This window comes from Prosopis cineraria, unplaced genomic scaffold (genome assembly GCF_029017545.1).
Source record: "Prosopis cineraria cultivar Desert tree isolate PC_DT_omini unplaced genomic scaffold, ASM2901754v1 PC248, whole genome shotgun sequence".
In the NCBI taxonomy this organism is placed as follows: domain Eukaryota; kingdom Viridiplantae; phylum Streptophyta; class Magnoliopsida; order Fabales; family Fabaceae; genus Prosopis; species Prosopis cineraria.
In genome coordinates, this window is record NW_026555575.1 from 1 (window position 1) to 59233 (window position 59233).

At 34.4% G+C, this 59233-nt stretch overlaps 5 protein-coding genes and 1 pseudogene across 9 annotated transcripts; 4 read left to right on the top strand and 2 right to left on the bottom strand.

Annotated features, from left to right (window-relative positions):
* Nucleotides 1-2673: 2673 nt before the first annotated feature.
* Nucleotides 2674-9792, bottom strand: LOC129296057 (dolichyl-diphosphooligosaccharide--protein glycosyltransferase subunit 2-like). The gene is given in 25 exon segments (XM_054934654.1): nucleotides 2674-3121; nucleotides 3478-3600; nucleotides 3947-4171; nucleotides 4264-4344; nucleotides 4547-4630; nucleotides 4707-4818; nucleotides 5024-5172; nucleotides 5258-5325; nucleotides 5328-5346; nucleotides 5473-5525; nucleotides 5528-5576; nucleotides 5944-6013; nucleotides 6151-6246; nucleotides 6248-6264; nucleotides 6346-6473; nucleotides 7234-7255; nucleotides 7257-7289; nucleotides 7897-7961; nucleotides 8104-8130; nucleotides 8133-8172; nucleotides 8328-8390; nucleotides 8620-8709; nucleotides 8829-9018; nucleotides 9381-9525; nucleotides 9642-9792. Coding segments are annotated over 25 exon segments (2079 nt in total). The 5' UTR covers nucleotides 9655-9792; the 3' UTR covers nucleotides 2674-3004.
* An 8853-nt stretch (nucleotides 9793-18645) lies between these two features.
* Nucleotides 18646-21418, top strand: LOC129296060 (uncharacterized protein At1g03900-like). The gene is made up of 3 exons (XM_054934659.1): nucleotides 18646-19477; nucleotides 19998-20285; nucleotides 21045-21418. Exons 1-3 carry the CDS (start codon nucleotides 18995-18997, stop codon nucleotides 21105-21107), a joined length of 834 nt encoding a protein of 277 aa, XP_054790634.1. The 5' UTR covers nucleotides 18646-18994; the 3' UTR covers nucleotides 21108-21418.
* A 558-nt stretch (nucleotides 21419-21976) lies between these two features.
* LOC129296058 (protein CHROMATIN REMODELING 8) lies at nucleotides 21977-30670 on the bottom strand. Of its 2 annotated transcripts, none has more exons than XM_054934656.1 (8): nucleotides 30409-30670; nucleotides 30185-30302; nucleotides 28645-29199; nucleotides 28076-28478; nucleotides 25064-25934; nucleotides 24192-24801; nucleotides 23369-23836; nucleotides 21977-23036 (listed from the first exon to the last, which is right to left on the bottom strand). In XM_054934656.1, the coding sequence occupies exons 2-8, from the start codon at nucleotides 30272-30274 to the stop codon at nucleotides 22353-22355; spliced, it is 3681 nt and encodes a 1226-aa protein (XP_054790631.1). In that variant the 5' UTR covers nucleotides 30275-30302; nucleotides 30409-30670; the 3' UTR covers nucleotides 21977-22352. The 2 variants fall into 2 exon arrangements, with proteins under 2 accessions (XP_054790631.1, XP_054790630.1); XM_054934655.1 differs by having other exon boundaries at nucleotides 25064-25952.
* Nucleotides 30671-30824: 154 nt separating this feature from the next.
* LOC129296059 (ABC transporter I family member 19-like) lies at nucleotides 30825-33951 on the top strand. Of its 2 annotated transcripts, none has more exons than XM_054934658.1 (7): nucleotides 30825-31106; nucleotides 31451-31611; nucleotides 32047-32098; nucleotides 32399-32535; nucleotides 32793-32879; nucleotides 33225-33558; nucleotides 33639-33951. In XM_054934658.1, the coding sequence occupies exons 1-6, from the start codon at nucleotides 30902-30904 to the stop codon at nucleotides 33507-33509; spliced, it is 927 nt and encodes a 308-aa protein (XP_054790633.1). In that variant the 5' UTR covers nucleotides 30825-30901; the 3' UTR covers nucleotides 33510-33558; nucleotides 33639-33951. The 2 variants fall into 2 exon arrangements, with proteins under 2 accessions (XP_054790633.1, XP_054790632.1); XM_054934657.1 differs by having other exon boundaries at nucleotides 30826-31106; nucleotides 33650-33951.
* A 10960-nt stretch (nucleotides 33952-44911) lies between these two features.
* On the top strand, nucleotides 44912-53982 carry LOC129296054 (uncharacterized). Of its 3 annotated transcripts, none has more exons than XM_054934650.1 (14): nucleotides 44912-45092; nucleotides 45564-45827; nucleotides 46361-46535; nucleotides 47890-47973; nucleotides 48062-48303; nucleotides 48614-48830; nucleotides 49106-49185; nucleotides 50262-50346; nucleotides 51748-51879; nucleotides 51972-52085; nucleotides 52182-52229; nucleotides 53131-53215; nucleotides 53493-53549; nucleotides 53665-53982. In XM_054934650.1, the coding sequence occupies exons 2-14, from the start codon at nucleotides 45610-45612 to the stop codon at nucleotides 53823-53825; spliced, it is 1698 nt and encodes a 565-aa protein (XP_054790625.1). In that variant the 5' UTR covers nucleotides 44912-45092; nucleotides 45564-45609; the 3' UTR covers nucleotides 53826-53982. The 3 variants fall into 3 exon arrangements, with proteins under 3 accessions (XP_054790625.1, XP_054790628.1, XP_054790627.1); XM_054934652.1 differs by having other exon boundaries at nucleotides 44917-45029; XM_054934653.1 differs by lacking the exon at nucleotides 53665-53982 and having other exon boundaries at nucleotides 53493-53658.
* Nucleotides 53983-57166: 3184 nt separating this feature from the next.
* LOC129296056 (casein kinase 1-like) lies at nucleotides 57167-59233 on the top strand (annotated as a pseudogene).

Sequence of the window (59233 nt, forward strand, 5' to 3'; positions counted from 1 at the left end):
AAAAAATAAAAAACATAACAACATGAATATTTTTTAATTTCTTAAAAAGTATCTATCGTAATACACTTAAATATATAGTATTTTAATATAAAATAACCTAAAAATTAAAAAAATAATTAATATTTATTATATTTTATATGCTTTCTAAAATATAATTTTTTATTTGGTTATTCAGGTCAAGGTTAAGCCCAAACCCAATTAGGATTTCATTTCTATTAGGACTAGTATTAAAAATTATTAGTTTATTAAACTTAGTCCTAGCCTTTTTAAAAACATTTAGGCTAGCTTGTTGAGCTTAACCTAAATCACTGCCCCTAAACTAAACAAGTGTAGTTATATGACATATATATCCCAAAAATTTAAAAGCTTTGTGAATTAAAAAAAAAAAGATTGCATTACAATGGGAGTTGGGTTTAATGAGATAAACTAATTTCTCATAATGTGGTGAATTAATATTATAAGCAATATACCTACATTTAGTATCTGTCTTGCCTTGAACATGGTTGCTTTCAATAAAACCATAGCATCTACAATAATAATAAAATAAAAGATTACATTGTCAATTTTTTTTTCAAATTTACTCGGTAACTAGATAGGAGAGTTGTATAAAAAAATAATTCCAGATCACTAAGAGACAGCTGTGGAGTCAACTTAGGACTAATATTCTAATTTATTGAGATATTGTATCGAAAGTCGCAACTCATGCTTCAGAGATCTCCAATCAATAACGTTGAATCATAAATAGAAAACTGATAATGATACGAAAATAATGACTTTTAGGATGATAAGTTATATACATACATGACAAATTGAGATAAATCTAATAGCAAGAAAAGAATTAGTTTCCTAAAGAAAACCAAGTTGTTCAAAGAGAACACAGTTTTGTCGGATATGCACAAACTAAGTGCTTTAATCCGCAAATTTACATCGTTGAAAGAGCTGGGGATAAGATTGGCGGGTCCCATTTATTGAGGGGAATATTCGTTGTATGGTGTGATAAATGTACTAAATAACCATTCCGAGGTCGATTCAGTCTGGATGTTGAGTTTCAAATCAAGAATGGCAACAACAAAAAAAGATTGTGTATCAACATTGTTTGCGTTACAACAACATTGTCTGGATTTTGCTTCCCTAAGGTACTGATTAATTTAACTGAGTGTAATCAAACAACATTGTAGTCGTAATAAAGGGCACTGCACTATGGGCTACTGCATTGATCATTGAAACGATTGCGTCTCTCGGTACAGTATGAATTGTGATGAATTGGGTGGGTCCGAGGAGAGGGAGGGTTAAGGTGAATTGTGAATAATCTTATGATTTAATCACTAACAACTATTGGTTGATTTGCAGGAACATAAAAGGATAAATGCTTTGGGGATTGAGAGATGGTGCAAGCTGATTCTCCATTTGTGGTTTAAGTATTGGCGATTAAAAAAGTTATTGCAATCCTAAACGAGCAAAATGTTGAAGCTGTTGATACAAAGCCTGATTGTGCAGATTTTTTTCTGGCGCTATAAGAAGAAATTAATAACAGGGGCTGAATGGAGAGGCAAGTGGGAGATGAAGGAAGTTTTAGATTCTTTACCTAAATGTTTGGTTTTGTTATTAATCTTTCATCTAGAAAGGGTATTGAAGTAGTTGATTGAGCAGTGTATCTTGTAGAAAGAGGTCGTCCCTTTTGCATAAGTTATCTCACCAACGGGCCCTTTGATTAATATTTGACCAATGATTTGAAACCCTTTTTCCCACTTTTTGTTAAAGGAAGGCAGGTTGGAGACTGAAAGGTGTGGCGTTGGTTAATGCGTTGTTGCAGCAAAGCTGATGACTGTTTTTGTTTAATATTGTTTTTTATTACTATTCTCTAATTTTCTTTTGCTGTTTGTTTCAACTGGCATAACTTATTCTTGTTCTTTTGGTTTGTGTTTGTGTTTAGTTCTTTCTGTACAAGATCTTGAGTGATTTTTTTTTTTTTGGGGACAAACATAACTTTGGCTCAATACACTTTGTGTTTTGTCATTAATCCTTATTTTTTTTTAATAATTTAAATCTCTTCACTTTATTCATAAAAGGAACTAAAACATTCAAAAACAAAAATATAAAGACTTAAAACACCCAAAAAAAAAACGAAAATCAATAACAAAACATGAACAAAATATCAGAACTTAAAATTTTTTTTTTTTTTTTTTTTGCTTTGATTATTAGTGTGTAGAGTCCATTTTTTCAATGATTAATAAAATTGTGTTTTGCCAAAACAAATATTTTCACATAAATATCAAGTTACGAGTCGCGGAGTAGAAAATTTTTTCCTGAATTAATTTTCTAAAACAGACTATCAAGAAACGAGGACTGCTTATCCCGCAATATAAATAACCTTTGCAGGGCGGACGTCTCGTTTGTTGGAAAGAAAAACAACCTCAAATTATTTGAACATCTTGAAATTGCCTGATTTAGCACATCACATGAATTCAAGATTTCAAGTAACAGCCCAGTTTACGGCTATTTACAGTCCTCATTCTAGTTCGTCCTTTTCTTTTTCTTTGGAATTGTGGATCATCATACCAAGTAAATGACACCACAACACAGGTGCACGCATAATATATGTATCCTATCAAATGCAGAAGTGCCATTTTGGAACAGGGAGGCTAAGGTAGCTAAAGGAAATATTTTGCTGACTAGAAAGCATAATGTTACCTTTTTCTTAAAAAAAATGGTCAATAACTCGAAAGCATAATGTTAAAAAAGGCTATGCTTACCATAAATAAGGTCAAGGGCAGGTAGAACGAAGGCTAAAACATTGGTTGGACCATCATAGGTTTTTCAAAGGGGAATAGCAGAGATCAACGAGATGAACTTTTCTCTTTCAATACAACTCAACTATCTTCACTCGCCATGAGCTGATCCAAGAAAGGTCCTACAAAACTGGATTAGCACCAATTTCCCTTCAAGAAGTAACTCTTTCTATTGTCGTCTCTTGTAATATATATAGGGAGATTCATCGGTTTACTCATGCAGACTTCAACTTGGCCGATGTAGAAGCGAGATAGGAAAGACTTCTGTGTCCCACAAACAGCAAAAATACTCCTAAAAGACTTAGTGTTTTGAGTGTGGTGAACAGGTCCAGCTGCACAAAAACACACGTGTAGTCAATAAACAGAAACTTCTAGGAAAATTGGGAAGATTTTCAACTTAATTGCCCTGTCAGAAGAAAAATGGAACCACAAAATAAACAAACATTCCACCAATATATGCATCATATACGATAGATGACATAGATTAATGTCATTAGCCTACTAGTTAACCATGACATACACTAAAAATTACCCTTCTCATCAGGAATTAACCACCTCTGACACTAAAAATTACCCTTCTCATCAGGAATTAACCACCTCTGATACAAAATACTTCAAAAACACCAAGTAGAACTGACAGAAAAATGCTCAACTGCTCTGTTCAGGATTAATATGAAAAGTGACCTACCTTCAACCAGAAAAGTGTATAAAGCAACAGAACTGCAGCAATGCCAAGATGGAACAGAGCAGCATAGAGAGCATTTACTGATGAAGCAGGGAAGTTCTTCAGGTTCACTCCTAATCGTAAAAGCTGTAAATGATATCAGACAGAATGAATACTGTTACCACCTACCCCACAGGAGGAATGTGAACCACGATAAAAAGCAGGTACAAAAAATATATGCAAGTAATTGGGAATGTTTCATCAACATTGAACAATCCCTACGCTTCACAATCATAAGTAGCAAAAGAGTACTCAAAATATGAAGAACATTAGCCGAGTAGTTAGATAAAAATGATGTCAAGATCACTAACTGAGACCAAGGTTATTTTACTTTCATCAAAGATTTCAAATAACTTGAATCTACCAGCCATCATATTTTGTTCCAATTATCCCAAACACGCACATGGAGATTATTGAGGATTATAGGACTCACACCAACCAAAAAACCAATAAGTGGCAAAAGGGTCAAAATCAAGAAAGCTAGCGAGAGATTCTGCGGTGGTCGCTTTTCAGGAGCCCTGAATAAGTGGGTTATCTCTTCTTTGGGTCCATATCTTGAATAAGGATCAACAGGTGGAGCAGGAGGGCGAGCTCCCTTTTCAGGTGCATCTGGAAGATCTAAATCAACATGGCCCAGAGGCTGCAAGAAAGAGTTCTCCTGAAAAAAAAAAAGATAATAAAATAAAAGCTCAGACGGTCAGTATAAAAGTGAAGGAGGGAAATTAAAAGAAAGCTTGTAGGGCCAGACACCATGGCAGCATCACCAACAGTCAGCTCAATGTCATATCTGCCTGAGAGATAAAAGAATTTTTCCACCAAGCCAAGAAAATCCTACAAGTCAGAATTAAAAAAAAATGTGAGGAAAACAAAAACTATAAAGTAGATGAATATAAACTGACCTTTATGGACAAATATACGAATTCTGCTTATGTGTAATAGCTAGTTACTACAGGATGTAACAAATGAAAAAAAACAGTACTCAAGAGAACTCCAAGCCAAGACAATAATAAAACATGTGACAGAGAAACTTAACAAGAATGATCTCAAACTTCTGGCCAGTATTCCCAACCACAAAGATGTGTTCAACCTTAGTCTCATGTCTCAACTTAAGAAATGCCTGCAGAACAACAAAATCCTCAATAAAATAAGTGGTGAAAATAATTCATTCAGAAGGTTTAATGTTAATTACTAACCTGATGTGGCTTAAAAGCACGACCATTAGGCATTGTCAATTGAAATGACAAACGCAACTTCTGCAGGTGGTTAGCTGAGAGTGAAACAACATTATTTCTAGACAAATCCAACCTGGATAGGAAAAAGCAGGATGTAAAAAGCCAATTGAAACCCAAAAAGCCACTCAAATACAAAATAGCACTTCATATGTATCATTCAAACTTCAAACATGAAATAGAATGATGAGAAATTGTTTTACTTTACTTATCACTTATCAGAAATCAGTACTGCCACGGATATAACGGCTCATAATTTTTAAACATAACTTGAAACATACGTTTTTCTGGTTTCAACACTTCCCAAATCACTGTCGAGAACAGCAATTTCTGCATTGCCAACTTTATTGATTCCAGTGACATATACTGGCACGTGAATTTGGCCTCCAGTGGCATATATTTTATCATTATGAGATCCATGAAGCACCATCTACAAAATAGGTTTTAAATACAATAAATATGCCCTGATGCAACTGAAAGGAAAACAAATAAGTAAATTAAACAAGAAGGAATACCTCAAAAACAAATATATAAGTTCCCAAATCCACATGCTTTGAGAGAAAACTGAAGACATGAAGTCCACTTGTGAGTCATACTGGAGCTCCTATATCATGCAAAGGTACAGGGTAATCACAAAATGGAAAGTGAGATCCTTCAAAGAGGTAACTAAGTTTTCTGAGAGAGAGGGAAAAATCTCACACCCTGCTCCTGGAAATAAGGCATTGCTCACCTTACTCTCAATAATAGATGAATCTTCAGCACCAGATCTGAATGCTCGAACAAGTTTACCGTTAAAGGTGGTGCAGCTGAACCAAGCACTGTATTCACCTTAACCTGATTAATTTTGAAATGTGTTTGTCAAATTTTGTCAACAGAAAATGACAAGAATCAACACTGCACAGCCGCAAATCTAAGATTAAAGTTGTCAAGAGCCCAAACAGAAATGCAAGTGACTGGCTGAGGGAAAATGTAATGATAATGATGGGGGAAAAGCAGAAGGGCAAGCATATGAGGTGACTGAGGCCCAGAATAAATAAAAAATATTTTCCAACGTCATCAGGCATGGGGCATGACACCTAAATGCTTGCCTTAATCATGGCATTCAGAAACTCATTAAATCCCAAATTCTAAGAGCTACCTAACTTTTGTAACTTCAGTGATATAAAACCAACAGTTTAAAAATCCTAACTCAGTTGCATACCTTAAGCAAGTCTTCATTGGTTAATGAAAAAACAGTGTCAGGAAGAGACAGTATCAATGGGGTGGCAACCCTACAGTTACACCATAAGAGATTCAGTTTATATGCATTTTTCAATTATAATGAAGAGGCTAATCAATCAGAGAAGAAGAATATAAATATAATACCATTAAACTGTAACTATGCAATTGATTTTAAAAGGGTACTCACCTGCTATTCTCTAAAAAAGCTAATGATTCTATTTGATTGAAGAAATCCTTTGCATCTCCTGGGATTCCAATGCCCAGGAAGAATTTTGCCAAACCCATATTTATCTGCTGGAAGCTGGAAATATAAAAAACCAAAGCATTAATAGAACATCTTTCAAAGACTAAGAAAAAAAGTAATCCCACACAGTCCACGCACATTCAATTTTTCAGAAGTTATGTCAGAAAATGCTGTAAGCCCCCGCACAACCGAAGCAGTCGTGGAAAGAGAACCTTGATACTCACGTCCACCAACAATTTTCTCATCAAAGTAAAAGGTCCCATCATCTGAAAATAGACAACATGCTCATCTAAGACCACTGTAATTATGCATAAAGCTTAGCAGCAGGACAAGAAAATGCAATGACTACAAATGGAGAAAAGTGACAATTATTGCTCAAGTCTAGATTATCAGGTAGCACCAAATACCAAATAGCTTTATCCCCAGTCCCCACGATAAAAAAGTGATAAAAATATTAGAAGTTAGGAGGAAGAGGGGCTAGAACTAGGAATGTTAACAATCTACAAGTATCTTCTAGCTACATTAAGGCACTTGATATCGAACGCAGCAGTAATTTCACTCATACTCAACCCTACAAGAGAATTAGAAGTTCATGTACACAAGAAACAAAAAGCCTTTTGATACGAGAATTTTAGAGGTCCATTTACTTCCTTCAGCCACCAGCCTACTTAGTTCATTAAAACATAATTTGACCACCAATAACAAGGTCCCGTTGCAGAAAAACAGAGAATGGAGGTCAAGAAAATAGAAATCCCAAAGAAAAGCCATAATTTTACAACATATTAGGATATGTCTATAATCATAGTTAAATAACATTAAAAAAAGGAAAAGTACAACGCAAGGTCAACATGAACACCAAACCTAATGAAGCTTAGAATGCACTAACGTTATGAGCAATAGAGCCTATCCAATACAAAATCATAAGATTAGAAAAGGACTTCATTGCCACTACATCCATAATATAGATTTCTAAATTAATGTATAATTTAAAAAAAAAACATTGAATGAGGAATTAGATAAACATACCATATTTCTCAATGCTGTCAAAAAAGCTTCAATATATCATTTTTCACCATATCAATCTGCCAATATGGAACTAATGTAAGATACCAATAAAAGCGCCCATAAAGATATGATTGCACGATACAACAGAGAGAAGCAGCAGCATTGGCATGGCATCAATCAAATTACAGGAATATTACTCTCTAATTGTCATGTCTACAGCAGCATTTTCACGGGCAAGCCTGCTCTCTCACTCCTCTTCCCCTTCTATCTCTCATGCTCATGTACACAGTGTTATTAAATATCAGAAGAGATTCACTATTTCACTTTAAGCCCCTTGAGGAAGGCTTCTTTAACCTTGCCACTCTTTGGTTTGGATCAATTCGCTTTGGCCCATCAGATGATGATGAAAGTCATATTCAGTTCACAGTTTGTTGGTGTCTGAACAGTTCACTTAAAATATTCTAAGGAAAATTATTATTAATCAAAACTCAAAAAGCTTAACTAACTAACTACAATGACTTTCTAGATTTAAGATTATCATCAAAATAGTCAAGCATCAATGCTGTTCAAATTTAACTTGCTAGCACTGCCTGTAAGCTTCATCAAATAAATTTCAGCACAATATATGCAACTACCCTATGTCATTTTTTTAAAATTGCACATTTTAAAGATCCCAAACTTTACCCCAGACCGATCAATTTCAGAAGATGCTAGTGAGATCACCCCAGCAAATGCTTCAAGTGCTAATCCTGCAACATGCATGTAAAAACAAGTTACTAATTATGAGTATGGATTATATATCACAAATACCATTGGGATCCAATGGCTCAAGCTAGCCTAGCCCTAGCTTGACAAAGACACAGAGAGAGAAATATTAACACATATAATTACCGGCAGCATAAGTACTAGACTCAGGGTATCAGGGCTGTAGCGCCATCTTCCATCACTCTGGCTTAGCGCCTGCCAATAATGCATGACATTAACTCTTAACTCAGGTTTCCACATTAGGTTTTGAATTGTGATTGCAGCAAAAGAAAATGATATGAACGGGTTGTGGTTCTATATCCTAATGCAAACATATATAGAAACTTAAAGAAAAATATGATAAAAAAAACCTTGATTGATTGAAATGTCCCATCACCATCAGCAAGAAGCACATCAACATTAGGAGTCTGATCCTGCAAACAACACTGGGAGATCAGAAGCAATTATAGAAACATATATTACATTGCTTTGTGGCAGCAACAGTACTGAATTCTTTGGGGGAAGGGAGGACATTAACAGAACTGAAAAAAAGTCTCAGAAGAGAGATATCTCTGTAATAATAGCTAAAATGTCTAAAGAACATTGAAGGGAAGAAAAAAAAAAATACTCACTTGCACAATTAAATAAAATCCCAAGAATTACCTTTATAAGAACCAGACTTCCTATTGAGTAGTATATGTCGAACAACGTACTTGCATCACTGACAGTGGCTTGCAGTCTTGAAGCAATATTCTTAACAAGTAAAACAAATGCCAACGTCAATTTTGAGATTCAAACACAACGATGAAAGTTTCACAGGCAACAACATTTAAGCTGCAACAAACGAAATAATGGGCATGGCATGCAGGTACCTTGAGAACCTTCTCATCGACCTTGCATTTCAATTTTCCATTAACTTTTAAGGCATAGAACACATCCTTTGGAGGAGATGATGACCCAAGAATCTCCATTACTTTTTGACAAGCAGTTGTGCTCACATCAGGCTTCTTTTCTATTGCAAGAATCTCATAAATGCTCAAGGCCTCATATGTATCTTCTAAACTGATAAGTGATAATGCAAGATTATAATTAGTTGCCTATCAAAGCGATACAAACCAAAGAGATTAACTGATGATATACGGCGCCTAAGTATTGTCCCTCCAAACTATCAGAGAAAAACAAATAAGATTTGGCGTCAATCTTTTTTTTTTTTTGACCAAATGTACGTCAATCTCGATACATCAGAAAAATATTGGAATCGCCAAAAAGTAATCATTTTTTTTTTTGTGCTTTCAAAATGTAATTGGCGTCGAGAACAGTTCGCGGCACAAGACTCTCTCACCAATCCTCCGTTCTCCAAGGGAAGCTGGAGGACGGATATTAGCATCCTGAGATTAAAAAGGTTTAACTAGGGTTTAGTTCACCTGGGATAGGATCCATTAATAGGCGCGAAGAGCTCTACGGCCACAGTTCGATGAGAATCCGAGATCGGCTCGTAAATCACCGCCGCTTTACAGATCGAAATAGCCAGAAGCAACGCCAGAAATACAGCTAGGATTCTGGCCATTCCTGCACCAATAACAGATAATTTCAATTATCAGCATATGAGCATAGGAACGGCTTCATCAGTAATTTGCATGTGGATCAGTTAAGGTTTAATTGTGAAGAAGGGGGTCAAATCATACGTATATGAAACATGATATTGCGGGCCTAGTAACTCAGCGCTTGCACTTCTTCGATGGCGACGACTTACACTGGGATATAGTTCGGGTTTGTGTCCTGAGGGTCATAGAACTTGAGAACTAGGCGAGATACTAGACAAGGGGGAGGAAACGACTCAAGTCTCCGCACTAAATTCCAATTCCCAAAATGTCCCTGAGTTGCCATTTAATTACCGTGCACGTTTAAAAGCGCTCCATTCAATTAAAAAATATAAGGCATTTTTAACTAAATCTCACCTCCCAATAAAATAATTATTTACTTTTCAACTAATGCCATATTTTATATTTATTTTATTAAATATTTTATAATAAATATAAAGTCATTATCAATAGGGATATTTTTAAAAAACAGATAATAATTATACCTCAAAAGACTAAAAATACCTTACATTTTTTAATATCTAACTCCTTAAAAATATTTAATATTTTTAAACAGAGGGAGTGTATAATGTGACAGTCACAACTCATCATCATAGTAATTGTATAACTAACATTTGTTGGGTATAGACTCTTCTATTAAAAAATATAAAACATTTTTAATTAAATTTTAATCTTAATAAAATAATTATTTATTTTTAAACTAATTCTATTTTCTTATATTTATCTCTATTTAATATAGTGTTTCACCTTAAAAAATATAAAGTAATTTATTCAATATTAGTATTTTTTTAAAAAATAATGATTATATTTTAAAAAAATTAAAATGCTTTACATTTTTTAACACTCAATTATTTAAAAAATACTTAGGGAAGGAGCAACCAATATTTGGCCCAAAATATAATTAATATAAAATATGAAAAAACAATCAAATAATGTGACTTATTGTTCGCATCGAGTAATGAAGTAAATATATGAAAAATATTTTCTGCAATATTTACATCAAATTACATTGTTTATAAGTTATAAGAAAGCAAGAGTAGTCACTATTATTGTTTGAAAAGTCAATGTACTTTAAAACATTAGTGCCCATGGTTCTTTTTTATTTAATAAATGCGTGAAAAAAATATAAAAATGATACAAGAACGAATTGAATTTTAAAATTATACAATAACAATTTAAATAACTATATAATTATAAAGTATTACTATAATAATCAAATATGCTATGTTAGCTGTTCAACTAAATGGATATAAGTTTTTGTAATTAATCATAACCATTAATGAATTATCAAATATATCTAATATCAAGGAAAAATCAACCATAGATTAAATAAAGACACGTTTGTTATTTATTTTTTAAAAAGAAAATTGGTTATCCGCTTATCTAATATCTATCAAGTATCTACTAGTTCATTTTTAGCCAATTTTAACGCTGGATGTAATTTCCCGGCTTGCCGATTCAAGCTCGTGACTTTCACAGATAATGGCAAGAGACTTTACAAATGAGCCACAAGTTGACATGGCACACTGGATGAAATTTCATAAACACCTCTTGTTCGTGATACTCATTGTTGTGGAAGCTTTCCAGTTTTTAGCGCCCATGCTTTTGGCTGAATTTTTTTGTTAAAAGAAAAACAAAAGAGCCTATAGTCTACTCATTCCATGGAAGTATAGGATGCACATTGTAATTGCAAATGAAATATGTAACTAGTCCAGCTGATCTCAAATCTCAATCCCAGTCTCAAATTTTATAGCATCGAGTATAAGATTCGGGATCTAATTATCGCTGCCAATCCAAAAATTATGAAACCAATTTTTGGACCAAGGACAAAAATTATGAGAACTTTGATGAACTAAAATATGCATGCAATCAGCCACACAAATCAATGGGCGTATTTTTTTAGGTATAATTGATTATAAAAAATTAATTAAAATAATTAATTTTTGTTATAACTAATTATGTTATAACACGATCATATTTGGATATTATTCTTTAAAGTTGATTTTCATTAAATTAAAAGTATTTGGGTGATTTTGTCAAACTTAATTTTAAATATATATATTACCATAAAAGAAATTACTTATTAAAATGTAAATATTGATAAAATTATTTATAATGTTGTTAAATTTTTTGAACTCTATTTTGCAAATAAAATTAATTTTAGCATAAGACATAAAATAAAAATAACATGTGAAAATTAAAACACATGATAGAAATTAAGCTAATGAATAAGTTAACATATCAATTTGAAACAAAAAAATTATGCAATTCCTTGAAGAAAAAAAAATATTATTGGAAGCACTGTCAGTATAATTCTTTCAATCCTAAATTCAGTGATGTGGCTTAATTTTCTTATAAAACCAACTGAAAACTACAACTCATAGATAATGAAAGGATTGATGAAACTAGCTGCACTGAATGGTATGTTTGTCAGGAAAAATTTCTGACAAGCAAGTTGAATATGATAAGCTTCTCTCCCCAGCTTACGATAAAAACATGGTTTTGGTATAAATAATCAATTTATGGAAAAAACGTGAGTGTTTGGATAGTTTTTACCAAAACCATAATTTTTTTTATCTACAATCGATTGTGACTCATATCCAAATAGGCACAATATAAACATGCTACATGTTGCACAATAATTAAAATCACACGTAACAAATTTCAGGGTAGCCCGTAATAGTTGAATAGAATCGACAAATATCCTTTGATCTCAAATCTAAGCCTTTTCTTCTTGCTAGCTTCAATCCAAAATATAAATAATTCAATATTTGTAATTTGTTTTTTTTATTTTATCTGCTATATTTATTAATTTTGGTATGTGAATTTATGTCCTTCTTACCTATTATAAATTAAAACTGACAATAAAAAATAAAAAATAATATGTTATAAAATTAACAACTAGAAAATAAAGATATTGAGAGAATAAATAAAGACAAAAGAATGAGAAATTTTTTTTATAGATTATTGTATCATTCAAGACAAATTACATGCCTTATTTATAGGCATGGTCTTACACATCAAAAGTTACATAAATGATAAAAGCAAATAAAGGGTAATCAACTCTTATGATGGTGGGAGTTTTATGGGAGAGCAATTAACTCTCATGATGGTGGGAGTTTTGTGGGAGAAGATGAAGAGGTGATGAAGATGGACATTCACTATCCTTATAATATTCATAACACTCCCCTTGGATGTCCATTATATAAGAATGTGCCTCATTAAAAACTTCAATTAAGAAAAACCCTGTGGAAAAAAAACTTAGCAGAAGAAAAGAGTACATCATTCATTGATACACTATTTAATGCTGCCTCATTAAAAATCTTGCTAGGAAAACCCAATGGAAAAAAAAACCTTAAGCAAGGAAAAGAGAGTACAGCGCATATTAACTCCCCCTCTTGACAGCATCAATTGATATCTCTAAGTCTGTGAAGTCCAATATCATGAACAAGTTTTTCAAATGTTTTAGCAGGAAGTGACTTGATGAACATATCAACTAGATTTTCTTTAGAATGAATTTGCTGGATATTAATTTCACCATTCTTTTGAAGGTCGTGAGTGAAAAAAAATTGGTGAAATATGTTTTGTTCTATCTCCTTTAATATATCATTCTTTCAATTGGATAATACAAGTAGTATTATCTTCATATATGATCGCTGGGATCATTTTATTAAAAGATGGACTATAAGTAACTCGTATGTGATGCATTAATGATTTTAACTACGCACATTCTTGACTTGCTTCATATACAGCCAGAATTTCTGCATGATTAGATGATATGGCTGATTTTGTCTGTTTCATAGATCGCTATAAAATGGCTGTACCACCATATATGAACAAATAACCTATTTTTGATCTACCAACATGAGGATCAAACAAAAATCCAGCATATGTATAACCAATAAGGTTAGCATTAGGTGCTTTAGAATAAAATAATCCCACATCCATAGTACCCCTAAGATAACAAAAAATGTTTTTAACACCGTTCCAATGCCTTCATGTTGGTGAAGAATTATATCTCGCTAATAAGTTAATAGCAAATGAGATATTAAGTTGCATGTGACTAGCAAGATACATTAATACTCCAATTACACTAAGATATGGTACTTCTGGATCAAGTAGTTTTTATCACCTTTTTAAGGTCCAAAAGGATCTTTATCTACCTTCAATGATCTTACAACCATTGGGGTATATAACGGATGTGATCTATCCATATAAAATCATTTTAAGACCTTTCTTATATAAGTTTCTTGATATAGAAAAATTTCATTATTCATATATTCCATTTGCAATCCAAGGCAAAATTTTCTTCTTCCCAAATCTTTCATTTCAAATTCTTTCTTTAAGCAATTTATAGCTTTTGAAAGCTGTTCAGGTGTTCCAATGACATTTATGTCATCAACATAAACAACAATTATAGAAAACTCTTTTCTAGATCTTTTCATGAAAATACAAGGACAAATTGAATCATTTTTATAACCTTCTTTCAACAAATATTCACTAAGTCGATTAGACCACATACGCCCTGATTGTTTCAATCCATATAAAGATTTATTCAACTTGATTGAATAATTTTCTCGAGAACTTGAATTGTATGCTTCTGGCAATTTGAATCCTTCAAGGAGTTTCATGTAAATGTTACTATCGAGTGAACCATGCAAATAAGCTATAATAACATCTATTAGATGCAAATCAAGTCCTTTACTTATTGTCAGGCTAATTAAATATTGAAAAGTAGTTGCATTCATCACTAGTGAGTATGTTTCAATAAAGTCAATTCCAGGCCTTTGTGTAAATCCTTAAGCTACAAGTCGTGCCTTATATCTTACAATTTCACCATTTTTATTTCTTTTTCACACAAAAACCCATGTATATCCTACCAGCTTAACACCTTCGAGTGTGTGGACTATAGATCCAAAAACATTTCGCTTTTCAGGTGATTTTAATTCTGCCTCAATTACGTCTTTTCATTTTGGCCAATCCTCTCTTTGTTTGCATTCTTTAATGCACTTTGGTTCATGATCCTCATTATCATTTATTACATCAAGCACTACATTATATGCAAAAATATCATCAACATGACTTCATTCTGATCCCATTGTATTCCATTCATAATATAATTGATTGAGATCTCATTATTTTCACACATTTCAGGTGCCTGAGTTTCTTCTGGAATTGAAATATTAACAGTCTCAAGTGACTTTTCATGAGTTACTAACTCTTCTTGATTATCCTTGATTTGACCATCTGTGTTTCTAGCTCTTTTTTTTTGAGGATTTTTATCTTTGGAACTAATGGGTCTTCCACGTTTCGTGCGTGGTTTAGAATCATTTGTAATAACAGGCTGTCCAATCGAGACATTAATTCTAATTAGAGTATTAACAGCTGGAATATATGATTTAGTTACTCTCTTGGGTTAGTAAATACATCTGGCAATTGATTTGCTAAATTTTGTAAATGAATTATCTTTTGAACTTCTAGTTCACATTGCTTTGTATGAGGATCAAGATGAGATGATGATAATTCATTCCAACTAACTTTCGTTTCCAACTACTTATTTTCTCTCCCTAATGTTGGGAAAACTGATGCATCAAAATGACAATCAGTAAATTGAGCAATAAATAAATCTCCTGTTGATAATTCTAAATATTTAATTATAGATAAAGATTCATACCCAACATATATTCCCATCATTCTTTGAGAATCCATTTTAGTACGTTGTGGTGGAGCAATTGGAACATATACTGCACATCCAAAAATTTTAGATGGGAAATATTAGATTCCTGACTAAAAACCAATTTCAAAAGGGAGCTCTTAAGATAACTTGTTAGCCTGATACGAATTAATGATGCTGCGTGTAAAATTGCATGTCCCCAAGTAGAAATTGGGAGATTCAATCGCATAAGTAATAGTTGTGCAATCAATTGTAAGCATTTAATCAGTGATTTTGCAAGTTTGTTTTGTGTATGAACATGTGCTACAGGATATTTAACATCAATTCCAAGAGACATACAATATTCACTAAAGGCTTGTGAAGTAAATTCACCAACATTATCTAAACATATTTTTTTAATAGGATAATCAGAAAAGTGTGCTCTTAATCTAATAAGTTGAGCAAGCAATCTTGTAAGTACCAAGTTATTAGAAGATAATAAGCAAACATGCGACCATTTTGTTAATGCAACAATTAAAATCATAAAGTACTTGAATAGTCCGCATGATGGTTTACAATAGCATGCATTTCAATTGTATTAATAAATGTCTAATACAAGCCAAAGGAAAATGTAGGTAATTTTTCTAGTGTACACTTTTTACCAGAAATTAAATTTATAATAATAAGATATTCTTTATTTTCTTCATTTACTATCTCAATATTGTATCCATTTTTGTATATATCATTAAAACTCAATAAATTTCTACTAGACTTAACAGAATAAAATACATCATTAATTTGTAATTTAGTTCCTCCAGGCAACAATATATTAGCTTTTCCATAGCCATCAATCATCTTTATGCTTCTAGATATAATTTGAACATTGGCTTTTTGCATTACCAAAGAAAAAAATATTTTTTATTTTTGAGTATTGTATGAGTTGTTGCACTATCTATGAGACACATATTTCATTATTGTTGTTGGTACCAATTAGATGAATACTCATTCTTCATTAAAAAAACATAAAACATAAAATTAAAACATGAATACAAAAACTTTATTCATTAGGAAACAACATCATAAGTAAATTCTCTAAAAAAATTATAAGTAAATTCTTTATTCCAATACAAGAAAATTAAAATGACACTTAACTATAAAATTTAACAACATCAATATCTGAGAAATTCATTTTTGAACATTTCCATTCCTAATCAAGTGATCAATTCTTCCATTAGGATCAGCAAAGAAATCAGCAATATCCAAATGAGTAACATCCATGTCGCCATAATTAAAGTCACCTTCTTCAAAAGCAAAATGTGTTTCTATCTTTGTCTCTTTGTTTTTACTTTTACTTTTAAGTGATTCTTGATAAAGATCAATCAAATGTTTTGGAGTACGATAGGTACGTGACTAATGACTTTTACCACCATAATGGCAGCACAAATTTTCAATATTATTATAATTATTATTATCCCTAATTGTTCCTTTCTTATGCTTCTCTTCATTATTTATCCACTTCTGGTGAAAAGATATACTACCACAACTGTGGCCATGATCACGGTCACAATCTTGTCTATGGCTATGGCCATGACCACGATCATAGCCCCGACCTAATTCATTTGGCACTGCATTCACTCCAGGGAATGAGGTAGAATTAGTTGGACGAAATTCATAATTTTTCATCAAAAGCTTGTTATTTTGTTCAGCCATAAGAAGACAATAAATCAATTCAGAATTTTTTTTAAATCCTTTTCATGATATTGCTGCTATAGGAGCAAGTTGGATGCATGAAATGTGAAAAATATTTTTTCTAATATATCATCATTAGTGACTTTTTCTCCACATAATTTTAGTTGAGAATTGATTCTAAAAATTGCAGAGTTATATTCACTCATAGATTTAAAATCTTGCAAACGTAAATGCATCCAATCATAACGAGCTTTTAGAAGAATAACAATTTTTTGATGGTCATACCTTTCTTTTAAACTGTTCCAAAGAACACAAGGGTCTTTTATAATTAAATACTCAATTTTTAACCTTTCATATAAATGATGACGAAGAAAGATCATGACCCTGGCCTTATTTTGATTGGATGCTTGATTACCATCCTTGATTGTGTCTCCAAGACCATTGGCATCTAAATGGATTTTCGCATCTAGTATCAGATAGATAATTTTTCCTAGTAACGTCAAGAGCTACAAACTCAAGTTTTAAAAAATTCAACATATAAATATTATAATAAAAATGTAATAAGAATTAGATGATATTCAAGATTAAACAAGATTAAAAAGATCAAATGGTTAGAAAATAGATCAAATCATATATGAACATAAAAATTACCTTGCAATGAAAAACCTTGCTACAAAACCTGTAGATTACTAGAGCTCTCGTGCTGATAATGTGTTATAAAATTAAAAACTAGAAAATAAAGATATTGAGAGAAGAAATAGAGACAAGAGAATGGGAGAATTTCTTATGGATTATTATATTCTTCAAGACAAATTATATGCTCTATTTATCGACATGGTCTTACATATCAAAGGTTACACAAATGATAAAAGCAAATAAAGGGTAATCAACTCTCATGATGGTGGAAGTTTCATGGGAGAAATGAATAGGTGATGAAGATAGACATCCATTATCCTTATAATATTCATAACATAATATACATTTTTATAAATAATTATTATTAAAAGGATGAGGAAATTAATATTTTTGAAAAAAAAATGAGTTGGCACTTGGCACAAGTTCTCAAATAACAAAAATTAAGGCTGTACAGAGTCTTCCAGTTCGATCTAATCCAGTCCAACCCAAAACAAACTTGATCATGTTTGATTTAGATTAAAAATTGATCTTTTAAGACTAAAAAAATCAAACTCATTCTTTGAATTGGATTAAATAAGAAACCGAACATCTGAACCACTTAGTCCGGCCTAATTCTATAAATGTATTTAATATAATTATAATTAATTTATTAATAATTACTACAACAAGTTAATTTATAATAATAATTAATAATTTTGTGTTTTATACTTATAAAATGATGAAGATTGAGCAAAATTACAATATTAACCAACCTTAGTATTCTCTCTTTTTGTTAAAATTTATTGTTAACTTAGTGTAGTAGACTTTAAATACATTAAAAGTTGTTTAATGTTGTTAAAAGTTGTTTAATTTAAATTATTTATATTGTAATTAAAATACTTTTTGTTATTATTAAAAATTATTATAAATTTATAATTATTGTCATAATAAATTTTTTATAATTATAAATAATTTTAATCTATTGTATTAAAATAAATTATTATCTTTCATGGAAAAAAAAATGAAATGCTGAATAAGATCGACATCAATTTTTTAATTCTACTCGATCAGTACGGTCTTGTTCGATTTCAGATTATATTAAAATCAGATCAGACCGACGCTAAGTTTTTCGTGCAGCCCTAACAAAAACTGTAACAAGCTGAACCAAGAGTTAAGACCTTGCGATTGGCTGAATGCTCATTTAGCTTTGTGGCTAACCTTTGAATCTGCCTTTAAGCCCACGCCTCTGTGATCTACCAATTGATGCCTGTGTCTCACCTTCACACAGCTCTCGGCAAGCCACGGCTCTATTTGACATCAAAATTGCCAGAAATTCACTCCATTTCATTCATCACAAACAATCCTATCGTCTTCCCCCAGGGTTCCCTGCTTCATCATTAGATTTGATCAATCCACTCAAACCTTGTCCAAGTTCGTTTCACATTGTTCCCTCAATTCGAAATCTTTCGCTTCCTCGACCATGTCTTTTGACGAGGAGGAGGCATTCGAGCACACCCTCCTCGTAGTCCGCGAGGTCTCTGTGTACAAGATTCCGGCCCGAACTACATCCGGTGGGTACAAGTGCGGCGAATGGCTCCAATCCGATAAAATATGGTCCGGTCGGCTCAGGGTCGTATCGTGCAAGGATCGGTGCGAGATCCGACTGGAGGATCCAAACACCGGGGAGCTATTCGCCGCTTGCTTCGTCTACCCTGGCCAGCGCGAGAACTCGGTCGAGTCCACCCTCGATTCGTCCAGGTACTTCGTCCTGAAGATCGAGGACGGCCAGGGTAAGCACGCGTTCATTGGTTTAGGGTTTGCGGAACGAAATGAAGCTTTCGACTTCAATGTGGCATTGTCGGATCACGACAAGTATGTGAGAAGAGAGTATGAGAAAGAATCCGGCGAGGCGTCTGAGGAATCTCATATTGATATTCATCCGGCCGTCAATCACAGATTGAAGGTATATGTATACTACAAGAACGTCTCACTGTTACTTTGTTTTTTGCGCATTTTATAATCATAAAAAATAGGATGTTCCTTATCGAAGAAAAAAAGGACGTGCTTTGATTATCCTACCGAATTTTAGTAATTAAAGCGTGATACAGTTATGTTTGTCAGTTTTTTGGATACTAATAAGTGGTTAGTTGATATCAATTTAGCCATCCATTCCACTTGGATCGTGTGATTTCTTAGCTGCTCTGTTATTTGTTGCTCAGACGAATATGTGTACGCATTGTATGGGCCATGGCTATTGAGACTTGTATATATTCAGATGATCATGAGAACGAATCTCCTTTCAACGCTCCCCCTCCCAGTCCCATCTAAACATGCTTGAAAAATGGGAAACTGTATTCTTTTTTACTCTGGTGTGTTCTGAGAATCGATGCCATTTGGTCTCTCCAAATGGGATTAAGTCCTACGACTTATCCGTTTCCTCTTTTTTTTTTTTTTTTCCCTCTCTCTCACATTGATACCTGTAGGAAGGCGAAACCATCCGGATTAATGTGAAACCTAAACCATCTACTGGAACTGGCATGCTTTCGGCAGCTGGTTTAATAGGTGGGCATTCTGGAACTGCGAAGCCCAAAGCATTGAGCCTTGCTCCCCCTCCATCTGGGGCAGGAAAAATCAGGTCTCCCCTTCCTCCCCCTCCAAATGATCCTGTTGCTGCCCGGAAGATATCTACCAGTCACAGTACTGATATTAAAGGATCGAATGAAAGTGTGAAAAATTCTACTGATTCTATCTCAGATCTTTCTCAACTAAAGGTACGATGCTTTTCTCATCCTTTTGTTGTTTCCTTCTTCGTGGAATTTTTGTGGATATGTTGGTATGTGTATGGCAAATTAAAGCCTAATCTTTAGTTTATTTGACACAGATAGCAACGTCATTTCACTTGAATCATTGAAAATGAGTTTAATTTAGAAGATTGCTGGATCCATGCTTCTAGTTCCTGTAGCTAAATTAATTTAACATAACTTTACCTTGGCTATTTTCCATATAACGGACCCCACGTAGGATTATAATCGTTATTGCTGTTGTTTGGCTTGACTGTTTTGTTATTTTTACTCTCTACTAATATAAGGGCGTCTTACTGCAAAGACTTACAATAAGAACAGTGACACTGGCGGTTGATTACTTGAAAAAAATGCAAGAAATTTTGACACCTTATTTTACTAAACTATAGTTTTATATCCTAATTATCAATATAGATTCCAATGTGACTGAAACATACTGATTGGAGAATGAACAGGTACCTTGATATAATATATATTATATCCATTGCCTAGTCACTTGTTTTTTTTTTTGGGGGGGGGGGGAGTTTGAAGTTTCGTGTTGATTGTGGTGCGATGTGATAGAAATCCATAAAGTTTTTTTTCCCCGCCGTGAACAACGATTGCTGCATTTTTTGGGGATTCCACAGTTCATAACATGTTTGAGTAAATCTGAGCCGTGATACGTTTTCCTTTTGGGTAAATCCATTAATTTCCTCATGATTTTTTTTTTTGGTTAATTGACACGTACAGAGGAACCTTCCGTCAACAGCTGCGTCAGGATCGACCACCGCATCAGGGTGGGCAGCCTTCTGATTTTATGAACTAAGAACAACTCTACCATACGAGGCTTATAAAATCGCTGAATATATACGTTTTTTGATTATTTCTTGACAAAAGAGGCTGAAGCAGGTGGTGCCGGAAGTAAACGAGTCTGCACATGATACAATTAGCTCGATATATTCAGGAATATCCTCCTGCAAAATGTTGATGACTTCTTTAATTTCGTTGGGTTGTACTAGTAAATCCAGTATCTATGTAAAAGAATGACTATTTTCCCCAAAGCTGACTCTTACTTTACTGGCATGTATTCCAGATTCTGTTTCAATAAGAGTGTGTGCCCTGCAGTGCTGCTGATCTCTGATCAACCAATCATTAATAACCTCTCCTTTCAGGGGGAAAAAAAAAACTAACTTGCAACTTGCTTTTAATCACGGATGATGCAAGCCAACTCTAAAATCAACCACAAATTTTCTTCTCTGTGCCCCCCCCCCCCAAAAAAAAAGCCTTTTCATTAGGCTAGTTAATCTCAAATTGTTTTACTTCCTGTCGAGTAAAATGTTAGTTGAAATAAAGAGACATAAAACTGCAACCAAAAAAGGGGGTAATTCATCTGGTCAGGACCTGCTTCTGCTCCTCGGTGACATCCTCATGCTGGGGTAAGTTCTTCAACTAGATAAAGAGCATCGCCATCACTCTTCGATATCGGTAAAAGATCGTTAGCACTTGGCACCATTACAAAATCACCCTCTACAGAACAGCAAGAACTTTGCCACCGCTTCAGTTATTCAGTTTTTGATTTAAAAAAAAAAAAAAACAGCAAAAACAGTCTTACCTCCCCATTTTTGTCCCTTCAGGATTCACAAACTCGTGCTACACTACAGCCTACAAATGCAATATAGGACTACCTTGGATAAAATATATACATCTAAGGGGTACTTTCTTTCCAGCAGTATCCTGCAAAAATGTAGTGAACATTTTTTCTAGCCACAACATAGCGATCATATTTGAAAAGAAGACTCTACAACTCTCGTTAGTTTCACTGATGGCTTCATCTAAGTTCAATCTGCCCAACCTAAATTTAGATAAGAGCAGATTAACCTCATGTCTAACCACATATCAGTTGTGAAATAGCATGGAAAAAAAAATCTACAATCCCCAATCCCCATAACTCAAACTAGTCAAAAAATATCGCCCTTGACAACTCGAAGAAACAGGCTTCAGAGACAGAGGACAGGCTATCCCATCAACACAATTTACCAGTCGGGTGTGACTTGCTCATTATTCTTGATAGTCTGGCTTCAGAATCCAATGTGATCCATTCGGTCCTTTTTCCAGAGTTGCTATTTCCTTTAACAGATTCTTGAACAGGGCAAGATCTGTCGAGGGTATCCTGTTCTTAAAATGCTGAACTATGCTGGATGAATCAGAACGACCACCTCTCTGTTGTAGAAATGTACAGATTTGCCGAATCAATACCTCAGGTTGCACTCCATCTACCTTTTTAGATGCCCTAGAGGATCCAACATCCACAGATCTTGCTTGATTAGATGGGTTGATGGCCATACCAAACTGGCGTTCTAGCCCAGCACCAATGGCTTTTTCTTGGTTACCCCGGATTTGAGCCAAAAGTTCAGCAGAAGATAAGGCCTTGCCAGATGATACCCCAGCAGCAGATCCATTTAGTTTTCTAATTCCATCACCAGGCAATTCATCAGATACCTTGCAATTATTTACCAACTGGGAATTCACGGTCGAACCAAACTTCCGATGAAAAGATGATGGTGCACCAGCAGCTCCTGACCTTCCAGTCCACGTAGGAACAGCAATGCTGTCACGACTTCGGAGCTTTCGTGACTGACGTAAAGCTTCTGCAGCTCTCTGTGCAACCAGGGAAGCTTGCTCCTCAAGTCTCATCTTCTCCTCATCATTGGCATTCATGATCAAATCATGGTTCACAGCACTCTACGGTAACAAAACAAATTAGATCAGAGAGGCCAAATACCATTTGCAAAAAAGACATACAAGGTAAAATCAAATTTCTAAGGTGCATGTAAAATGATGTCGCATAATAACTATTCTTTTAAAATGGATCAGAGTCCAAATGAATATATGAACTCTAAATGAGAATGGTTAGAGAGATTGAATTTAATATCATGCAACATATGCTCACTTGTTCCATTACTCAATCCATTCTCAACTCACCCAACAGCATGCAAATTTCCAATAATGAAATAAATAAAATCAAAGGCACCAGACAAATAGGATATAAAATGCAGCATAACGAAGAAGCTTACATGTAACCCATAGGCATCAAAAAGACTTTTCAATATATTTGTTTCCTCATCTGCTTCATCAAGATGATCTGTTTTCTCTTTTCCCTTTCCCTTGACCGATCTTGTTTTTGACCTGACATCGCTATTAACTACAACATCATCAGAACCTGGTTCAGCAGTTTGGGGATGTTTACGATTATCCTGCTTATCTTCATATGCCCCAACAATATTTACATCTTCAGACATTTGACTGAAAATAGTTGACGTTTCAGTTGACCCACTTTTATCATCCACATTCAGTGTAAAAAGATCTTTCATATCCCGAGCTTTAAAGAATCTTTTCTGCTGTGGATTCTTCAATATCTTATTGGTAAGAAAATGTTTGTAAATCTGGCGGTGATACACTTTCTCCTCTATAGTTCCACGTGTGATCAACCTATATACTGTCACATCCCGTGTCTGACCAATTCGCCAAGCTCGTTCTCTGGCCTAATAAAAGCAATAATTATCATAAATAAAAAAAATATAAGCTTTAAAATTGAAGCAAAGCATAGCTCTCTGCCAGAATGAATTAGAAATTTCTTTAAAAACAATGATACACAGTACTCTAGAGAATATATACATTTTAATTCTAACATCATTAATTTGGGGAACTATTCTGAATGATACAAGATGCATCAAACTCCAGAGGTTTTTACAGGATATTGTATAACCAAATGAATAGTGGGATAAGGCTTGTTATTGTTGTATAATTAAATGAACACCACAATGCTGCAAATGGAAGTTTCACAGTTGTGTTTAAAATATTTAAAGCCCCAGCAGGATGCATCAAAAACAAAATTACCTGAACGTCAGTTGAAGGATTCCAATCAGGGTCAAAAATAATCACCCTGTCTGCACCAGTAAGATTCGTCCCCAAACCCCCAACCTTAGTTGTTAAAATGAATATAAATACTTCCCTTGACTCATTAAATTCATCAATTAAAGCCATCCTTTGTTTTATGGGAGTGACTCCATCCATTCTCCGGTAATTATGACCAGAAGTGGTCAAAAAATTCTCAAGAATGTCAAGCATTTGTTGGGTTTGAGTAAAAAGAAGAACCCGATGACCTTGTTCCTTCCAAACATTAAGCACCTGTGCCACAACTTTCATTTTTCCACTGCGTTCTGGATTTCCATAGTCTGGATTGCTGTATGCATGTTCCCTTTCAAGCAAGTCAGGGTGGTTGCAAATCTTGCGCATAACATCAATTCCATAAAGAGAATTCTTCCGTCCATCCAAGATTTGCTCCACTTCAGAGCTTGCCAAAAATGCTCTATAAGCAGATACTTGCTCAGTAGTAAGGCTACAAAATAAAACATGCTCAGTTTTCTTTGGAAGCTGGGCATCCACATCTTCTTTCATCCGTCGAAGAAGATAAGGTGTGATCAAATCACGAAGCACCACAGCACACCTGCAAATGTGAAAAATTAACCTAATTATTTGGTGTTGCAGGCTAATGAGCTAGAAAACTTACAACAGTTACCTCCCTAATCAAAATATACCAACAATCTAACTGAAAATCCTTCTTTATTTCATTTCTCTACTTTCACACCGTAACTAGAATGGATGAATATCCTGTTCCTTATTGTTAATACAATATATAACCAGATAATTTAACAGAGGCCAATTCTATATGTGACAAGAAGATTAATAAAAAGAAAGTTCAGAACCACCTGTATGCTGTTGATACTTGTAATGGTGAAGCATTTGCATATCCACCAACCGCTATAGGAACAGCAAACTCAGCTTCAAATACAGGCAAAACACCCAACTTTCCAGGGAAAACAAAATCAAACAATGACCACAGTTCAGTCAGTTTGTTCTGTATAGGTGAGCCAGTCATTATGATGCGGTGTACAGTCTGTAGCTGTTTGCAAACTAGGGTAACTTCAGCATTTGGATTCCTTATTCTGTGTCCTTCATCAAGAATTGCATATCCCCATTCAATGTCAAGTAACAGGTCCCTCAAGATTCTCAGCTGCTCATATGTTGTGATAAGCAATCCAGATTCTGATCTCATTACACGACTTATCAGGGATTCCCATTTCCTTGTGTTTTTTGATTGAATACTGGTCTCATAGTCACTGTCACTTGAGCTATTACTATCATAGTCTGATTCATCACATTTGGATTGCTTCTTTCCAGCAACAGGGTCTCGTGCAGAATCATGTAAAAGCTCTGCATGAAATTTTGGGTACCATTTTTGAACTTCCCTTTTCCACTGTCGCAAGAGGGTCACAGGACAAATGATAATGCTTGGTTTGTACATGCCACTAAAATGCAATGCACCGAGGAAAGATAAAACCTGGATGGTTTTACCAAGACCCATCTCATCACCAATAATTCCACCAGCTCTTTGGCAATGCAATTCCCACAGCCACTGAACACCAACCTTTTGATAGTCAAACAGTGCATCAAAAATATTCTCAGGGATTTTTAGCCCGCCTTCTAATGTTATAAAAGAAGGTTCATGAACAGCACGTTCAAAATCCTGAGCATCCAAGTTTTCGCAACTGGAAGGATCCATGCAACCACTTGCTTCCTCTGGAAAGCATGCACCAACTAAAGTATGGACAAAAATAAAAACTACATATAATGGCACAAACAAAGAAGTTAATGGTTCATAAACCAGTTGCCAACCTTCCTCCCCATCCACAGAGAACCAGTAAACAGCTTACAATCATCAGCGAATAAACTACCAATTATTTATGGTCTCTCAACAAGCAATATAGATCCGGGTCACACTTTAAAGTACAGGCCAATGACATATTTGTATACAAGATACCTCTTAGAAAATTAAAAAAAAAAAATTGTAACACTTCAAAGTGCATAAACAAATATCAAAATAGAGCCAAACATGAAGCTTGGTAGCTTGGCCAACCCAGCCTGGCCTAGCTATACTAGGTAAGATTGAACTAGGCCAAAAAATATTTCGAGCAGGCCAAGCTTTGTGGTAAGCATTTTGGTCAGCTTGGCCAAACAATATGTGTGCGCACGTGTGCATAGAGGACTTCTGTGAAACCTTTTCTTTCTTTCTTTGTCTCTGCTATAGTTCTTATAGCAGAGACAAGAGAAGAGATTAATTGCAAACTTGAGTTATGGAGGAGGACATTGGAGTCGAAAGGTTTTCGTCTGAGTAGAAGTAAGACGGAATATTTATATTGTAAATTTGGTAAAGGACTATTCGACAATAATTTGGAAGTGAAATTGGAAGACCAAATTATACCTCAAGTAGAAAAGTTTAGATATTTGGGAGCCATTATTCAAAATGATGGCGAAATCAGTGGAGATATTTCACATAGAATTCAAGTTGGGTAGTTTAATTGGAGAAAAGCTAAAGGAGTTATTTGCGACCGTAAGCTGCCTAATAAACTTAAAGGAAAGTTTTATTGCACTGCTATCAGACCGGCAATGTTATATAGTAGTGAATGCTGGTCTCTAACGGGACAGCAAGAGCATAAAGTTGGAGTAGCAAAGATGAGAATGTTACGATGGATGTGCGGATATACACATAAAGATAAAATTCGAAATGAGCACGTACGCAAAAAAGTAAGGGTGGCACCTATTAAGGAAAAAATTATAGAAAATCGGTTGAGATGGTTTAGGCATGTACAAAGAAACCAAGGGAGGCACCAGTGAGAAGAGTGGGACATACAACTTTGAGTCCGATTAAGAGAGGTAGAGGAAGGCCTAAGAGAACACTCTTGGAAGTTATTGAACGCGATCTCTTAATTAATAATATTCCTAAAAGCTTGATAAATGATAGAGCACAATGGCGTCTTGCAATCATGTAGCCGACCCCACCTAGTAGGATAAAGGCTTATTGTTGTTGTTGTTGTTGTTTGTTTTTTTTTTTTAGGATAAGAGCAGTATGCAATTTTACAAGAACTTATTTACGAAATATTTTTCTTTCTTAATAGAGGAAATATGCAATTACTAAGACTTGAATGAAAACATCATTTCTTTTGGGGCCAATTTTTATTTTTACTAGAAGAAGGCCCAACATCACCTTACTAACCCAACTCCAAACAAATGTGTGGCTCAACCTCAAGAAGCACAAAATGCAGCACTACACATCACCACTTCCAATAGTCAATCCGGGTTGGACTTATTTAGATCGAGCTTAAATTATCATGCTCTCTTTAAAAAGCCCATATAGCTAAATCCAACTCTAACTTTTTTCAGTCAGGTTCAAGTTGGCCCGTCAGGCTTAGCAGAAATTACCAACTCTATAAACATATAAAGCTAGAGATTTCAGCTATTGAGCTTATTCAGGTCAAGCTTATTTGAATCGAGCTTAATATCCTGCCTTTTTCAAAAAGCCCATATAGTCAAGCTTGACCCTAACTTTTCGGGCTGGCCTGAATTACCTGCTCTAAGTCAAATACCAACAACAAAAAATTAATTGGGAAGCAAAACTTTCAAAACTTAACAATGAGAAATAAAACAAGATCCGAATAGTCCTAGTGAACAAGTCAAATCAATTTTAAATGAAGCAGTAAGCAAAGATTGCAGATTGGTTCAGCTCTTGAGAATTCAGATAAAGATTGTCTGCAACTTTTGACATGCCAGGAAATTTGGAGTTGTTATACCATTGGATGCCTACTACCTTATTCCAATTTTCCCTTCTCTCAAGTCATAATAATAAGGAAATTAAACACCATATGAAAAAACATAAAACATACCAGTCTCTCTTGAATGTATTTCCTCACTAGAAACACGCTTTGTCCATTTCCTACCAGGTAAAGATCGCCTTTTTTGCCTTTTCAAATTATTTTTCTTCTCTAGATCTCTTTCTTGGGACTGAGAAACTTTTAGTGGTACTTTGAGTCTAACAAAAGGATGGGTCGGTGGGTCAAGCTTCGGGAGATCTTCAGACTCAAGCAACTTGGTGGTTGGGCGAGCTCTTGCTGCCTCAGATATTGATTGGGCAGCTCTTTCAAGACTAGAAGAAGCAAGATCATCAGTCTTTTCTTCCTGACTTGCATCATAACTACTAGATGTTTCTGATTGTTGAAAGCGGCGCTCAAAGCCCTTCAGGTTAGAAAATGGGGTCAAAATCCCTTTCCTTACCAATTGGTCCCTTTCCTGAAAAAATGAAGCAAAAAAATTAGCTCCTCCTCTTCTCTATTTACCAATAGCATCCTTCACATTTGATTCATTCTTACCAACTTATAACATCAAGGAAAATGTCTTTTCCTGTCTTATCACAGATTGAGCAACAAGCTAGAACACAAGAATGTAAGTAACTCACAGTCTCAACAAAGCCTGCCGAGGCAGCATCTAAAACTGCATCAAAATCAACATCATCATTAAATGAAACTGTTTTATGCCGTTTCCCTGAGCCTTTTGGTAAACTTTTAACTTCTTTAGGCTTCCTCTTTGATCTTCGCTCTTCCTCAACCAAATTAAAGATCTCGTTCTCTTTGTCCTGATCAATACTCTTGCAAGGCTTCTTCTTGAACAAATCTGAAAGATCCTTTTCTAGTTGAGCCTTTGTCTTCTTTAGGCTTTCTAACCTATCAGTAGCAAGAACATGTTGAAGATTCAAATCATTAGAAGAATTATCCTTGGTAGTCCCTTGCTCCCTGTTGTCAGGACCTCCATCAATACAATCTCCATCACTTTCAACATTTCTCACTTCTTGGATAGTGGAAGCAACTGCATTTATTTCAAAATCTACTGCCCTCAACTTATGATAAAGTTCTGCTTTGCTAATAGATGATGGACCAACGTTTTCATATTTCTGAGGAGATTCTTCCTTTGAGCTCCTATCAGCTTCAATAATGGTCACCACGTCATTCCGTGCCTACAAGTTAACAATCTCCATGATCAAATTTTTAAGATTTGGTTTACATATAATTTCCCAAGCAAGACAAATGAGATCCTACATATGCCATATTCAGTTGCAATTAAATTTCAACATCAAGTTTCTCATGAGAGTTTTCAAACATATTAACAGAGAAAGAACTGGGAGTTAGCAATGCTAGTGAAATTTTTCTGGAGGCTTATTAATCCTTATTCCTTATCTATCATTTAGTAGTAAATTACAAATCACGCTTGATAGCAGAAAAAAGTCCATGGAGATACTTCCTAACTTATTAGTTAAATCAAAAGGATATCCTTTGAAACCATCCAACTATATATATACATATATATATTTCTTTTCTTTAAGATGCCTAAATAGCAAAGACCTAAGAATTGGCTGGCTATTCATCGAGAGGTTTTCATCTTACATTCTAAGGACAACAAACCTGAATACAAGCTCAAGCTCTTTACTTTGAATCTGCATCACAATATTCTATTTTTACTACTTCTTTCTTCGCTTTTCACAAATGTTGTCATAGGACCATATAAAATTGAATTAGAACTCTATCCTAGTTTTAAGCTGATACATTTTCCCTCGCATAACTAAAAGGCGCAATGAAATTTGAGGTTAAATTAAAAAATCAACCTACCCATAGATTGCAACTAGTAATAACTAGCTACATCTGTTTCTTCAAGATGCAATTGGACGGCAAAAGAGAATCCAGTGGGGTGTTTCCTTTTAAAATCGAATAGCACGCAGCAGTTTTTACAGAAACCACAATGAAAAGGGAAAACTACCAAGCTACTTCGATTCGAATCAAATCTATTTCCCGGCCAAAACAAAATTTCAGACTATTTTCGTAGGCTGTCCTTAAAAGTTCACCAATATAATGGCGGCAATACAAATGACCCTAGCGGAGGCAGTTGGTAAAATCGAAACTTGAAAGGAACCAAAAAGCTAATGGCTCAGAACCAGGACCTGATACCTCAGCTAATACGTCTCTTTCGATGCATTCATGATTGGCAGACTCTACGCCCAAAATATTAAGCAAAACCCTGTCCTCATCTTCCTCCATAATATTATTACACACCAACCAAAGCCACCTACAAGAGATAAACATGGATAATCTCAGCACACTAAAGCAGCATTTGCTTTCTTCGGGACCAAACCCACAGTGTACTACGGCCAATTTCAATTTCATAGAATTACCAAGTTCAATTGCCAAAAACAGAACATGGACAAAAACCCTTGCTTGCTTCTAGGCTCGATCAGGTATCGACCGTTCAATTTCATAAATTATTTTACAAGACTCAAATTCGCAAGTATCGAATATAAGTTAGACAAGCTTTGATCCGAAGAGATGATGCTGTCACCACCTCCTCTACCGGTTCGCGCTTCCCGCGAGCATGCGACGTCTTCAACTCATTTAGTCGTCTTGGGCCGAAAAAGAAAACAATGCATGGGCGGTGTTGCTTCTTGCGCAAGGTGTAAGCTGGCCCCACATTTCATGTCGTTTTATAGGCAAACCAAGGGTCTGTGTCGTTTTAATGCATATTTTACCAAACTGACGTCGTTTCTTCCATTTCCTCGTCGTTAACTGCCTTCATTACCAACGACCTCAAGCGCAGACGTGTTGCTAATTCAACCACATTGGCATGGACGGGGACAAGCTATCATAAAGGGGAGTAAGGGACCGATCTGAATGTCACTCATCATAATGGCCGACGACGAAGGAACTCGGAGGCAGAGATTCGAATATAAGGACGAAGATGACAATGAAAGCTGCAGAGGAATTAGAGTGTGTGGTATGCAATTCGCCTACGATGGGCAACCACCACTCTTCGTCGACTTCAACCTTAAGATCTCTACTGGATCGCGATGCCTTCTAGTTGGTGCCAATGGATCCGGTAACGCAGTTCCCTCAGACACTCTTCCTCTTTAATCTGATTATTTCTTTCCCAACAATAGTCTGCATAAAGTTGTGAGAAGTGTCTGTTGATTCACAAAGAGCTTCGGAGTCAAATCACAGCCGTCTACTGATCAATGCACATGGAATAAGTGTCCCATTATAACCTTTGCCGATAGTTCGGAAAATTTTAATATCGTATGCGAATGTATCTTGGAGTTGAACATATTGTTCCAGTGTAGAAGTGCAACTCCACCTGTTATTCTACTGGGCACTGGCTAAGATTAGGCCAGAGAGAGAAGAGAACTAGAACGTAATTTGATTCAGAATTGCTCCTATCTGCAGGGAAGACCACTTTGCTGAAAATTCTGGCTGGCAAGCATATGGTCGGAGGAAGAGATGTTGTAAGGGTGTTAAATTGTTCCGCTTTTCACGATACTCGACTGGTTTGCAGTGGTGATCTCTCCTATTTGGGAGGATCCTGGAGTAAATCCGTTGGTTCAGCAGTGAGTTTCTAGACTCTGGTCTCAATGTAATTTCCTTTTTGATGAAGAGTTATTACCGTGATAAAAATGGTAGAAGTTTGCCTATAAGGTGCAAAGCTATTAAAAGTAAGGTGGACACTGGATGGTGAATACTTTCAGATGTACAGTCTCAATATTCTTGCAGCCAGCGTTATTAGATAGTTATTTAACTTGTTCAAACAGTGGTTACTTTACTGAACAACTGTGCATAGCCAACATGGTTTGTGTGATATGGACTTAAGTACAAACAAGAGTTTGGTGCTGATAAATTTTTGAAACACACTATCAATAATTGAAGGTCTTGAACTCTTGCGATTTTTTATGAGATTTTTATTTTACTGATATTTCCCCCATGAAATGTATTTCTATGCTTTGTTCAATTTCTATCTTAATCTTGATTTCATTGTTAATATTCAGGGAGAAATTCCACTGCAGGGAGACTTTTCAGCTGAACATATGATATTTGGAGGTAGGTTATAAATTAATTTTCGTTGTTGCCAAATGCATCTCCGAACTTAATCGAGAGGATAGGATCATGCATCAACTCGGAATCCTTCAAGTAGCTCTTATTGGGTGGGATGGTTTTGAGATCATGCTATGTCTTTTTCGACACTCCATGGTGTTAAAATCAATGATCTTCATGATGTCTGGGAATTCAAAATCAGAGTGTCTGAGTAACTGTTAGATATATTTGTGATTAAGTTGCATTGCCACCTTCTTTTGTTACAAATGTCCAATACAATATAGGTGTCCCTTTCTTTTTTGGCAGTTGAGGGCACAGATCCTGAAAGGAGAGCTAAGTTGATTGAGCTTCTTGATATAGATCTACAGTGGCGAATGCATAAGGTATCAGATGGGCAGCGACGCCGAGTGCAAATTTGCATGGGTCTTCTTCATCCATACAAGGTATCAATGATTAATATTCTAGAAAATTTTTGTATGGTCGTCATGCTGCTCTAAATAATTTCAGTGTCATCTGTATGGTGGGACTGCTTGTTTCTTTACTCCAAGTTTAAAAAATGGACTGTTGCCTTTCCCATAGCCAGTACTTCAGGTCATATCTTGACTTAGAAGTGTTATTTCTATATGGCTTCATTAAAAGATTATCTATTAAAATTACTGCCAGTTTGATACCTTATAGGAACTCTTAAACGACATTTCAGGTTCTCTTGCTGGATGAGGTTACTGTGGACTTGGATGTTGTTACTAGGATGGATTTGCTGGACTTCTTCGGGGAAGAATGTGAGCAGGTGATCACTAACTCCGTATTTATGCCAAACTGGTGTGGTTATGGAGAACTGCAAAAGGGAGGACAGCCCCATGTGCTTTATTAGTTTCACGGGGGATCATAATCATAATACATCATAGTAATATTAGGGTTTTTTTATTAATCTAAAGTTTCTGCAGATGGCCGAGCATGTATCTTACTGTCATTTGCAAACCAACTGTGAAAAATGTAATGCGTTGTTAAAATATGAAGATGAGATTGCTGGCTAGTGTGCCCATCTTGAACTGGCTGTGGCTGGTGCGATGGGTTTCTGAAAATTGATTATCAATTGTTGTGAGTGTTTCCTGATGTTTTCTATTGTTGTCAGAGAGGAGCTACAATTGTATATGCAACTCATATCTTTGATGGACTTGAGACATGGGCCACTCATCTAGCATACATACAAGATGGTGAACTCAGGAGGGCGGAAAAGTTATCGGATATTAGTGAGTTGAGTTGCTCGTCTAATCTTCTTTCTGTTGTTGAGTCATGGCTCCGTGCTGAAACAAAGCTTGAAAAGAAGAACCCTGTAAACCCTCCTTCCGGCATCCAAAAGACTTCTTTTGGCAGTTCTCCTTTTATTTCCTCAAGACACATGGCATATTACCGGTAGTTTCTATTGATAGAAATTTCTGATGAAAATAGTTTACGTGCAGAGACATGTGAGTAATAAATTCCTTCATGCTTGTTAAGTTTTATGTGTAAGCTAGCTTCTATTGCTATATATTTCTGATAAAAATAGTTTACTTTCAGAGGCAAATATGAGAAATCAATTCTTTCATGCTTGTCAAGTTATGTGTAAACAAGGGCGCCTGAGAGCTTCGTAGCCTGATGGACGTGTCAAGTCATCCGCCACCCCCCGGGGGGGCCTTTGGCCAACGATGTTGTACAATAAATTTATCATGCCATAAATGAAACAAACTTTGCCATAGCTGGATATTTATGGCAATACGTTGTGCTAGTATTTCACCCGTGAATGGCTATCCCTATGAAGTGTTGAGCACTTGTCTTTTCCAAGTGTCAAGTTTAACGTGGAAGGCCTTGTTCTTAAATCATCCTCCGCGTTCGCGTGCTTATATTTTACTTTCGGTCTGTCTGTTTTAATTAATATTGCACATCGTAGGAATCTGAACCTCTTTGGTCTTTTGAAGTTTACCTGTTTGCAAAGGCCAAATGACCGAGGTTTTCTTGTCTCTTCGTCCATATTTGAAGACCAATGGCCATGTTTTGGGTGCCTGCTTGTTTTTAGGAAAAATAACAATTAAAGACCCCTTGAGGACATTAATCTCAAATAAAGATCATATAACATTTGAAAATTCCAATTAAATGATCCTTAGTTGAGATAAAAAATATATTTAACTTTATAAAATTGCCCATTCGCTAAACACTAAAAGGTAACAGCAAAGCAATTTATGTTGTGTTATCTGTTCTTATTTTTGGTTGTGAAAAATTTGCTCTCACTGGCAAAAAATATGGATGGAAAATTAGTAAAGTGGATCATCATATGAGTTATCATCTTCTCCTCTTTTAGTCAGGGGTCGTGCATTGTCTCTTTTACATCTTCTCCCCTGTCATACATGCAAGAAAAATTTGCAATTTTTTCTTTTTTATCTTTTACATTTCCTCTGTCATGCATACAAGAAAAAAATTTTACATCCTTGCAAGTGCTAGTTTATACCGTTTCTCTTTTATAGTTAAGAAAAAAAATAATCTTCTTGATTATTAATAGATTATACATATAGACATACACAATAAATGAATTCTGAGAAACGATAGTATTAAAAAAATTGAGTTAAAAACAAGTAAGATGTAGCATGGATATTAAATTTTTCTGTTCTCTAATAAAATTAGCATTAATGTTGAAAAATGTAACATAAATGCTGAATTCTTGTAATCATAGTTGAGATTATGGTAAGTATAGTTGTGAAATAATAAATTTGTATATTGCCTTTAGTTATTGCAAGTTTATTTTTCACATGGCAAGTATTTCAACAAAAAAAGTATTTTGTTATTTTCACGTTAAAGGGCATTTTGTAAAAGATCACAAGGAGAGATGACCTGTGAAGGTGAGAGACTAATTTCTAAATTGATTAGATAAGGCATAAATCATGAAGAGTTGTTGAAGATGGTGTCATCAATGATAAGAGTTAAAAATATTGCAGCCGACTTCTTCAATAAAGTTTATTTGTGTGTTGCTTTTAAATGCTGCAAGTTTATTTCTCACATGGCAAGTATTTCAACAAAAGAAGTATTTTATTATTTTCACGATAAAGGGCATTTTGTAAAAGATTCACAAAGAAAGATGACCCGTGAAGGTAAGAGATTAATTTTTAAATTAATTAGATAAGGGATAAATCATGAAGAGTTGTTGAAGATAGTGTCATCAATAATAGGAGTTGAAAATATTACAGCTGACTTCTTCAATGAAGTTTTATGTTATGAAATTAGGGACTTCATTGAAGTTAGTAACATCTTCAGTGATGTTTGTATTTTCATAAGCGATCTTGAAACATTTTAAAAGTGAGTTTTATGTTATGACAACATTTTACACTTTAAAATTTGAAATACTAAGGAAAAATCTATTCTTGAGTGAGCTTTTATGTTTTCACTGGTTATAGTAGCAATATTCCCACGCTGCGTTAGTGACTTTAGCAGCATTATGTGATAACAACATTTATACTTGCACATATTTAAACTTGAAATAGACATCAACATTACATTACACTGATTTTAATACATGTACATCATATTTGCATCATTTTTTACATAAAAAATATCATATTTACCTAACTGATACTTTTGTAGTCTTCTTCCCAGAAAACAACATAAACTGCAAATCCATTTATACAACTCATCACATCCACAAGTTCAAGAAAATATGGTATGGGTGTCTATGCAAAAAGTCATTTAATAGTAAAATTTCACTGTAAATTTTAAGTTAACTGCAATACTTTCAACTCCCATCATTGATGACACCATGTTCAATAGCTCTTCATGATTTATGCCTTTTTTAATCAATTTAGAAATTAATCTCTCACTTTCATAGGTCATCTTTCCTTGCGAATCCTTTATAAAATGCCCTTCAATGTGAAAATAACAAAATATTTCTTTTACTTAAGTACTTATCATATGAGAAATAAAACCGTAACAACTAGGAGTAACACATAAATTTATTACTTCGCAATTATCTTTGTCATAATCCCAACTATAATTACAATAATTCAGCATTCATGTTGCATTTTTCAACATTAACGCACATTTCATCATAGAATAGAAAAATTCAGCATCTATGTTACATCTTGCTTGTTTTTTACTTGATTTTTTTTAACACTATCGTTCTCATAATTCATTTTGTGTGTGTTTATATGTATAATCTATTAATCATCAAGAAAATTATTTTTTTCTTAGTTATAAAAGAAAAATGATGTAAGGCAATATTTACAAAGATATAAAAATTATTTCTTGCATGCATAGCAGAGGAGATGTAAAAGATAGAGAAGATAAAATTGTAAATTTTTCTTGCGTGCATGACAAGGAAAAAGATGTAAAAGAAGCAATGCATGTAATTACTCGTTATTAAGAGAGGAGAAGATGATGACTTATATGATGATTCACTTCACTAATTTTTCGCCCACCTTTTTCTCACCCAAAAACAAGAATAGAGAACATGACATAAGCTTCTTTACTGTTACCTTATAGTATTTAAGGAAGGGATAATTTTGTAAATTTAGATTTATTTTTTATCGCACAGTCCTTAATTAAGATTTCAAAATGTTATGATTTCTAATGGAGATTGATATCCTTAAGGGGTTCTTTATTGTCATTTTTTTCTTGTTTTTACTACCTCAATTAATTAATTGTATCATTTGAGATTTGACTATTTAATAATACAAGGCCTGCATTTTCATTGATACTTTAGATTTAAATCTTATAAAATATTTCATTTGGGCAGCATAAAAATTTTCAAACTCTGATACTTGGGTTTCTATTTTGATTTGGATTTCATCAAACAAATGTGACGACTGGGCTTGGGGTTAGGACATTCGAATTTTAGATTTAATTTTTTTACAAAAACAAAAGGGTAACAAGGTTATAACGAAAGATAACTAAAATCGATAATTTTTTTTATATTCAATAAAAAATCATTTCTATTTATTAATATAGAATAGTTAAACCTAATGTAGTGGCTATAAATAATCATTCTTAATTTTAAATTAATTTAAAAAAGAGTTAAAGTTATTTCAGTTCTATCTACTCTATATTATTTACAATTAGATTAAAGTGAGTACTTGAAATTTTAAAAGATTATAATAATACAATTTATTTTAACGGGTATTAAATTCAAAATTATCAAAATTTTATTAGCGCAAATAGTAGATTTAATTCAAGTTCAAATCTCCCATTATCCAAACACAGCCAAAAAAAAATGCTTTTTCTAGTTTTTTTTTTTTGCTCCCATCAATCTCAGACTGGACAGTTTGACTTGAATACTTTAGACTTAGAGCGCGAAGCATTGTAAAATTGGATTTTTTTTTGTTGACGAAAGTAAAATTAGATTGAATGGATTAGTTGAATCAAGTAAAGTTAAAAAACGAGCGGGCCTGACTTATATGGACTAGGCCTTTATAAGCCTAAGCCTAAAAGCTCGGTTACTCAATTTCACTTAAAAGTTGAGGCCCAACCCTTATTTATGACTCAAGACCAAGCCCATAAGCCCGATTATGAAAAAATAAAATAAAATTTAACATTTTAATTTACTTAAAGTATTTTAAAATTTAAGATATGTCAAACTAAAATTTCACATAATTTAAAAAATAAACTCAAAATTTAAAAGTCCAAATAAAATAAAGACAAAAGTAATTATTAATGCTCATCAAGATCTCTCTCATCATCATCCACAAATAAAATGTTATTTCTAACTTTGTCATAGGTTTGAGAGTGAGCAACCGAGTACAAGTGTGTTGTGTAGGGTTTATTTGGAGATTGAAAGTCTAACTTCAATTTGACCATTCCCTAAAATTCAACATGGAAACAAAAAAAAAATTGGCTTGACGGGCCACCCGAGCCCAAGCCCATTTTTATGGTTTAAAAGGGTCGGGCTTAAAAGCCCAATTATTCTAAAAAATATCAAATTTTTAAATTTAAAATTTTATTAAAACAAGGTTAAACGAACGATCTATCAAGTTTGACTTTTAGTTTTAACTCTAAAATCAAGTCTTTTTCTTCCTGCCAGCCAACTACTCATTGAGCTGGTGTCACTATTTGACGACAATGCCACTCCCCTCCAACTCTATTTTTTCCAACCACCTCAGTCCACCCAAAAACTTTCTATTGGCCCTGGTTCACTTATCACGGGACCATATCACACCAAACGTTTTACAAACCATGATTGATCCATGGAGAACGACTGAAGCTAATTACAATTATAAAATGCTACTAGTATGAATATAAATAAGGTAAAATAACAGTTAAATCTCCAAAATATTGAATTAATTATAGTTAAATTATCAACAATTTAAAAAAAAGTTAAAAATATTGATCCAGAAAATTATAAATCCAAAAATTTTAATTATAAATAAATATTTAAGTATTAAATATAACTCTTAGATTGTAATAAAAATTTTTATTTATACTTATTTGAATTGATATTTATAATTTATTTTTTAAAATATTTTGTGAGAAACCTAACTATCATTAGTCTAATCTTTTATAACCTGACTGTTATTTTCCTTATAAACACACCTGTGAAATGCGATTTTATTGGTGAAATATACGTTATTGATTTCTTGACCTATTTTTATAGCTGAAAGTGCACACAAGCTGTCTGGGAAATTCTTGTAAGCGATTGCAAGCACATTATTATTTTTTATTCTCATCATTTTTATCTTCTTAATGGAGAAATCATCATAAGTATGAAGAAGGACACAAAAAATGAAATGGGATGGGTGAGAAGTTAGGTGGCGCGATTGGTGGTGCAAAAAATGAATATCAAGTGACCATTGATGTAAAGCTCAGTTAATCCCCCATTATTATGCAAAACTCGATTAATTTATGCGACGACACCATTAATCTACCAGGTCGTCCTTTTTGCTTGTTTTACCTTAAATCTATCATGTCACTGACATGTTCCTTTTTGTACATGCAGATTTGAAGTTTAACGATTATTATTGCATGTTTTTGTCTGGGAAAAAAAAAATCTGACAATTTGGTATCTTGCTTTATCTTTTCCTATTCTATTCCAAGGATGGTGTTTTTTTTAGCACAAGACCATTCAAAAAACGATGCAATAAAAACAAAATTATGTTATGTTAGAACTCATAAGATTCCCACGCCTGGATGATTATAGATTATAACGTTTAAATTGTCACAAAATGCTTGGTGGACAAATGTTCATCTCGTCTTTCATAATAAGCTGCATAATTTTTTTTGACAATTTTAAAAAGAAATGCCTTTCAAAAAAGTTGTATTGAGTAAATGGTGAAGCTTCAATTGAATTATATTTATTTCAATGAATCTGACAATCTAACAAATATCAGAGCTTTCCAAATTACTCACTAACTTTATCGTTGCACTAGGATGGTATTTAATATATTTGAATAATCTCTTAATTTAATCATCCCTATCATCTCAAATGATGCATTCGTAGATGGTAACTTCATTGACATTGAAAAAAAAAAATCAATGTCAAATTTGACCCACCTTAATTTTGAAGGATTTCATTTAATTTTAAAACTAACATTTTCTTTGGTCAAGTGATTGATTTTTTAGTGGTGCTTTAGATTGTTATTACCTCTATTAGATGATCATCTTTAAAATAAACCTCCTTACATCTAGTTTTTTAGATGTTCTAGCGAGGCATGAGAATTACAATTAAAAGAGCAAAAGCTTGTCAGTAGGGAGTGTCTTTTGTTAAAATACACTTTTTTAATAAAATACACTCCCCCTGGTTTTTAACATAAAACACCATATAAAAGTAGGGCTGTGCAACAGGCGGGACGGGTTGGCCCGTAAGGCTGCCTGTAGCCCGTCCCGTTTTGTCCAAAACGGGCTGGGCCAGCCCGTACCCGTTTGTAGCCCGTTTCAGCCCGTTTAAAAACGGGCTGGGCGGGCTGCAAATGGGTCTGGGCGGGCTGGCCAGCCCGTTTTGGACAAACAGCCCTCAATTTGCTTTAAAATAAAAAAATATTCTATGCTTTAAATTTCTTGTAATTCTACCTAAAAATAGTTAAAATATCACCATCATCAAAGGAAATAAACTCTAATATTAGCAGCTACATATTACAGTCATCCAAGGCACCAAGCATCATCAGTCTTCAAAAATACAACATTAATCAAATCAAAGTAACCATACAAATTGACAAATGGTCTTGCCACAAGGCACAAGCAAAAAGCAATAATCCGACACAAATAATCTTGTCACAACTCACAAGCCAACAAGGCAACAAAACAATCCATCACATATTTAATCTTGCATTGGATCGTCGTCGTCGTCGTCGTCATCTTCAGAATCACTAGAGATGGTTGAACGTTGAGCCCCTGATTCTTCCTCTACAAAACAAATTAAGAAAATTATATTCATTAATATTTGAACAATGTAAAGTAATATAAAGTGAAAATGTTAATGAAATTACCAATAATAAGATTGTTAGACTCATCAAAATTATCAACATCAAGCTCTTTTAATTTGAAAGTAGGTTGAGAAAGCCAACTTTGAGCACAAATGAGTGCCTCCACCATTTTTGCAGAGAGGGAGCTCCTAAAAGTATCCAGTACTCGACCTCCCGTACTAAAAGCAGATTCTGAAGAGACAGTAGAGACAGGTGAAGCTAACACATCACGTGCAATCAAACTCAAGACCTTATACTTGAAAGCATTTACTTTCCACCAAGCTAAAACATCAAATTTTGGATCACGAGAAGCAACTAACTCAGCGTGAAGATATTCATCCACCTCCGAATTTTTTTCCTCTTGGCGTTCAATGCTTGCAATTGTATAGAATTGTCTCATTGTTTCATCATCCATGACCGCCAAAACATCATCATCGGGAATTGAATCTTGATTCTCCCCAACATTGTCATCACCGTGTTCTGCTCTTGCTTGAGATTGAGAAGCTTCACTATCAAAGACATCCTTTGAATATTCACCATATAAGCTATACAAGACATCCATGATATTTTTTGTAACCAGCTCACGTTGTATAGGCTCAGAATACATATTTTCCAAAGCAACTTGGACATATTTAAATTTGTATCTAGGGTCTAGTATCACTGCTATCACCAACAATGGATTCATGCTATCTGCCTTACCCCAGTATTTATCCAACTTACTTTGCATTCTTCTCACCATGTCACCCAATAGAGCATTAGAATTAGTTGCACTTGTCTTAAGCTTAGTTTGCATTGCAACTATTTGCTGGAAACATGTGTTAGAAGTCACAAAATTTGATGCAGAAAACTTCAATGTCATGGAGTAAAATAGCTTCAAAAAGACTATAAACTCTTTTACAACACCCCAATCATATGGACTAGGAGGTTCTTCTTCAACTTTCTTTTTAAAGTATTCATTGTAATCTTCATCTTCTTCTTCCATCCGATCAAAAACTTTAATGAACTTCACAGCATTTTCCAACATCAGATATGTTGAATTCCACCTAACAACATAAAAAAAGCTCGATTAATATTAGAAAAATAAATATAAATTAACAATTCATAACAATAATTAAAATTACCTAGTGGGACAATCCATACTAAGTAGACTTTTTGAATCAATTCTTTGCTTTCCCATGAGCTCCTTGAATCTACGTAGCCTAGCCGGAGAAGATCTAATAAATTTTATCGCATGCCGAATGAGTTCAATGGACTTATTCATCTCTTTCAATCCTTCAGAGACAATCAAATTCAAAATATGAGCAGCACACCGCATATGCATATACTCTCCATCACATATGAGGCCATTCCATTCCCTCAAACGTTTTTTTAAATATGCAATTGCAGTGTCATTGGAAGAAGCATTGTCAACTGTAATTGTAAATACTTTGTCAATACCCCAACTAAATAAACATCCCTCAATTTCCTTCCCGATGGTATCTCCTTTGTGGTTTTCAATTACAGAAAAATTCAAAATCCGCTTTTGTAATGTCCAATTCTCATCAACCCAGTGAGCAGTCAAACACATGTAGTTGGCATTTTGGATTGAAGTCCAACAATCTGTGGTAAGGGACACACAAACTTTAAATTTCTTAAAATATTTCTTTAGATGTCTTGCTTCTTCAAGATACAACTTGTAACAATCCCTAGCAACTGTCCATCGTAAAGGGATTTGAAATCTAGGCTCAAGTCCGTGTAATAGTTCTTTAAAACCCTCCCCTTCCACAACTCGAAAAGGCATCTCATCTTTTACAATAAATTTAGCAAGATCCTTCCTGCACTTCTCTTGATTGAACAATTGTGTAGACATTGTTTGGCTACAAGTAACAGAGAATAAAGATTGTGTCATCTTGTTGGCTTTGTTTGGATTCTTTGGGCACTTTTCAAAATGCCGCCAAAGTGCTTTAGTCCCATGGTTCGAAGGATGACTCGCATAATCCATGCCACAATAGTTGCATTTGGCACGGTGCTTCCCTTTAGTTTGCTCAAGTGGCATCCTCGTAAAATGCTTCCAAGCTTTAGATCTTTGCTTCTTCCTTTTCCTAGCCGATGCTTGTTTTTGTCCCTCATTATTTGTGGCATTCTCTACTCGAGTAGTGGGACTGTGTGATGTCGCAGTAGCCTTAGTTTCAATATCACCTTCTTCCACGTTTGCTTTAAGGGTTTGAGTGTTGCTCATCCTTTTAAATTCTAAAAAATTAGGAAGGTACAATTATTCCAATCAAGCAGCCACATAATTTCATAATACAAAAAAATCACATAATTTTAATTTTCAAGCATAATTTCAGTCAAGCAATGTATTTATACATGTTCCCACCAATGTGGAGATCTTTACATTATGAAATAGTTCAATATATTCAAAAGTAAGTTAATTAACTTATGCATCCATTCTTTTGTGGGATTCTCATGGAATCTGGTGCTTCTTTGCAAGCTGGTTACAGACTTACAGGCACATCGACACTGCTTGGGAATATGGCGTTCAAGAAATTAATTAACTACAACAGGTTGGACACGCAAGCAATACTGGAAATTGAAAAAGAAGGATTTGTTTGTCACCTCTAAACTCTGTTAATGAAATCTATTGGTGGCATATCCAATTCAGTTAAACTAATTCACAACTAAGAGCAAAGGCAGAGTCGCTGAGTCAAATAATCATCACTATAATGTTAATAACTTACTTGGTCTTAGCTTGGCAGGAAGACATGCACAAGATTGAATCAGGGAGTGAGCAAGCCAGCGAGGCAGCAAGATATTGTGACTAAGCGACAGAGCAAGATTAATTATATCATACACAAATATCATATAAGAAAGGAATTACAAGTAATTAATATAGATTAGTGATTAATCATACTTGGAAGATGTTTCTAAAAAGCACGGTAGTGACTGTGAGAAAGAAGAATCCTTTGAAAGGAATTCTCAAAAGCTTACCCCACAGCCTTGTGGCCCAGAATCCTTGGAAACACTCCAGAAGACAAGTTTCCTCTACGACTGAGAATGCGAGATTGGAGCTGTGGAGGTATGCGACTATGTCTATGAGTCTGCCCGAGTGCCCTCTGCCGCTCTGCGTTTACGAGTTTGGCTGTCTGAGTGAAGCTGCAGCTGCCTGGTCTGCCGTCTGCGAGAAAGAAGAATCCTTCGGAAGGAATTCTCAGAAGCTTACCCCATAGCCTCGTGGCCCAGAATCCTTGGAAACACTCCAGAAGACAAGTTTGCTCTACGACTGTGAGAATGCGCGATTAGAGCTGTGGAGGTATGCGACTATGTCTATGAGTCTGCCCGATTGCCCTCTGCCGCTCTGCGTTTACGAGTCTGGCTGTCTGAGTGAAGCTGCAGCTGCCTGGTCTGCCGTCTGCGTGCGATGATTTGCGATTGCGAGGGAGAGGGACCGAGTCCGAGGGTTTTGATTTCAGGCTTTCAGCAGGCAGGAAATGGTATTTGAAAAACCGCACCTGTTTCACTGTTCACTCTTCCAGTATTTTAATAAAAAATAATTTGCAAATTTTTTTAATTATTACGGGATGGGACGGGTTGCCCGGTGGCTAACCCGTAGCCCGTCCCGCCCGTATATCTTACTAACGGGCTAGCCCGTAATTTCAGCCCGCCCGTTTTTTTGTTAAATGGGCGGGTTTTTACCCGCTCATTTTTAACGGGTACAAGCGGGTCGAGCGGGTAGCGGGTTACTTGCTCAGCCCTATGTAAAAGTTCTATTTGATCCTTCACAAAATACATCTCATAAAACTTGATAAAGCATTGATGAGTTATTGGGTTATTAATGAAAACACCTACATATTTAATTGGTTTATTTGGGTGACATGTTTAAAGGTAAACTTAACAATTTTAATTAAAGATGATTTAGAATTTTTATAGAGTTTTTTGAAAAATCAAGACTCTTAATTTTAATTATATTTCTTGAACCGTTTGATTTTTTAATTAAATGACGCAGGGTGAATTGGATCGGAGGAGGGAGCATCATTGAATATAATATACACATATCTTGCAGCTTGAGGGACGGTGGCGGGAACAAAACCATGCCGTGCCGGTTTTCTCGCGGGGTCCGAAGTAACTAATTTTTAAATATTGAAACTAAAAATTACTCAATTTTTCGACAAAACATTCTCAAGTATATATTATATTGGGTCGTTTTTTATTAAAAAATATAATTTTAAATTTAACATTTTGTTATAAGTTTTTAAATTTTTTTAATATTTTAAATTCTTTAAATCTGAAGCATTTAAAAATAAAAGTATGATAATTTAAAATATTAAAAAAATAAAAATTATAATAAAATTTAAATAAAGTGTAAGAATTCAGTCGTTGACAATAAAATAGGAAATGGGGGACAATTTCAATATCCAATGAAATAGAAGGATGAATAAACTATAAAAATGGATGGGTCGCCGGCTACGCCATGTACCAGTTCAAGAGCGTCACGCGGACTTGTCATTTGAGCTTCGCAGTGCCGGAGCCCGTGCGTACCGAGATTGCTGGTATCGTTGCCAACACTCTTTCCCCTCTTTTAGGGTTTCGCGGACTCGACTATTAATTTTGCGGTAATCCGAATTCTCAGCTTTTTCCACTATCAGCACTTCTGAAACCCGTCTTCTTGGATTTGTTATTTCGATTTCCACTTGATCCTGAATGTTTCTAGATTCATTTATTTCTTGGGTTCTCTCACCGTGCCTAATATATGATATGGCTTTTGATTTGAAATGCTCCAAACTGTGGAATTAAGGTATCCTGGAGAAAATGTTTCGTGTTTCTGAAGTAAATCTTAACAAATATATATTTCTGTCATTGGAATTGGGTTACGTGAAAACTCCGAAGAGGGGAATCAGTTTATTTGTTTCCAATGACTTCTTTTTGGAACGGCGGTAATTTTTGTATGCCTTTATTTCAGTGTGGAAATTGTGGCTGTGACTGCTGCTTATACGGATGCAGATTTCGTGCGATTAGATTTTTTTTTTTTTGAAGTTTCATGGAAGCTTATTTTTAATGGATTTTTGTTTGCTTCTTTTATACAGAAAGATGGTCACAGATCATTAAGGTTACTGCTGAGTTCGTAGCTAAATGGATTCCGCAAGGAGTTGGTTACAGAAGTTACAACCACGAGATAAAATGAGGTCATCGTCAAAGAAAAAGGACGATAGTGCTGGGGTAGATTCAAATCAACCGGTAGATGACGAAGCTCTTTCCAGTACCACAAAACAGAAGGTTGCTGCAGCCAAGCAGTACATTGAGAACCATTACAAGGAGCAAATGAAGAGCCTTCAGGAGAGGAAAGAACGGTATGATTCAATCTTTTCTCGCCGATAATGATTAGGCTTTTCTTTTCATTTTTCCGAAAAGAAAAAGAAAAAGAAAAAGAAAAAAGAACTATTAATTAATGACTCTTCAAACCACCTAAAATAAATACCTGAGCGCCCTCTGGCTTTCCTGTTCTGGTAGTCTACGCAATACATACAATTCCAGTTCTTTACTTTAATACGAAGCTCTGTGTCTCATTGGATACTTCCTTCTCTATGGATGACATGGTTGAATGTTGATGATGGAAGTTTCTTTTGTGTAGTCTTATTATTAAGTCAACAATTAGTAGACTTCGTGTCTGATTTGATACCTCCATCTCCATGGATGACGTGGTTGATGATGGAAGTTTCTTTCGTATTGTCTTATTATTAAGTCAACAATTAGTAGACCTATATTCATTATGAACATGTCAAAATTGATGAAAGTATTATCTCTGCTTGAATGTTAATATGAATTACGATTTTGAAAATCACTTTCATGGTTAAAGTTTCTATGCCTCATTTTTTCTTATTAGTCGAACTATCTTGGAAAAGAAGTTGGCTGATGCTGATGTCTCAGAGGAAGATCAAAGCAACCTTCTTAAGTTTTTAGAGAAGAAGGAAACAGAATATATGCGCCTTCAAAGGCATAAGATGGGCGTTGATGATTTTGAGTTATTAACTATGATTGGAAAAGGTGCATTTGGAGAGGTATGTATAAGTTTATATATGGTGATGATTGAGTATGCCTCTTTTTCAAGTTTGTAATATTTTTGTCCTATTAATATATTGAAATGTGATGGTAGGCTGATTTATTTTTATTTTATTATCCATGTTTTTATTTGTTTGACTTAGTTCTAGATGTTTTAATTGAGCATATTCAAGAGGAAATCCCCAAATGTATGCTTTTTGCAAGTGATATAGTTCTTATTAGTTAGACAAGAGAAGAGATTAACTGCAAATTTGATTCATGGAAGAGGACATTGGAATTGAAAGATTTCCACCTGAATAGGAGTAAGACGAAATATTTGCATTATAATTTTGATAATAGGTTAGTTAATAGTAATTTGGAATTGAAATTGGAAGTTCAAATCATACCTCAAGTGAAAAAATTTAAATATTCGAGAGCTATTATTCAATATGATGGGAAAATTGATGGGGATGTTGCACCTAGGGCACAAGATGGGTGGTTTGGTTAGAGAAAGGTTAAAGATGTTATTTGTGATTGAAAGATATCTAATAAACTTAAAGGAAAGTTTTATCGAACTACGATAAGATCAACTATATTATATGGTAGTGAATGTTAAGTTTTAAAGGGATAGCAGGAGCATAAATTTAGAGTACCAAAGAGGAAAATGTTGAGATGGATGTGCAATCATACACGTTAAGATGAAATCTGAAATGAGTATATATGAGGTAAAGTTGGCATAACACCTATGGAAGGAAAATAATAAAAAATTGTTTAAGATGGTTTGGACATATATAGAAAAGACCCTAGGAGGCACTGATAAGAAGAGTGGAACAAATAATTTTGAGCCTTGTAAAGAGTAGTAGAGGAAGACCGAAAAGAACATTTATGAAAGTTATTAACCGAGACCTCTTAGTTAACAACATTCATAAAAGATTGGTAAATGATAAAGCACAATGACGTAGTGTAATTCATGTAGTCGGCCCCATCTAATGAGATAAGGTTTGTTATTTTTGTTATTATTATTTGAGTTCATCAAAATTGAGAATCAATTTAATACTTTTAATTTAACATTTATTCTTGTTTGAACTCTCATTCATTTATAGGCATATAATGATCAAAGCACTTTTAAAGAGTAGATGTGTAGAGGAAAATATTTGTAATAAGTAGAATATATTGAAAAGGATGATTTCGATCTGCAAATAATATAAAAATAAGTTTTTATTTCCTGAGAAAGGATGCCCCCCCAAAACCCCCACTAATTTATTTGATTTTGGAATGAAAACTTGCAGTACTTCTTAGCTGAGTCTCATTGTTCTTGCACGTATTTTTCTGCCGATGATTTGACTGCTTCCTAAACTTTTGAATTTGATGTAGGTCAGGGTCTGCAGGGAAAAGATGACAGGCAATGTGTATGCAATGAAAAAGCTGAAGAAATCAGAGATGCTTCGTAGAGGCCAGGTTGGCAGGTTTACATTTAGTAGTCTCTAGGTTTTATCAAAGTGCATGAGGTTGCCATACTCATTTTGAGTTTTGTAAATCTCTTCAGGTAGAACATGTCAGAGCTGAAAGAAACCTCCTTGCAGAGGTTGACAGCAATTGTATAGTCAAACTTTATTGTTCATTCCAGGATGATGAGTATTTGTATCTTATTATGGAGTATCTACCTGGTGGGGATATGATGACTCTTCTTATGAGAAAGGATACCTTGACTGAAGATGAAGCCAGATTTTATGTAGCGGAAACAGTTCTGGCTATTGAATCTATTCATAAACACAATTATATCCATCGGTATGGGGCTTGTTATTTATTAGTGTCCAAGCAATCCTTTGTTCTCTTTTATATTGAATTCGACTATTGCATGTTGGTTAGGTTCTAGGGAAGCCAATATACAGTGACTTGCTAAAATTCCAAAACTATCATTGGAAGTACAAGTCTTCTCATGATTCTTGACTGCTACACATGTCAATTCAAAATGGTGTGACACTGAACTATATGATGCCTAAAATCTAATTTTATTGTTTGTACATCAATTTATTTGCGACAAAAGCTGCCTTAGTTAACAGTAGAGCATAAATCTTTTCAATATTTAATGATGCAGGGATATCAAGCCTGATAATTTGTTACTTGATAAATACGGACACTTGAGACTTTCAGATTTTGGACTATGTAAACCATTAGATTGCAGCACACTTCAAGAAGATGATTTTTCAGTAGGTCAGAATGCAAATGGATCTTCACAGAATGATGAACGCTCAGCTCCAAAACGCACACGACAAGAACAACTACAACACTGGCAAAGGAACAGAAGAACACTTGTATGTTTACTGCAATCATGTGCTAGCTATTTCTTATTAGTACTTGCTGTGGTGTTTCCTCATAACCTTGTTAAATGTACAAGTCATGTGCTGATAAAATGTACTTGCAAACCCCCCTCTCCTTCCAACATGAAGAAAACCATGACTGCTAATACTGAGGATATTTGTGAGGACTGAAGAAGATTTGTTTCTTTTCTCAATGTGTGAGGAATAAGTGTGTTCCTTTCCGCTTATGTTGTGTGTGCTTTATAATGGTGAATTCATGGATGTTGCAGGCTTATTCTACTGTTGGCACACCTGATTATATTGCTCCAGAAGTTCTATTGAAGAAAGGTTATGGAATGGAATGTGACTGGTCAGTTTTATGATATTTAACTCTTTTTTGATTTATTTCACTCTGATTTGTGTGGCAAGTGAATTAGAATGTATATTTTAGAACCCAAGTGTGTTCTTGCCATAATTTATTGGTTATCTTTCCAAAATATTTCAACTTAGTTTTAGTTCCTGTTTGGGAACCCAATGTTTTACATTTAGAAAATCCATTTACACTTTTAGGATGTTAAAAGTTGTTTGGGAAACAATTTGTACCCAAATTGACTTTCCTAAATTTAGGCTCAAAAGTACATTTGGCTAATCTTATTTCCTGTAGCTTTTCAAACTGAAAGCACATTTCCATCCCTCAAAACTTATGCATCATTCATCACTCTGACGCTCTTTGCCCTTCGTTCCATCATCAGCATCCCAATCAAATTAAATTAAAAACCTTATTTATTGTACTTTCACGCTAGTTGCGTTATGCTCTCAGTTTTTGTGTTCTTAGAGGATAAAATTAAAAGGCTTGTTTAATTCAATGACACTAAATAAAAAATATCAAATTCTTTCATATTTAAAAACGTTATAATTAAAAAATTAGCCAAATAAAACGAGAACAAAAACAAAAACATTAGAAAAAGGTAATATCAAAAGCTGTCATAAATAATTAAATAATTTTTAAATATTTATGATAAGAATTAAATATCCTTCTCAAAAATGCCTTGTAAAAAAGATGAGGGGTTTTTAAAATTTTTAGAACAATGTAATTATATTTAAATTGTTCTAATATAAAATAGTTTTATAACAAAAATTATAAATAATAAAATCAATGTCATATTCTGTAATTATACATTCAAAAGCACATTGCAATATATATAATTCAAGCAACTTTTAATTTACCAAACTAACTTTTGAAAAATTGTATCCAAATACAAATTTTGTTATCACAACTGACTTTTATTGAATTGAACTTTTAACAAACTGATTTTTCACTGATGGAAAACCAAACGAGCTCTTACATTCACATTTCATGCTTGACATCGTTTGTCTTTTCCTTTTTTCTTTTTAATGGTTTCATATATTATTGAAATACTGTAATGATTGTTATGAAATATACAGGTGGTCGCTTGGAGCGATTATGTATGAAATGTTGGTGGGGTATCCTCCATTTTATTCTGACGATCCAATGTCAACATGTAGAAAGGTAATATTTATGATAGAGCTGTTCATTGCTACGAACATATCTTTGACATAGCTTTTAGTTTTGCAAGTTATTCCAAGAAACTCATTGTATTTACTGTAATTTGAGCTGTTTGCGTTTGATGTTGAAATTTAGGTAGTTATAATTCTGTTGCAGTTCTCATCAATGTCTTGCCTTTTAAAATATTTGAAATGATACTAAGGAGGCATTTAGTATCATGTGATCTCAGATACCACAGTATCTTGCATATTTTGGTAGATATTGCAATAAGGATAACTTTGTATTCATGATGCCTATATTAGGCTACACGTGTTAGTCCATGCTGTTTACTTTTTTGAATTTCCATGTACACCTTTTGAGACACACTCATAATTTCTGAGTCAATTAATCTGGAAAGGTTATGATAAAATTGGTAACTGAAAGAACTAATGTATTCCACCTTGTCATGTGAGATGACAAAATATTTTGGCTGTTATTAAATAACATCCTTTTGGGTTAAGAAGCAATATAAAGGTGATATTTCAAATGTCATCATGTTATTAAATAACAACACACCAAACATTGTCATCCAAAATATCATGGTATGTGAGATAATAAGGTCGAGATCATAATGCACCAAACAACTCTTAAAGATCTTAGGAAAATCACAACCCAGGACTGTTGAATAACATTTATTACTATACAAGACCAAATAATTCTAATTTTGCTCTGCAAGACCAAGGGGCCTAAATGTAATTAAAATTTATTGTGAAAAAACAAAACTATCCCTGACACCACACACACGCACACACACACACACACACTTGTTGTGATGGGGGGAATTTAATGCTGTTAAAATGGAATTGAAACTTATTTTTACTTGAATGAGGTTCATTAGATCACAATACTTCCTCTTTACCACTTAGTTAATATTTTAGAGTTGTTAATGAAGGAATTGATTGTTGTTAAAATAGAAATGAAACTTTTTTTTGTCCTGAATGAGGATTTGTTCACTAAATCACAATACTTGTTCCTTTCCACCACCAAATTAATTTTCTGAAATTGTTGATGAGAGAATTGATTATTGTTAAAATGAAAATGAGACTTGTTTTTTCTCAAATAGGGACTTGTTAAAAGAGTATATATATACATGAGGGGTAGTTTTGTCTTTACACAATAAATTTTAATCACGTTAAGGTTACTTGGTCCTGCAGAGCAACAAATGTTATTCAGTTGTCCTTGATTGTGATTTTCCCAATATCTTATTGAGCTAAGTTCTTGGCAATTTTGTCCTCGTGTACGAAAGTCAAACCATATAAGCCAATGTTCAGTCATGATGAAGCTGACCCATTTTTCCCCTGTTAAATTCATTTGCTGTGAGTCTGCCAGATATTAGTTGAAAATTGAAATACGTGTTTCATGCAGATAGTAAATTGGAAATCTCACTTGAAGTTTCCAGAAGAGGCAAGACTATCCCCAGAGGCTAAAGATCTTATTTGTAAACTTTTGTGTAATGTCAATCACAGGCTGGGGTCAAACGGTGCTGATGAAATAAAGGTGTTGTATGGTTTGCTCTATTAGAACATCCTGGATTTGTTCCATTATATGTTTGGATATAGAGGTTACCTTGCTGTTGTATTCCATTTCAGGATCATCCATTCTTCAAAGGTGTTGAATGGGATAAGCTATATCAAATGGAAGCTGCATTTATTCCTGAGGTCAATGATGAATTAGATACTCAAAATTTTGAGAAGTTTGAAGAGGTATTTGGGCCTTTACGGTTATTGCTAGGCATAAATGCTTATCTAATGCCTTTTACCTTTTCCTATCGCTCCTCATTTTCCCTTTCGCATTTGCAGTCAGACATCCAGAATCACCAAGCATCAAGATCTGGGCCTTGGAGAAAGGTAATCTTGGATGCATACTTCTCTGTTGCTGATATGTCTGCAAGTTATCACCATAGTTAACATTTGCATAATCTTCTGTTGACTGATATGGTGATGAAACAGTGCGGTGTTCTTTTCAGTCAGTATAATATATGAAAAGAAAATAAGCATCATTATTTGAATTACTTCCATATGGAAATTAAATACATCTTGGGTGTTGTGAAAATTAACTTCCCCTTGATTTTACATTGCTGTGAGTTGGCTGTTGAGCTAAGTTGAATAAAATTTAACGTCTGGTAGGCAGGGCCATGGTAGCAGGAACAGGAAGCATGCTGCCGGCTGTTGAACTTGTTTGACATTCCCATATCAGAAGTTCTAATTTATTTTTCAATTTTAGACAAAGTATGTCTTCTGAAGTCATTTGGCTAATGTCGAGCTAAACAAACTTTTTCAGGACCATGATAAGGATTATGTCTTAATCGATACCCTTGTAATTCCTGAAATTTGGATTTGCCAGTCATGACACCTTTCCTGAATTCTTAAGTAATTTTAAGTTATGACTCTGCTAGGATTTTGTATTTGTTGGGCCCAGTGAAATGTAGATGATTAAGTATGTCCCTGCTGCTCCAAGGTTGTTTGGAATTACTCGAGATATAGGATATCACTTTCCTCAATGAAAAATTTAATATTGTTTGCCTTGCTATCATTAGCAGTACAAATGGACTTGCCTTTGTCAAGTGCAGTCGTTGGTTATATTCTTCATTAGCCGGTGCCAATGAACGTTTCATTTAGGCAATATATCATGTTATATGGTTGTTGATCTTCTCTTGTTTGATCTTCTAGTTCTTCGTCTGTTGCCGCTGATCAGGGCTACACATTTTTTTCACTTTCATGTTGTCTCTTTTAATGGGTGATTTTACAGATGCTCTCGTCTAAGGACTTAAATTTTGTTGGGTACACATATAAGAATTTCGAAATTGTCAATGACTATCAAGTTCCTGGGATGGGTATGTCACTTTTTCTGTAACACCTCTGCATATTAATTTATAATGTTTTATGCAACGCTCTATATTGAAACCTTCAATCATGATCAAGTATATTGTTTTACCAAATACTCGGATCAGGATTAAGGTTCAATAATGGAAATTATAGCCCATGTCATGGATGCCATTTTTTTTTTAGGATACATTATTTTCCTTTAATGCAATAATGGATATTGAATATCATTAAACACATGCATGCACAAATAGTTCTCGATATAATTTTTTTCCTCTTACCTTGCAGCCGAATTGAAGAAGAAATCCTCCAAATCAAAGAGGCCGACTATCAAGTCACTTTTTGGTATGCTTTCAAAACTTTCTGACCTTTCTTTTTTATTTAAAAAGATCGATATATTTGGTTGCTCGCTCCTGTATACTTTTCTGTTTCTCATCTGATCAAAATGGGGTTGAGACAGTTGGTGAATCAGAAACATCAGAGTGTCTGCTTTTCAGATGCACCTGCAGGCAATCAATCTGCTCAGGGAGCTTTCTAAACCTCTTGCCACCCCGTTTAGAGGTAACTAATAAAGACAGAGAAACCTCCCTGACAGGCAAAACTGTGACATATCCAGTCTGACAGCATAGGAGCCATAACTCATGCCAACAGCGTTAACTTTTTCAATGTTCAATATTATTATTCTTAACGTTATTCGATGCTTGGATACGTTTCTTGGCTACAATAATGGTTACTTGGTACTTGATTGCTTGCTTGAGCAAAGGCATGAAGAAAGTTATGTGCCGAACTAAGTGGAGGTGTAAACCTCTTACTGGAGGTGTAAACCTCTTACTGCATTATGTCGGTACGAGAAACACTGGTAAACGGATATACTCTGTAAATTTGTACGTTAGTGATAGCCAATTATTTGTATCACTTTCTATCTTGCAACGTGTAATATATCCCAGGGTTTTGTTACGATGTGACTTATCAATCGTAATTAAACTTGTTATGTTAAATTACATAAAAATGTAAATATCGCACCATCTAAGAGTACTATAAAAATATAGTATAACTGAACCGAACAGTTTTTTAAATTTTGCATTGCACATCATTCTTGAACGTTGATTCTGAGAGGTTGGTCAAGTAAACCTAATCCAAACTGGAAGCATTCTTTTAATATCGAGTCCCTTTGTCGTTTTGGTTGGTCGTTCATCTCGCTTACCTTGATCTTTGATTGTGACTCAATCTAAAAAACTTTGGTGCTACTTCAAAACCTTGCCGCTGTTAGACGAAATTCGAGATCCGCAACGAGGAGAATATGATCTTATTAAGCTGATTGACGACAAAGTCGTAACTTTTAAAAAGACAATGTTGTGAGATTTTCAAATGTCTTAGGTCATCATAATCCTATGGCATTAGCATCTATCTATTGAACAGTATGATTGCCGAGACTTTTGATCGCTTCACCCGGGCACCTTTAGAAATTTTGTCAAAAGCTCCTGAATTTTGTTCACAATATGAGCTCTTTAGGTGTTCCATTTTTTTTGAGATTAAACTTTTTGTATGTATGAATTAATTACGTGTAATATACTACAAGTATTCTGTTATATTATCGATCATCTTGATATATGACTAGATAATTACAACTGCATCTTGTAATGCTGTAATGACAAGTAGTGCACTTTTTTTTTTCTGGGCTTGCGAAAAGAATATATGAAAGGAAAAATTAATTGATTCTCCTTATAGTATTACTGATCAGTCTTTATACTTTGAAATCACACAAACTATAATGATGAATAAATAAAAAAGATGACATTGGAGATTCCTAAAATTTAGGTCCAATTTTATTTGATTAGTTCAAATATAGGGGTCTATTTTCATCATATCCTTCATTATTATGTTCTCCTCATAACTTGAGGTGCGCTAGTAATGAATGATTTGTGGGGACATATTTGAGTGAATTCAATATTTATAATTATATTAATTGATTGCGTTTCTACTCTGCTACCACCCCACCACCCTCTACGATTTTTTGGTCTGGGTCTCTCGCATTTCACTTTTTCATAATAGTTATGATTATGATTGTAATTATATAACTTGATCGACTATTAAGATAATCACCTCTTTCAGTCATTCCTACTAAATATAAAAGAAGACGCTTCAAATTACATATTAGAATATATTATCACGTGAGGTTCATATTAGAATATCATTGTGTTAAGCAGCTCACGGGACCATTTTGTTTATGAATGTATTTGATTGATACCAGTAAACATAACGAATGTACGGGTATCAAATTTCATGGAGAGAAAATCATGTTGAATGTTATGGCCACATATGGGTGTGAAGAGTGAGATGTACAGTGAATGGAATCAACTCAAGTTCACATGAGTAACAGTGGTTGGGATTCAAATTTTTTTCTATGGAAGAACAAATTTGATTGCCTTAAAATAATTTAACCCTTATATATATATATATATATATAACAATTTAAATGGGAGGGATCTATCATCTACCTTAAAAAAATTCAAATCTACTTCTTGTACTAAAACGTGAATGGTTATAATTTGACTGTTTTTTTTTTTTTTTAACATTCTAAGAGTATTTTCATAGACATCAAATCTGGACTTTCACCACAAAGGCGAGGTACATACATCTGCAGTGAAGATGAAGGGATGAAGAATGTAGTGGGGAAAAAAAGCCAGTGGATGGAACAAGATTGATAATATTTTACTCTAATATCGGTCAGCAATATCATACAGTAGATTTTTTTTCCCCAAAAAAATATTGTGTCAAATCCTCATATGTTAAACAATACATAAATCCGAGATCGCATCGATAAGACGACCAGGTATCGAAGAGAACAGAAGCATGAATCGAGCACGTCTTGATCACGTATAAAATACAAAGAAGCAGATGACAAGAAGGGAAAACAAAATACCAGAACAAACAGATTGACTTGAACAAAGTAAGGAAAAAGCAAGAGAGGGGAGGGGAGGGGAAAAAGAAAAGAAGAAGAAAGAAAAGCAAAAGAGAATAAAAGAAAAGAGTAAAGATTAAAGAGAGTCCTTCGCAGCACATCGCATCGTGGGCAGCACCCAGGAGGCTCAAGTGCTAAATGCTAACTAACTCATCGCCAGTCTTCAGTTTAAGGGAAAACAAAAATCTGTAAGTTTTTTTTATTTAAGGGTAATTTAAAGCTGTTAATTATATCGGCGCAGAGAACGGAGCTAAAAAAAAAAAAGAATTTTGTTATGTTTACGAAAGAACGGGAATTTTATTATTTTTTCGGGCAAGGAAAGAATGAAATAGCGATTACTATATAGATTTCACGTCGTACAGTTTTTTCCATTGTCATCTTTCTCTCTCATTTACATCAGTTTCCGCCGTCCATCATCCAGCTTTTTGTTTTGCGGAACTACTCTTGTTTCTTCTTCATGCCTCGTCCCATCCAGCGCATGCTCCTGGATCTCCTCGTTGTTACTATTTTTATTTTATGTTGTAAAAGTTTCTTTCAATTGTTCCTGGTAATGTTCGCGTCATATTTTATCTGGTCAACTCGTTCCTGTTTTCTGGAAATTAGGGCTTCTATCGGCAATTGATTCGGTTTAGTTGGGTAAATGGATGTCACTGGAGAATTTGGTTTGGCCTTCTGAATAAAGACTTTCGTCTTCATTCCTGGGGATGCTAATATTGTTCGCATTGTTTTCTTGGTTTTCCGATCTGGATTTACGTCATACGCAATTTTACGATCAATTGGATCACCGTATTGGGAAGTTTTATTAGAATCGGGTTGATTATTGAAGAAAGCGAATCATTTGATTTGTCGGGCCCTTTTAACTGGTGAGTCGGCGGAAGAACACGGGTGTTTTTGGTCTTTATGCCATTTTTGAACTCTAGATAAAAACCGGGGGAACATCTGAGTAGAACAACTTATTACAGTTGGTGCTTGGCGGCGTACTGAAGGTCTTTTGTTCATAATGGATCATGTGATTGCTGGCAAGTTCAAACTGGGAAGAAAAGTGGGAGTGGGTCTTTTTGGAGAGCTTTATTTAGGTAAATGCGAGTACTTTTTCACTGACAGCATCTCTTGCGATGTTATGTTTCTATAACACCCGCTAATCCTTCTCTTATTTCTCATGTTAGGTTTAACGTTCAAACTGGAGAGGAGGTGGCTGTTAAGCTGGTATGTTATCTTTTCTTGATAACCCCCATTCTGTGTGTTCGGTAGGGTTAAAACGGTTTAAAAATGGAATCTATTGTGGACGGTTTTGCTATGTCAAATGATTGCTTAGAGGTTAGCATGAACAAATCACTTCACTTTTCTTTTTACTTCATCTACAATCTCAATATTAAATGTCGTTACTTAATAATGCCTGCTTTGGATAAAGGGATGCTCTATCTTTCTATGCAACAGACATTGGCACTTTGGATGTGACATGCATTGAATTTTTTTTTTTTTTTTATATAGTTGCTATGGGAGTTCCAATAATCATAAGCAAACCTGATGTGAGGAATAATTTGTTGACTAAGCAAACACCAAAGGAACAACATCCATCCTCCTCTCAATGTCAACTTTGTAACAGTAGCTAAAGTTTAGAAGAAATGAATGCTCTCTTTAAGGATTCGAGAATTGTGTGAAATGCTGCCTTTTCTTTTTAGTTCTTTTTGTTTCAATGTGGTTAGCTTTGTTATATCCTTTTTTTTTTTTTGGGCCGGGGGGGGGTTTTATAATATCTTGCCTTTGTTTATTTCTAGAGACATTTGTATACCAGTTAGTGATTAGTGATTCCAATATGCGCATGACATTCTGTGCTAATTTTTAACCAATTTCTTTTGCTCCCTCCCCCTTCTCCAAAAAAAAAAAAAAAATTCAGGAACCTGTGAAGAGCAGGCATCCACAGCTGCAATATGAATCAAAATTATATATGCTTCTTCAAGGAGGAAGTAAGTCTGTGGTGACTTTACCTTTTTTAGCTTTTTTGTGTCCAAGATTCTTTAAGTGTTTACTAATATGAAAGTCTCTTTTGACAATTTTTGAATATACAAATGAAATATATAATTCGTTCCTTTGTATGTTGGATTCAGGAGTATAGTTATACATATGGCCCATTGGTCTAGAATTATACTTCATTATGACAGAACCATTATTCTTCTCTAAGTCATGCCTACAAAACAAAAAAACAAAAAAAGTTGCAAAAAAAATATAAGAAAAGAAACAATATTGCTCTTAAGTAATTGGATCTGGCTTTTCTTCAATAAAGCGGGGATTCCTCACCTCAAGTGGTTTTGGAGTTGAGGAGACTACAATGTTATGGTTATTGGACCTTCTTGGGCCAAGCTTAGAAGATCTGTTCAACTATTGCAACCGGAAGTTCAGCTTAAAGACAGTGTTTGATGCTTGCTGATCAATTAGTAAGTCTACTTGGAAACCATTTTAAGTAAAGTGTCCATAGACAGATTGACTAAGTATTCATATTGTTTATTATTATTTTCAGATTGAACAGGTTTGAATATATGCATTCAAGAGGAGTTCTTCATCGTGACATAAAGCCTGACAAATTTTTTATGGGTCTAGGGCGCAAAGCTAACCAGGTAAAGGAGTTATCAAACATCAGTAACCCATGCTGAGAGTTGCCTTTTCAGCCTCAATGTGGATTTAAAAAAAAAAAAATTCGACAGGGGAATTACTCTATCAGATATGTATGCTGATCGGGATAACATTAACTTTTGTGTTGCTTCTGCTAGATTTAATTGTTTGTTGTGGATAATTTAACTAAAGGATTTCTTGCTCTCCATTGCTCTCCACGGCCTTGCTTTCTTCTCCTCAATCTTAGAAAGAAAAAGAATTCCATTCTTTTGTCAATTAAAGGAGTCAAAACATGATCAGGAGATTCTGATAAGAAAATATTGGGTGAATGCAGGAAATTTAGTTTCGTTGTAATTATTTTGATAATATGTTTATCATGGCAGGTTTACATCATTGATTATGGACTTGGAAAGAAGTAAATGATCTCCAGACTCATAAGCACATACCATACAGGTAA

Coding starts and splice junctions, on each gene's coding strand:
- LOC129296059 (XM_054934658.1), top strand. CDS start 30,902: ATGTCACTCATCATAATGGCCGACGACGAAGGAACTCGGAGGCAGAGA. Junction 32,536..32,792: donor GTCTTCTTCATCCATACAAG/GTATCAATGATT, acceptor ACGACATTTCAG/GTTCTCTTGCTGGATGAGGT. Junction 32,880..33,224: donor TCGGGGAAGAATGTGAGCAG/GTGATCACTAAC, acceptor TATTGTTGTCAG/AGAGGAGCTACAATTGTATA.
- LOC129296060 (XM_054934659.1), top strand. CDS start 18,995: ATGTCTTTTGACGAGGAGGAGGCATTCGAGCACACCCTCCTCGTAGTC. Junction 19,478..19,997: donor CCGTCAATCACAGATTGAAG/GTATATGTATAC, acceptor TGATACCTGTAG/GAAGGCGAAACCATCCGGAT. Junction 20,286..21,044: donor CAGATCTTTCTCAACTAAAG/GTACGATGCTTT, acceptor TGACACGTACAG/AGGAACCTTCCGTCAACAGC.
- LOC129296058 (XM_054934655.1), bottom strand. CDS start 30,274: ATGGAGGAAGATGAGGACAGGGTTTTGCTTAATATTTTGGGCGTAGAG. Junction 29,200..30,184: donor AAAGAGACGTATTAGCTGAG/GTATCAGGTCCT, acceptor GTTAACTTGTAG/GCACGGAATGACGTGGTGAC. Junction 25,953..28,075: donor AATACATTCAAGAGAGACTG/GTATGTTTTATG, acceptor TCCATACTTTAG/TTGGTGCATGCTTTCCAGAG.
- LOC129296054 (XM_054934650.1), top strand. CDS start 45,610: ATGGATTCCGCAAGGAGTTGGTTACAGAAGTTACAACCACGAGATAAA. Junction 48,304..48,613: donor AAACACAATTATATCCATCG/GTATGGGGCTTG, acceptor TTAATGATGCAG/GGATATCAAGCCTGATAATT. Junction 48,831..49,105: donor AAAGGAACAGAAGAACACTT/GTATGTTTACTG, acceptor TGGATGTTGCAG/GCTTATTCTACTGTTGGCAC.